The sequence below is a fragment of the Panicum virgatum genome, chromosome 5K, assembly GCF_016808335.1.
Source record: "Panicum virgatum strain AP13 chromosome 5K, P.virgatum_v5, whole genome shotgun sequence".
NCBI lineage: Eukaryota > Viridiplantae > Streptophyta > Magnoliopsida > Poales > Poaceae > Panicum > Panicum virgatum.
This window is the reverse complement of record NC_053140.1, coordinates 23,057,038-23,128,584: the sequence shown is the minus strand read 5'-3', so window position 1 is coordinate 23,128,584 and position 71,547 is coordinate 23,057,038. Positions and strand designations below refer to the sequence as shown.

Here is a 71,547-nt window from a genome sequence, read left to right as displayed (position 1 = left end):
GGCGACGTGTACCACGGGCAGCAAATTCCGCCTAGATACACAAGAGTTGGCGTGGAGCAGGTGTGCCAGGGTTGGGAGACGCTCGAGCTTGATATTCCTGGAGGCGATGGGGAGAGGACACTAGCAGAAGCCATTCATGGCTACATCCTATGGGATAAGCGCTACATTGTCCTAAAGTCGGATGATCAAACACCAAGACCGGCATCTCAGCATGCCTCTCCAAGACCGGCATCTCCGCAAAACTCCCCAAGGGCAGCACTGTCTCGGCAAGGTTCACCGGCACATTCTCCATCACCATCATCTCATGCGCCGATGAACACTCAAGCGTCACCGTCGCCTCCATGGTCACCCCCTCCGCCGCCGGCAAAGAAGCAGAAACGGCCGCCGGCAAAGAAGGTAGCTGCACCGGCTAGGGAGCCTCCAAAGAAGAAGGAAAAGAAGAAGAAAACCAAGGAGGCTCCTATTAAACCCTGGGACATGAGCCTTGAAGAATGCGATCGGATAACTCAAGAAAGAGTTAAAGAGCACTTCAAGCCGAAGCCGAAGCCGGAGCCCGAGAAAGTCATAAATCCGATAGATTTGAAATTTTTTAAGGGAATGTGCGAAGCAAATAAGAGAAAATTCATTCCGAGAGACCCCCCTTCAGACTACGAACGCACAATTATCAAAACTACTGAGAAAAAGAAGAGACAATCAAAGTCATCGTCGTCCGACGTTCCACAGCTCGGAGCCCAAAAGAAACAATCAATAGAGCCTCTCGTAGTGGGACAGACGACGCAAGAACAAGACTTTGTTACATTTCTGAAAGAATCAAACCTGACGGCCGCTCAGATTGCAGGGGGAGAAGATATTCCAAAGGCCGATGTGGTCGTCAAATGGACGTTTGAGATCGGCAAAACTCTTGTACCCCCCGAAGTAGTGTCTGTGCTTCCAACGCAAATGTATAAGCTGCACCAGCACTACATGCGTGCGATGGCCGATCGCATCTTCATGCAGGGCGCAAAGATTAAAGATGACGATTTCTTACGGGGGGAGGCCATTATATGGATAAACTGGGAAGAAATTTACCAACTATTCCATCAGGAGGCCCTCGACATCTCTATGGTCGGCTTGTGGGTTCTGTAAGTATTTTACTCTCCTTACGTATTGTTTTGCATGATCTCAACATACTGATCTCTTGATTTATTCGGTATCATGTAGAATGGAGATACATACTTGCAGAAGAAAGGGATACTCTCACCTCGGCTTCATCGACCCAATTACTTGTAATTGGAGGCTTCTACGGGACAATCCCGATGACATATTCCAGAACTTGTTCAAGTACATAAGCGTTCATCACAACAAGCAAATGATATTGTTTCCTTACAACTTTGCGTGAGTGATTCCTTCCGTCTAACTCTTTCTATTCTATAATCGAATTGTTTAAACCTTAACTACCAAGAACTGCCTCCGTATAATCTTGCAGTGAACACTTTGTCCTAATTGTCATAATTCCCGAGAAGAGCCTACTCGTGGTTATGGACTCATTGAGGAGACCTCCAGAACAATACGAAAATCTTCTTAACATGATGAAAAAGTAATTCTACCACTACTCCGTCCATGACCGATAATTTGAATCACTTTGTTACTTGACTATAATTGTTCTAATCATGCACAGGGTTTGGAAAGAATTCGCTAAAAATCATCCAGGCAAATTTGACAAGGAATTGAAGATCAAGACAGATTTTCCGGTACGCGCTTGGATGATTCGTTGCACGATTCATTAGTTTTATTATATATTCATGTAAATACCTGATAATTTCTTCTCTCTTAAAGTGTATGAGGCAGAAACCAGGCACTGTATTGTGCGCATACTATGTATGCGAGAACATCTATGGTCTGGTAGGTCCTCCAAAGGGCTGGACAGATTGGGAGGAGGAAGTAAGTAAAAAAACTTGTTAATATTTGAACTCGTATTTTAATTAGTCGAAATTAATTATCCCCTTTTTCCATAGGTCGGGGAGATGCGCGATAAACTCATACCGGAGGAAAAGATTATGGCGATTCAAGAACAATTCTCCGGATTTATTGTTGAGCAAGTCCTCGATCCAAAAGGCGAATTCTACTATGATGGAATATCTAATATTGACAATCACAGTAAATATGACAATATACGCGTATATATGTAATTAAGAATGAATATAACTATGTAAATATATATGTGTGTCTATGTATTAAATTTCTATTTATGAGTATGTATGTATTAAATTTCCAAAAGGCGAATTCTACTATGTAATTAAGAACGAATATACCTATGCAAATATGATGGAGTATGTATGTATTATATATATAAGCACTCCAATAATATATATGTGTATATATATATTTATATAATATTGGTCCTAGACATTTTCATATGTAAAGGAATTCACATGTATAGATATGTGTATACATATATATATATATAAGTGAATTAATTTATATATGAAAACTATCTAGGACAAATATTATATAAGTAACTATATATATATGTATATATTAGTGGAGATCATACACACTGAATTCCAATACATAAGTTTAATTGAAATGCAAAAGTATAATTGAAATAGAAAAAGAATTGAGAAAAGAAAAACATGAAAAAAAAAGAGACCTTTTGTCCCGGTTGGTAACACCAACCGGGACAAAAGGGTGCGCCAGCCACGTGGGCGCTGGCTGCACCTTTTGTCCCGGTTGCCACACCCGGGACAAAAGGGCACCCCCCTTTGTCCCGGACAGGCGTTCCCGGTTGGGAAACCGGGACAACAGCGGTTTCCCAACCGGGACAAATCAACGTTTTTGTAGTAGTGTGCGCGATTAACTTATCTCATGCACTGTTTTCCAGTACTTCTCGTCATATATGCATATTAGTTGTCAAATATTTACCCGCTGAAACTGTGCACAAATGCAGATTGACGAGCTATGGAGGGGCCTCTTGTATAAGCTTCTCACCATGGGCAGCAACACCGGCCGCCTTCCGCCAACCTTACCTATACAAGATCGACCCAACCGCCTTGAGTAGAGAACTAGAGATCCTTAGGCCTTGGGGCCAGTACTGATGAACGTACGAAATAGCAGGTACCTAGGAAAAAATGAAGATGGTGAATGTACATCGAGTTGATGACTTGATGTTGGATCTGTATGATGTGCAGTATCTATATTTTGTGGTGACCGGACTTGGAATAATCAAAAACGAATTCCCGGAGGTCTGTTATGATAACTGCTGTGGCAATCGTACAACAATGAAATGTCAATCCCAAATTTAGATGTCCATGCTGCTACACCAATTAACAAATGTGCACCTAGGCCGTCTCCAACTCCGTTTGTCCCAACTATAAAAAGATGAACAACACTTACACGAGGATTTCAATTTATTGAAATACAAACGAACAATGTTCGTCTTGTTACCTTAAAAGCTTCGGTATTGGGGCTAGACTTATTGAGTTCCAATCTTGGCTAATGCGACTGAATAAAATTATTGCAGTTGAACGTGTAAGGCTTGAGGGAGCCTTAACATGATAGGTGAGTATATAAGTGAGTTTATGCTTTTGGCTTAATCTAGTTGGTGTGTACAATCGAATATATTATTAGAACTATAGGTTTTGACTTGAAATCCTAGATATATGTGTTTTGCGGAGTTTCCCACCTCCCATATTATTTTGGGTTTTTGGGTTGAATTGTTTTCTGCGTGCAACCCAATGATATCTATTGTTGAAAGAGGCATGCATAAAAAAATTAGCAAAATGAAAATAAGAGATGTCCTGTATGGTTTCAATGCCTTTTGAGAAGCATCATTTCTTTACAAATTCTAGTTTCATCTAGTTAATTTGTCTTTAGTTAGGATTACATAACTCAGTGTTCATATTTGTAAGAATCTTGATATTTATGAAATTTCAATTCCATAACTCAGTATTCATATTCGTTATTGTATTGCCGAGGAGTTCTTTATTTATGGATTGTACCAAAAGTGTTCCACTCCCATGTAAGCACCATAAGACTAGACACATCCTCATTGCTGTTTGATTGTTTAGAAACACGCTTTAACCAACAATTAGTCTACTAATGTGAGGATTATGTGTGGCGAATTTCATACAGTTTGGTTTCTAGCCAAACTTCTCCGATTATTATAAATTTGCAACTCTTAATTAAATAACTACAGAAAGAAGTTACCCTCAAAGATTGATTTTGAACATTCAAAATACACACACTAAAACAACCGAGTGACCCTAATCCTACTCTTCAGGTGCCTGAAATCTTTGGATGATATCAGCCTTTCAGACAATGTTCGAAGAAAGATGGCAATGGCGAGTGAATGGTGCCCGCATAAATTAGGAGTTTTCTTTTTTCGAAAGGGATAAAGTAAGAGTTGGAAGAACAGTGCTCGACTGGTAGAATGAATAGTATTTTGTGAGAAGAAATAAGCTGTAATATGCCAGCCTTGCACTGTTCATCTGCCAGCTGAACAGGCTCACAATTGGCTTGGTGGGAGGAGGAATTGCATTCTACTCTCCTCCCTGCAGGGTTTTAGGGTTGCCGGAGTGGTGGTCGAGGCGGCATGGCCGACGGCTCTACAGGGATGGTCCGCGGGGGGGGGGGGGGGGGGGGGGGGGGTGTTCGGCCGGTGGCGGAGGTGAGACGGTGCGAGAGTGCCATCAGCTATCAGGGGTTGGGCTGGTGGCAGGGGCAAAGAGTAGAGTCGCAGGAGAGAAGAACGAGGGGTGGACGGTGGGCCGGCGGCGTGCTGATAGCCGCCGGCCGAGGCGGAGGTCGAGGGCAGGGTGCTGCTCAGGGTCACCCCTCGACATATAGTAGCAGCCCACCCCTCCAGATTTGTATCTAAAATCGACCCAACAAATCGGCCTACTCGTGTTTTGCTGCTGGAACAATTTTTTTTATTGCTGAAATATTATTTTATTGTAGAACAATTATTTAATTGTTCTCTCAACTATTGCTAAAATATTTTTTTATTGCGAAACAAATTTTCAATTGTTCTTGAAACAAAAATTGTTGCGCAACAAAAAAAATTGCTGCGCAACAAAAATATTTTTTTTGCTTTATCAAATCGTGTAACTCCTAAGGAGCGGGTTAACGCGCGACCTATCGCGCGATAGCTCAGCGCGCGACACCCCCCTTTCCACCAACGCGTGAAAAGGATATTTCCTTTTTCTGGTTCACCATCCTGACGTACCCTCCCCCGCCACCGCAACCCTTGGCCTGCGTGCTGGAGGAGGGAGGCGCGCGCCAGGCCCGCCGCATCGGCACTTGGTCCCGCCGACGCGCACGAGAGGGCGGAGCCCCGATCGACGCATCCAACCAGGAACCGCCGACGCGCGCGGGAGGGCGGGTGCGCGCGTAGCAGCTGCGATCACCGTAGGACTCTCGCGATCTGCATCCTTCTCCTTCCCCCGATCTGCATCTCCTTCCTTGCCGGTTTGCAACTCCTTTTCGTTCTATTTCCTTCCCATCCGCTCGATCTAATCCCTCCAAATCTGCGCAAATCTTCCCTATGCTATTCGAATTGGATGTAATTTATCTTCTTCATCCCAAAAAAATTGCTAGCAAAGTTTTGTGGATTCCAAAGAAATTTTGTGTTCTTGTTGTTGCATGGCACTATTGCATTAAAAAAACTGCTACAAACTTTGTATGAAGTGCTACGAAAAATTTGCATCTGTGTATAGACTGTTGTTTTGAGGTGGCAACTTGTGTTCATTATTGTGGCACCTTGTGTTTATTATTGTGACAACTTATATACGTTATGAGTTTCCTCATACTACAACTTATCTACATTTTAAGTTTTTTTGGGTGACAACTTGTATTGTGCTATTTAGTTGTGTTCATTATTGAAGCAAAAATTGTGTAGCCCCCCTGAATCTTTATATTTTAATTTTATTAGAACCTATATACATTATGAGTTTTCTTGCATGACAACTTATACTTAATTTTTGTGTTTTGTAGGTTCAATATGTCTTCTAGTGGGCTTTTTTATCTGAATTCTGCACCACTGCAAGAGCATGATTTCTTTACAGCCTCTTCGGATCTTGAGGTGCAGCAGGTTACTGATGCAGCTTTGCCACCGATGCGTGCTGCTGGTGGTGGTGCACTTGTGCCTAGCAGCAGCTTGACTCACCCTGTAATACCCAATGATGCTCTGCATCTGGGCCAGCAACTCAGCTCCTCCTGATTTGGCAACTCAGCAAGTCAGCAACAATGGCGGTCCCGGCTGAATCTAGTGGTGTGACAGTTCCCACGGCTGAGACAGCCGCAGATGGAGTTGATGTTGAGGATGGTGTTGAGATTTTGTCCACTCCGTAGGAGCCTTTTGTAGGCATGTCTTTCGATACTTCTGATGCTGCCAAAGACTACTACAATTTCTATATCCATCATACAGGTTTCTCTATAAGGATCGACACATCCCATGAGTCGAAGAAGGCTGTTAGGGATCGCCCCCTCGCGAAGGTGGCGAGATCCGAAGGTAATCCGAAAGGTGAGCAATACCTACTAAAAAGACCAGCCTTCCTTCTCTGTCTCTTGTTAAAAACACAGGAAACTTCGCGGGCTGGAGACACCGAAGGTCCAGATGGCCGTTTGAGGTCGCGCTCTCGAAGGTGAAGATGCGAACCTTCGGATACGGCATAAGGTCTAGAAGCGAAAAGCAGTAAGGCAAAGCTCTACATGGCACACTGAAGGTTCCTGCCGAAGGTTACTAGGCATCATGTAACATGTGATCCGAGTAGGAGTGTACAAATCAAACTGTCCTACCTAAGGAAATTACCTAATGCCCCTATTGTAATCTCTAAACCTCCGGGAAAACCGGAGGGGCATTCTTGGAATGATGTAATAAGGTTGGGAGTATAAATAGCCCCCTACCTGAACATTGTACGGGGTGGAGCATTTTGAGAATTACAGTGCAATTGCGATTCTGCTGATTGTACCCCAGTGTTCTCCGTTACTTTTAACCTTCATTTCTATTTCTCTGTTTGGAGATCAAGCCTAAGATTCCACTAGACGCGCCCACCCGTGTTCTTAGCTCGAAAACCACCCTACGATGGCCCCACCAAAGAGGAAGACCACAAACCCGGGCACTTCAGACCCCGAAGGTCTCAACCTCCATGATGTCCCGATCGGACAATCCCCAACCACCAAACCAACCCTCGCTCAACTGGCTAAGCAGGAGAAGCACGCCCAAGCACAATGCGCTCTCCAAACAAAGAAAGCCGCAACAGCGGGCAAAAAGATAGCAGCCGCATCAGCAGCAAAAAAGGAGGCAGCAGTAGCAGTTGAAGCTGGAGCGCAGAACAATCTCTCTCAGCACAAAGATGATCAACCTGAGCAAACCTTGCACGATGAGCTCAATCTTGAGCTTCGGGCACTAGAAATGAAGAAAGCCCACCTGGCTGCCCAACTTGCAACAAAAAAAGAGAGCAGCTGACCAAGCTCAGAAACTGGCAGATGCCAAACGCAGAGTTGCAGAAATGCGGGTAGAAATCCAGAAATTACAGGCAGAAGTTGGAGAAGTGTAAGAGTCACAGAACCTCCACATAGCAGCAGGAACATCACGACACCCCGAAGGTCAGGACCTTCGACAGACAAACCATACTCGTCAAGACTCCCACTTCCAACCAAACCCTCCATTTGACCCAACGTCCCCGCTGTCAATCTCTTTCCAGCGCACCCCCTGGCCATATGGCTACAAGGCAATTCAGCTACCAAAATATGATGGGTCAGTGGATCCCGCACAATTCATAATGAACTACGAAGCTACAATTGCCTTAGCCGGCGGAGGGCGGAGATGACCCCATCATGGCAAAATCTTTCGTCATGGCATCCGAAGGCCCAGTCGCAAGTTGGTACTCATATATCCAGCTACTTTCAATTCAAAGTTGGGCACAACTCAAAGAAAGACTCAAACAAGACTTTCAAGTTTTCAAGAAGATAGCCATTACCTCTCTGCAGCAATTCAGGTGCATACAGATGCACAGAGAACCATTGCCTGAATACCTTTGGAGGTTCGTGCAGAAAAAAGCACAAACCCCGAACTTCTCTGAAAAAGACGCAATAGAAAAATTCATTGAGGTGCTCCTCCCAAGCCAGTTGGCATCCCACCTCGGCAGGGAACCACCAAGAAGCCTGTCAGAGCTATATGCGGAGGAAGAAAAATATGCAAAGTCCGATGCGGACCATAAGAGGCGAGTGGAGCAAAGAAAGCTGATGAGGCAACATCAGAATTGGCAGCAGAACAACCAAGTCAACACAAATCAACAATACCAGTACATATTTCCTGTGGAACCTTCACAAGATCCGGACCAGCAAGAAGAACTTAACCCCTACATAATCCCACCATCTACGCAAACTTCGATTGAGCAAGCCAGCAACAGCTCCAAAGAACCCAACCAAAGAAGCAGGTCTAATAGAGGCCGCGGAAAAGGAAGAGGCCGAGGTCGTGACCTCCGGAAGGCCCGCAAAAACTATTCTGCCACTTCCCTGAATCAGTGTCCCGAAAAGAAGAAAACGCTTGAGAGAATGGAGGCTGAAAAGAAAGCCAAACTCGTGGGACACACCAGCTGGCCAACACAATAAACACAGCAATTTCAAGCGCCACAGCTAACATATAATCCTCCTTTTCAACCCTTTACCAACCTTCGGCTACAACCCTTACCCAATCAATTGGCAACCTCCGCAACCAAACCACCCAAGGCTGCCACCCCAGGCCACAACCCAAACAATCCAAGAAGATCTACCACCACCTCCGCCAGGCCCCCCACTCAAGCAAGAAACCCAAACTACCCAAAACACCGAACCTGCAGCACTCCCAACCTTCAGAATGATCATGCCAATCTCTTGGGGATCATCTCTGGAATTCAAAAACAAAAGGAAAAGAAGATATATCTCCAGACAGGTCCACTCCATTTTAGTAGACGGGCCCGTCAAGAAAACGCAATGGTCGCACATGAAAATAGTGTACTCCGAAGAAGATGTTGACCTGCTTAGCTTTCCTCACACAGATGCATTGGTCATCGACGCCAACATACAGGGCTGGACCATCGGAAAAATTCTGGTTGATACTGGAAGTTCCACAGATATCATCTTCTCAAGAACCTTCGATCCCATGAACATAGACCGCAACCTCCTGCAGCCAGTAGATATCCCACTCATCAGCTTCAGAGGCAAGCGGGTTAATGCCCTAGGAAAGATAACTCTCCCAGTATCCTTCGGGGATCTCTCAAACCCAAGGACGGAACACGTCACCTTTGACGTTGTTGAAATGATCTATCCTTATAATGCAATATTCGGTCGAGGCCTCATAAACAAATTCGAGGCAATCATCCATCAACTCTATTTGTGCATGAAGATGCCCGCTAACAAAGGAGTAATCACTATTCGAGGAAACCAACAGTTAGCCAGAGACATCGAGCGGAGTGTCACTCCCGGACAAAGAAATGTCCATTTGGTCAAAGCTGACAAAAAACCCCCACCAATCAAAGAGCCAAAGACAGATAAAGAAGAAACATTCCAACAAGAGTGTCAGGTGAAAAAAAGTACCACTTGACAAACACCTGCTAGACAGGCAAGTGACTATCAATGCAGCACTTGAACCAGAAGAAGAACATGAGCTCTTGGAATTCCTAAACAAAAACAAAAATGTCTTCGCCTGGTCAGACAGAGATCTTCGCGGTGTCAGCCGGGGCATTATAGAGCACAGACTGGACATTTATCCGAAGATAAAGCCCAAAAAGCAAAAGCTTTAAAAGATGTCTGATGACAAAGTTGCAGCAGTAAAAGCGGAAGTCTAAAGGCTTCTCGACGCGAAGGTCATAAGAGAAGTGAAGTACCCCACCTGGCTGGCTAACACCATTCCAGTAAAGAAGAAAAATGGGAAATGAAGAACGTGCATAGATTTCACTGATCTAAACAAAGCCTGTCCAAAGGACGACTTCCCTTTGCCAAGAATCGACAAAGTTGTTGACGATGCTGCTAACAGTCAACTAATGTCACTCCTAGACTGCTTCTCTGGATACCATCAAATCTGGATGAAGTGGGAGGACGAAGAAAAAACAAGCTTCACCACTCCATTTGGAACTTACTGTTTTGTAAGAATGCCCGAAGGTCTGAAAAATACCGGACAGTTATTTTCAAGAATGTCTTCAACAGTCCTGGGCCCCCAGCTCAGAAGGAATGTGTTTGCTTATGTCGATGATATAGTAGTAACATGCACAGAAATAATGAACCATGTGGCAGACTTAGCCTTAACTTTCGCCAACCTTCGGCAGGCTAATCTTAGTCTGAACCTAGAAAAATGTGTCTTCGGAGTAGACAAGGGCAAAGTCCTCGGATGCTTAGTACCAACAAAAGGCATAGAGACAAACCCTGACAAAGTTAAAGCACTCCGAAATATGGAAGAGCCACAGTCTATGAGGGATGTGCAAAAGTTGACCGACAGAATAGCAGCCTAGAACAGGTTCATCCCTCGTTCAGCAGACTGAAGCTTGCCGTTCTTCAAAACTCTCCGAAGCTCTAGCAAGTTTGAGTGGGGCGAAGAACAGAAGAAGGCATTCAAAGAACTAAAAAATTACCTGGAAAACTTGACCAAGATGATCTCTCCCAACCCCGAAGAAACCCTCTTACTATACACACCTGCCACAAATATTTGTCAGTGCAGCCCTGGTGGTAGAAAGAACAGTCGAAGGTCGACAGAAACAACTGCTTGTTTACTTCGCATCAGAGGCATTATCTAGGTCCAAATTGTTCTATTCTGAACTAGAGAAAATTGCATACGCCGTTGTCATGGCATCAAGAAAACTAAGGCATTACTTCGAAGGTTATAAACCACTGCATGATCTTTTCCATAACAGAGAAGCATCTGCAAGAATCAGCAAATGGGCTTTAGAACTTTCGGAACACTATATTGACTTTGAAAAAAGAACAACAATCAAATCCCAAGTCTTGGCGGACTTCGTCGTGGATCGGACCTTACCAGCCTTCGAGGCAGAAGCCCCAATAGAACCCTGGACCATACACTGCAAGGGCACCTAGTGCAATGAAGGAGTTGGCATTGCAGCAATCATTCAGTCACCTTCGGGTGCGAAGCTAAGATACGCTGCACGCCTGGAATTCAATGATCCAGATCCTTGCACAAACAATACCACAGAGTACGAGGCATTCTTGCTGGGCCTCAGAAAAATGAAAGCGTTGGGTCATCCAAACTTTGTAATCAAGTCAGACTCAAAGGTCATCACTGACCACGTAGAAAAAGAATCTGAAGCAAAGAAGCCAGAAATGAAAATGTATTTAGATGCAGTAAGGACAATGGAAAAATATTTCAAAGGCTTCATAGCCATTCATATTCCAAGGAGTCAAAATGATGAAGCAGACAAGCTGGCCAAAGCAGCCGCACGCAAAGAGCCATTACCTCCGGATGTATTCTATGAAAAAAAAATCATGAAACCATCCACAAAGCCAGAAAAAACAAAATAGATCAATGCCATAGTAAGCGAAGATTGGAGATCTCCAATCATGGCATATCTTCGAGGACACTTTGAACCTGCAAATGAAAAAGATGAAAAAAGAATGTTTCAGAGAGCGAGAAGTTACACACTGTCAGAAGGCGAGCTCTACAAATCAGGAGTAGTAGCCCCCTGGCTCAAGTGCATAACAACGACTGAAGGCCAAGAGCTCCTGCAGGAGATACATTCTGGACTCTACGGATCCCATATTGGCAGAATACCACTAGTCGCAAAAGCTTTCAGACAAGGTTTTTTCTAGCCATCCGCATTAAAAGACGTAGAAAAAATAGTCAGAACCTGCGAAGGATGTCAAATGATGGCACCCAAATCCAACAGACTTCGGGCCCAATTCAACTCATACCTCCGGCATGGCCACTCCAAAGATGGGGCATGGACCTAGACGGCCCACTGCCAACAGCCCAAGGCAATTACAAGTACGCTGCCGTTGCTGTGGAATACTTCACTAAATGGATCGAGGCAAAACCATTAGTGAATATCACTTCCGAAGCTGTCAGAAAATTCTTCTGGCAAAACAAAATCTGCAGGTTTGGGGTGCAAAAAGAGCTAACTGTTGACAATGGAAAGCAATTTGACTCTCAACTCTTTAGGGAGTTCTGTCATTTTGTGGGAATGAAGGTCATGTTCGCATCAGTTTATCACCCTCAGTCCAATGATGCTGTAGAAAAAGCCAATGGCTTAATCTTCACCGCTATCAAAAAATGTCTATTTGGATTGAGAAAGAGTAAGTGGGCGGATGAACTACCGAAGGTTATTTGGTCTTTCAACATAACTGAATGCAGAGGAACAAGATTTACTCTATTCAGGCTACTATATGGAGCTGAAGCCATGAGCCCAGAAGAACCCAAACACAAAAGCATTAGAGTACTAAACAATATCGAACCTTCGATTGAAGCAGATCTCACAGAACTCGACATACTATAAGCTTCGGAAAACTTAGAATCTTATCAAGAAGAAACAAGAAAATAGAGAAACAAAAAGATCGTCAGCAAGGACATCATTGTAGGAGATTGGGTCCTCAAAAGAAAGCCAAACACCGAAACCACCGGCAAACTCCAATCTAAGTGGGATGGTCCCTACGTAGTGCTATACTCCAACAGGTCAGGATCCTACCACTTAGCAGACCTAGAAGGAAACGAACTGCAACATTCATGGAATGCTGACAGTCTCAAAAAGTATTATCTCTAGAACAAAATTGGCTGAGTTGCGGAACTATAAGCATACTCAGACCTTCGAAGCCTTTTTCTTTCCTTTGAGTCAAGGACCGTACTCTTTTCCTCACAGGAGGGAACTCCAATTTGGAGGTGAGGTTTTTAACGAGGCGGCTCCTAATGTAAAATACCTAAGGCTATAAACATTTCCCTTCAGACGAATGTCTCGTACCGAAGCGACCACAGGGCCGCGAACTTCGACCTTCGCATTTACGCCAAGGCTAAAAAAACTAAGTTAGCACAGCTCGCAACCGTAACAAGCTGTTCATACTTATCTCTAAAGTGTATATCATACACTAAAAAGCGCCAAGGGGCTGCCGACTCAAAGAATGAGTCGAAGCCAAAGAACCTTCGGCTAAAAAACAAAAGTGTATATCATACACTAAAAAGCGCCAAGGGGCTGCCGACTCAAAGAATGAGTCGAAGCCAAAGAACCTTCTGCTAAAAAACAAAAGTGTATATTATACACTAAAAAGCGCCAAGGGGCTACCGACTCAAAGAACGAGTCAAAGTCAAAGAACCTTCAGCTAAAAAAACAAAAGTGTATATCTTACACTATAAAAAACGCCAAGGGGCTAACGACTCAAGGAACGAGTCGAAGCCAAAGAACCTTCGGCTAAAAACAAAAGTGTACAACATGCACTAAAAAGCGCCAAGGGGCTGCCGACTCAAAAAGGAAGTCAAACTCAAAGAACCTTCGGCTACAAAATGAAAAGTATATATCTTACACTAAAAACGCCAAAAGGCTACAAACTCAAAGAACGAGTCAAAGCCAAACCCTCTACAGCTTAAAAATCAAGTGTACAAACCTGCACTCTGGAAAGCCAAAAAACCAAGTCTTCGGGAGCAAAACTGCAAGGGAGGGGGGAGACGCTTTCTCAAACCCTACAATTTCCCTTTGAAGACCAAACTTTCTCCTTTTAGACCTAACAAAATCACAACAAACAAAGGCAATCACCAAGGCCTTCCCCCACGGACTCACACCTTCGGAGAATATCCGCAAGGGAGGGGGAGATGCTCTAAAAGAAGCTTGCAAATTTACTCCGAAGCAACAAGATTTCGGCAAACAAGAGCTTGGGAGGGGGGGAGACGCTTTCACAGATAAAACTCTCGTTCCTCGAAAAAAGAAGTCAATCAGAAGCCAAACAAGGCCATCTCGAAGTATGGGTCAGAGGCTGAATTTTCCATCTCGAAGGATGGATCAAAGCATAATTAAGCCATCACGAAGGATGGGACAGGCCGCATCAAATCACCACCAAAGAGCAAACAACTCTCTGCACGAACATAAGGAGTTACAACCTTTCTGCCAGTGTGAATCAATCACTTAAGGAGATGAAAACTCAGGTTTTCACAGGCACACAACCAGTTAATTACAAGTCTTGGACAGACCATCGCAAAAACTCCGCGATACTGGCATCCGGGTTAGCGAAGCTGTACTGTTCCCAATCCACTCCACTCACAACAACACCCCACCATGAATCCGCAACGGACAAATGTTCAAGGCTGGCTCAACAGGCACGATTGCCTAAATAAAAACAGCATCAGGGTGTTACAACGAAATCTCCAAAAGATCATAAACCACCTTCTCCAAAGCCAAGTCTACACTGTTGGGGATCGCCCCCCTCGCGAAGGTGGGATCACCCGAAGGTGTGCCGAAGGTCCACCAAACTGACGAAGCATCGGAGAGCTCGCCTAGACCCGGCGCCGAAGATGATGCCTTGACCTTCGGGTTGCCTCGGGCACCGCGAAGGTCCACCGAAGATTAACGAAAATGACGAAGGTCGCCACTGAAGGACGCCCCGCACTACGGAGTCCGAAGGTTCCGGCGATCGCTCGGAGTCATGCGCAAAGATCATGACGGGAACCTTCGGGCATGGACTACAACTCAAGAGTGGCAAATCATGAAGGCAACTCCATACGAAGCCTGTCCAAGGCTGCCACCGAAGGTACTCGAAGGGCAAGAAACACGTGATCCGAGTAGGAGTATTCAAGTCGGACTGTCCAACCTAGGGAAATTACCAAATACCCCTATTGTAATCTCTAAACCTTCGTGGGGACTAGAGGGGCATTTCTGGAATGATGTAATAAGGTTGGGGGTATAAATACCCCCCCTACCCAACGTTGTACAGATTGGAGGATATATTGCATGACCATTAATGCAATGACTATTGCGTTATATCCCTTCGCCTATTCTTACCTTCGCCTGTAATTTGTTTCCTTTGTTTGGGGATCGAACCTAAGACCCCAACAGAGGCGCCCACCGTGTTCTTAGCTCGAAAATCACCTTACGATGGCTCCACAAAGAAAGAAAAACCACCAACCTAGGCGCTCATGACGCCGAAGGTTCAAACCTTCACGAGGTCTCCGTAGGACAATCTCCTCCAATCGAACCAACTCCAGCACAACTGGCTGAGAAAGAAAAGCGCACTCAAGCCGAACGTGCTATCCAGGCCAAAAAGGCTACAGTAGCAGGCAAAAAAGCAGCAGCAGCAGCAACAACTACAACCGAAGATGAAACATTAAACAACTTCACCCAACCTGAAGATGACCAGCTCGAGCAAAACATGCACAACGAGCTCAACCTTCAGCTTCGCGCCCTAGAAATGAAAAAAGCTCACCTGGCCAACCAACTAGAGTCCAGAAAGAGGGCAGCCGAGCAAGCTCAGAGGCTGGCCGAAGCAAAACGCAAAGTTGCATAAATGCAAGCAGAAATCCAGAAAATACAGGAAGAAGTTGGACAACCACAAGAGCCCTCGAACACCCACACAGTTGCTGGACATTCCAGACAACACGAAGGTCAAGACCTTCGCCAGACAACCCACATATATCAAGATCAACACTTCCAACCAAGCCCTCCATTCGACTCAACATCACCGCTGTCAATCGCCTTGCAGCGAACATCCTGGCCATATGGCTATAAGCCAGTCCAACTTCCAAAATACGACGGGTTAGTTGACCCTGCTCAATTCATAATGACTTATGAAGCTACAATCGCTTCAGCTGGCGGAGATGATCCAATCATGGCAAAGTCCTTCGTCATGGCATGCGAAGGTCCAGTTGCAAATTGGTATTCTTACATTCAGCCTCTCTCGATACAAAGTTGGGTACAACTCAAGGAAAAACTCAAGCAAGACTTCCAAGTATTCAAAAGATTGTCCATCAACACCTTGCAACAATTCAGCTGCATACAGATGGACAAAGAGCCATTGCCCGAGTACCTTCGGAGATTTGTGCAGAAAAAAGCACAAACTCCAAACTTCTCTGAGAAAGATGCAATAGCCAAATTCATCGAAGGTCTCCTCCCAAGCCAGCTGGCATCACACCTTGACAGAGAGCCACCAAGAAGTCTATCAGAGTTGTATGCGGAGGTGGAAAAATACGCCAAGTCCGAAGCAGACCACAAGCGAAGGGTCGAGCAAAGAAAGTTAATGAGGCAACAGCTGAGCTGGCAGCAAAACAACCAAACAAACACCAGTCAACAAAACCAGTACATACTCCCTGTTGATTCTTCGCAAAATACGGATCAAACAGAAGAATTTGATCCCTACATAGTCCCACCACCCACACAAACTCCGAAGGAGCAAAACAACAACAACCCAAAAGAACATCATCAAAGAGGCAGGTCCAACAGGGGCCGAGGAAGAGGAAGAGGCCGAGGCCGCGGACCTTCGCAGGGCCCGCAGAAATTATTCTGTCACTTTCATGGGGAAGATGCTGGTCACAGAACAAATCAGTGTCCCGAAAAGAAAAGGACACTTGAAAGAATGGAAGCTGAAAAAATGCCAAACTCGTGGCACACACCAGCTGGCCTGCCCAGCAAACTCTACAATTCCAACCTCCGCAATCAACTTTTAACCCTCCCTTCCAAACTGTGCCAACCTTCGGCTATAATCCATATCCCATAAACTGGCAACCCCCGCAGCAAAACCAACAAAGGCTGCCCCCCCCCCCCCCCCGCCCACAGCTCAAGCAACTCAAGAAGAGCTGCCCCCACCTCCGCCAGGCCCTCCACTCAAGCAAGAAAATCAAGCAAACCAAAATGCCCAGCCTACAGCACTACCAACCTTCGGAAGGATAATGCCGATTTCCAGAGGATCTTCATTGGAATTCGAAAACAAAAAGCAAAGAAGAAACTACTTCCGACAAGTTCATTCCATCATGGTGGATGGACCCATCCAGAAAACGCAATGGTCTCACATGCCCATAGTGTTTTCCGAAGAAGATGTAAACCTGCTCAGCTTTCCCCACACTGATGCATTAGTCATCGAAGCCAATATACAAGGCTGGACCATCGGAAAAATTCTGGTTGACACCGGAAGCTCCGCGGATATCATTTTCTCAAGCACCTTCGACCGAATGAACATTGATCATAACCTTCTGCAACCAGCGGATATTCCACTCATTGGTTTCGGGGGCAAACGTGTGAATGCACTCGGAAAGATAACCCTCCTGGTATCCTTCGGGGATCTATCAAACCCAAGGACCGAGTCCATTACCTTCGATGTCGTCGAAATGAACTACCCATACAACGCAATCTTCGGCCGTGGCATCATCAACAAATTTGAGGCAATCGTCCATCAGCTTTATCTGTGTATGAAAATGCCTGCAATCAAAGGGGTAATCACAGTCCGAGGCAACCAACAACTGGCCAGAGACATTGAGCGGGGTGTCGCTCCCGGACAAAGAAACGTCCACTTGGTTGAAGCTGACAAAAAACCCCCGACGTTCAAAGAGCCAAAAAGGGACAAAGAAGAAACATTCCAACAAGAATGCATAGTAAAAAAAGTACCACTTGACAAGCTTGTGCCAGATCGGCAAGTAACAATCAGCGCGGCCCTTGAGCCAGAAGAAGAATGCGAACTCCTGGAGTTCCTAAACAAAAACAAAGATGTCTTTGCATGGTCAGCAAACGACCTTCGCGGCGTCAGTCGAGACATCATAGAACACAAACTAGACATCGATCCGAAGATAAAGCCCAAAAAGCAAAAGCTATGCAAGATGTCTGACGACAAAGTCGCAGCAGTGAAGGCAGAAGTCCAAAGGCTTCTTGATGCGAAGGTTATAAGAGAAGTAAAATATCCCACCTGGCTGGCAAACACTGTGCCAGTAAAGAAGAAAAACGGCAAATGGAGAATGTGTATAGACTTCACTGATTTAAACAAAGCTTGTCCAAAAGACGATTTCCCCTTACCAAGGATAGACAAAGTTGTTGACGATGCATCAAACAGCCAGCTAATGTCACTCTTAGATTCTTTCTCCGGGTATCATCAAATATGGATGAACAGAGAAGATGAAGAAAAAACTAGTTTCACAACCCCCTTCGGAACTTATTGTTTCGTCAGAATGCCCGAAGGTTTAAAAAATGCTGGATAATCATTCTCACGAATGTCCTCTAAAGTTCTGGGCCATCAACTTAGAAAAAATTTTCTGACCTATGTCGACGACATAGTGGTCACAAGTACAGAAAGGAAAAAACACGTGGTAGAAACCTTCGCAAGCCTTCGGAGGGCAAACTTAAGTTTGAATCCTGAAAAATGCGTCTTTGGAATAGACAAAGGCAAAGTCCTTGGGTGCCTTGTTTCAACAAAAGGCATAGAGGCAAATCCTGACAAAGTCAAAGCACTCCAGAGCATGGAAGAACCACAATCAGTGAGAGACGTGCAGAAGCTGACTGGCAGAATCGCAGCATTAAACAGATTTATCCCTCGATCAGCAGACCGAAGCTCTCCATTCTTCAAAACTCTCCGAAGCTCCAACAAGTTTGAGTGGGGGGAAGAACAGAAGAAAGCATTTAGAGAATTAAAAAATTACTTAGAAAATTTGACCAAGATGACCTCACCCAATCCAGAAGAAACTCTTCTGCTATACACATCTGCTTCACAAACAGCAGTCAGCGCAGCCCTTGTGGTGGAAAGAACAGTCGAAGGTCGACAAAAACAGTTACCCGTATACTTCGCCTCAGAGGCACTCTCAGGGTCAAAACTATTCTATTCTGAGCTGGAGAAAATAGCCTATGCTGTTGTCATGGCATCAAGAAAATTGAGACATTACTTCGAAGGTCATAAAATAGTAGCAATTACTGACCAACCGCTACATGACCTCTTCAACAACAGGGAAGCTTCGGCAAGAATAAGCAAGTGGGCTTCAGAACTTTCGGAGCTCTACATCGACTTCGAGAAAAGAACAGCCATTAAATCTCAGGTCTTGGTAGATTTCGTGGTGGACTGGACCTCGCCAACCTTCAAGAAAGAGGCCCCAATCGAGCCATGGACAGTACATTGTGATGGTGCATGGTGCAACGATGTAACACCCGGTTTATAAAAGAGCATAAACCGAGCAATCATATACGTGCCAGGATCAAGTCACACGTATATACAACAGAATGAACAGTATATCATAGCACATATCACGTAAAAAGACATAAATAAGCGAATACGAATGTTATTTATTACAATAATGACAAAAATGTCTGATACAGCGGAAGCGAAGTACAAAATACGATAAAAGCTCTCCGAAGCTGAAGCAGGGCGCCACAGGGACGTCGACTGGGAGACGAAGCACCTAGAAGTCCTCGTAGTCCTGGTAGCGCTAGACGAACCCCCTCGAGTCGGCAGGAACTGAGCAGCAGTAGCGTAGCCAAGAGGAAAAAGTAGAGAAGGGGCAAGTGTGAGTACACAACTTGTACTCAACAAGTATAACACAAACTATGAGGCTCTAGGCTGGCTGACTCAACTGCATTAGCTTTTAAGTGTTGGCAAAATTTTATTAAAGCTATTTACTACGAGTTGATGAATTACCATTAACCCCGTTACATAGTAATTAATCAGATTTAATCATACTACTACTGAGATCCAAACCAAAACCAAGCCACCAAGGTAACCTCGAGAAGCACCTCCCTCGTCGGAAGGAGATAACTTCACTAATCAAAAGGAGGATCTGGGCCGCTCATAACCGTGAGCACGGCTAGTATACCAGTTTTACACTCTGCAGAGGTTGCACATCTTTACCCACAAGTCGTGAGCTACGCCAGTTGTTCATCACACTTCCTTAGGTGAGATGGCCAGCGACTCACTACGAGGCCTTTAAAAAGAATCTCGTTGGTAAGGCGTAACCGCGAGAGTTAGGTCGGCGACGATGGGGCCCACCTCCAGGGGTACAAGCACGTAGCACAGACCAAGCCGGAGGAGCAGGGACCATTGAAGCTTACTACTCTTGCCCCGCAGGTAAGTTACTCCAAACCAAAAAGATCTAATTATTACGCCAAGTCTATCCCATTCTAGCCTTGTGGTAGCGCTGTTGTCCCAGGTTGTCGCTCTATGAACCGGTCCTTATGGAGAGTGGCCAACCAGGCAGTAAGCACCGTGCTGGCCCCCTAAACCATGTTTCTAAAAAAAAAACATCTTTTAACGAGAGGTGAGCCACCCAAGCCACACAGAGTGCCCCTCTCAGAATTAAGTTCAAGTAAAACATTAAACAAATTAATTAAAAGGACCAAAGTGTGTTATAGCGCAGCAACCTAGCACAACTAACCAAAATGCAACCCAAAGGTATATATAAAGGATATAAACTGGCTAGGAAATCCTTAAAGGCATACAGTATTAAAATGCAGTATGAAATTGTAATTAAAAGTGATAGGTTGTTCATGTTATACTTGCCTTCCTCGTACTGCTCCTGCTGCTGCTCAAACTGATCTGAAGACGGATGCTACTCCGGGTACTGATACTGGGGCTCCTCAGATGGATCAACGTCTACTCACGATCACATGGCCAAAAACAGTACACAACATAAACATACAAGCAAACAAAGGCTAACACTAATAAACAGTACAACAATATGTAAGAACAGCACACTAAACTAGTCTAAAACTATTCTACGCGTTACAACGATCGCGTGGACATAAAGAACGCTAAAAACGGAGCTAAAACGCATTTTCTAGGCTAAAAACAAGGTTCAGGGACTAAACTACAAGAAATCTAAGGTTCCAGGGGGTTTTCTGCAAAAACCGAGGGCCTAAACGTAATTAAACATTAGATCTAAGGGCTAACGTGCAAAAACACAAGGCCTGGACTGCGGGTGCTAATTTGGGAAAGCTCAGGGGCTTAAGTGAATAAAACAGGACTTGGTTTGAAATATCTTTACACGGGCGGGGACGGCGGGTTGATACTCGTAGAACGCAGGGGCTTTTATGCAAAAGACCATGCGCTGACCGTTTTCTGCTCTTGTTGACCTCAGGCCGATCAGATCGCAGCCGTTGGATGCCGATCCGGTGGTTCAGGACGCGAGGCGAGATTCCGGCCCACGCCGGCCCACGCAAGCGTGCGGGCACGCGGCCCGGGTGACAGCGCGGAACGGCGTCAGGGTGGGGTCCGTGTGGCAGAGGCATGTGGGGGTGACGGCATCGGTTGGGTGACGGAAGGGGGAGGCCGTTTGTGCCGGTCTGCTCCGGTCGGACCGTCAGCGGCGGGCGGCGGCGGTTCTCCGCCGTCCGGCCAGTTCCGGTGACGGGGTGGGTTCTGTGACATCGAACTCGACACGGCGATCCCGGTGGTGGGGTCAGGGCGCAGTGGGGGTGACCGGAAGGGAGGCCTCCATGGCGGCGCCGCGGGTAAGCAATTGCGGTGGCCTAGGGTGCACGGGTGGCGACGCTAGTGGGGAAGGAGGAGTGGCGGCGGGGTGCCGGGCTGCTTGGGTAGAGCAAGGCGGAGCTTGTGCCCCTGGGAATTGGACGGGGAGGGGGTGAGCTTGGCGAATTTGGGCGACGGCCATGGCGGGCAGGGGAAGGTGTCGCGGATGCGCACAGGCCGGGGTGCTGCGAGATGCCGCGGAACGGAGCGGGCTGGCGGGCCAGGGCGTGCTGATGCCGTGGGGTCGAGCGCGGCGTCGCTGTCGGGACGGCAAGTGGAGCCGGCCATGGTGTCGGCGTGGGGCCAGTGCACGGCGTCGCGGCGTGTGTGCAGTGTTTGGAAGAAGAAGACAGGGGAGGGGAGAGTAGGACGGGGTGGTGCTCACCGAGGTCTGGCCCGGGTCGGAGATGCAGCGCTGGGGTGTTGGCGAAGCAGCGTGGCCACGGCGGCGCCACACACGGTGCGCGGCGGAGCGGAACTGGGCAGCAGCGCTGTGGTTCTGGGCGGCGGCCGTGGTGGTGTGGTGCGCACAGGAGGGTCACGGGGAGGTGATTAAAAGGAAGAGGCCAGGGATCACGGGCGGGCGTGCCCAGTGCTGAGAATACGGCCATGATCACGGCGTGCGGAGGAAGCAGATCGCGCTCTTCGGCCGTTGCGCGATCCCGGGCGTTGGGGAAGGAAGCTTCTGGAAGGAGCGTGCGGGAGGCTAACCGGTGGACCTGCGGGATCGGGGTGGTCCACGGGCAGCGGGGGAGCGCGGCGAGAGCGGAGCAGAGGGAGTCCGGCGAGGATAGCGGGCGGAGGAAGGGGAAAGTTCTGCCGTGTGGGGCCAAGGCGTCAGCGAGCGGGCCGTGTGGGGCGTGAGGTGTGGGCCGAAGCGGGAGGAGGGGTGAGCTGGGCCTAGCGGTGGGCCGCGCGGGTGGATCGGGCCCGAGAGAGAGAGAGGAGTGAGCTGGGCCGCTGGCGTGGGGGAAGGGCGCTGACGGGCGGGGTCGACTCGTCAGGGCGGTGCGGGGATCGTCCTGCTGGGCCGGGTGAGCGGGCCGCGAGTAGAGGGGAAAAAGGAGTGGGCTGCCGGGGTTTGCTGGGCCCGAGTGCGAGGAAAGCCATGGGCCGGGTTGGGCTGTGCGCTGGGTTGGGTTGGGTTTGGATATGAGTTTCCTATTCTTCTTCTCCTCTTCTATTTCTATTTCTAACTCAATTCAAGCCAAAAGAATTCAAATAAATTTGAATTCACTCTAGCACTCAAACAATTAAAACAATGCTCCAGCATGATGCACAAACATGTTGACCCTAAAATAATTTTTAATTACTTATGCAACAAAATTAGATTAAATGCAAACTAAGCCAATTAAATCCTAGAAAATTAAATAAAACCAATTAATTTTATTATTAACTAGGAAAATTAAGTTAGGGTGTTACAAACGATGGAGTCGGCGTCGCAGCAATCATTCAGTCACCTTCGGGTGCGAAGCAAAGATATGCCGCGCAACTCGAATTTAGCGATCCAGACCCCAGCACAAACAACACCACAGAGTACGAAGCATTGCTGCTAGGCCTCAGGAAAATGAAGGCCTTGGGTCATCCAAACTTCGTCATCAAATCTGACTCAAAGGTCATCACCGACCACGTGGAGAAAGAGTCAGAAGCAAAGAAGCCAGAAATGAAAATGTACCTAGATACAGTAAGAGCAATGGAAAAATATTTCAAAGGATTCACTGCAATCCACATTCCAAGAAGCCAGAACGACGAAGCTGACAAACTAGCAAAGGCCGCCGCTCGCAACGAACCACTACCTCCGGATGTTTTCTACGAGAAAATCACTAAACCCTCCACAAAACAGGAAAAAGCAAAACAAGTCGACGTCATATCAAGCGAAGATTGGCGATCACCAATCATGGCATACCTCAGGGGACACTTCGAGCCTGTGGATGAAAAGGATGGAAAAAGAATGTTTCAAAGGGCAAGAAGCTACACCTTGTCCGAAGGTGAACTCTACCAGTTTGGAGTGGTTACCCCCTGGCTCAAGTGCATAACAACAGCCGAAGGTCAGGAACTACTGAAGGAAATACAAGCTGGACTTTGTGGATCACACATTGGCATAAGACCTCTGGTTGCCAAAGCCTTCAGGCAAGGTTTCTTTTGGCCATCAGCATTGAAAGATGCTGAGCAGATAGTTAAAACCTGCGAGGGATGCCAAATGATGGCACCTAAATCAAACAGACCTTCGCAGCCAATACAACTCATACCTCCGGCGTGGCCACTACAAAGATGGGGCATGGACTTGGTCGGCCCCCTACCAACAGCTCAAGGCAACTACAAATATGCTGTAGTAGCAGTAGAATACTTCACAAAATGGATAGAAGCAAAACCTTTAGTAAACATCACTTCAAAAGCAGTCAGAAAATTCTTCTGGCAAAGCATAATCTGCAGGTTCGGAGTGCCAAAAGAGCTAACCGTTGACAACGGAAAGCAATTCGATTCTCAACTGTTCCGAGAATTCTGCCACTCAGTAGGAACGAAGGTCATGTTCGCATCAGTTTATCACCCTCAGTCCAATGGTGCTGTGGAAAGAGCCAACGGCTTAATCTTCGGCGCAATCAAAAAATGCCTATTCGGACTAAAAAAGGGAAAATGGGTAGATGAACTACCGAAGGTCGTCTGGTCCCACAACACAACTGAATGCAGATCAACAAAGTTTACACCATTCAGACTGCTGTACGGAGCCGAGGCCATGAACCCAGAGGAGCTCAAACACAAAAGTGCCAGAGTACTAAACAATATCGAGCCTTCGATAGAAGAAGACCTCACAAAACTCGATATCTTACAAGCTTCGGAAAATTTAGAAGCATACCAAGAAGAAACAAGAAAATGGCGAAACAAAAAAGTAGCAAACAGTGAAATCGCCGAAGGAGATTGGGTTTTGAGAAGGAAGCCAAACGCCGAAACCATCGGCAAACTTCAATCCAAGTGGGACGGACCTTACATTGTATTATACTCAAACAGGCCAGGATCTTACCACTTGGCGGACATCGAAGGAAACGAACTACAGCATTCCTGGAATGCAGACAGTCTCAAAAAGTATCATGTCTAGAGTAAAAATTGTAAAAGGATGAGCGACAAATAAGTACGCTCATACCTTCGTGTCATTCTTTATCCTCTTTTGAGTCTAGGACCGTACTCTTTTCCTCACAGAAGGGAACTCCAATTTGGAGGTGAGGTTTTTAACGAGGCGGTTCCTATGTAAATTCCCCAAAATATATGAATATTTCCCTTCAAGAAAATGTCTCATGTCGAAGCAACCACAGGGTCGCAAATATCGACCTTCGCATTTGCCTCAAGGCTAAAAATTAAGTCAGTACAGCTCGTAACCGTAACAAGCTGTACATACTTATCTAAAAGCGTATACTATACGCAGCAAAAGCCAAGGGGCTTCCGACTCCAAACACGAGTCGAAGTCAAGAAACCTTCGGCCAAAAAAAAAAGTGTATACTATACGCAGCAAAAGCCAAGGGGCTTCCGACTCCAAACACGAGTCGAAGCCAAGAAACCTTCGGCCAAAAAAAAAGTGTATACTATACGCAGCAAAAGCCAAGGGGCTTCCGACTCCAAACACGAGTCGAAGCCAAGAAACCTTCGGCCAAAAAATAAAGTGTATACTATACACTCAAAAGCCAAGGGGCTTCCGACTCCAAACACGAGTCGAAGCCAAGAAGCCTTCGGCCAAAAAAAAAGTATATACTATACACTCAAAAGCCAAGGGGCTTCCGACTCCAAACACGAGTCGAAGCCAAGAAACCTTCGGCCAAAAAAAAGTGTATACTATACACTCAAAAGCCAAGGGGCTTCCGACTCCAAACACGAGTCGAAGCCAAGAAACCTTCGGCCAAAAAAAAAGTGTATACTATACACTCAAAAGCCAAGGGGCTTCCGACTCCAAACACGAGTCGAAACCAAGAAACCTTCGGCCAAAAAAAAGTATATACTATACACTCAAAAGCCAAGGGGCTTCCGACTCCAAACATGAGTCGAAGCCAAGAAACCTTCGGCCAAAAAAAGTGTATACTATACACTCAAAAGCCAAGGGGCTTCCGACTCCAAACACGAGTCGAAGCCAAGAAACCTTCGGCCAAAAAAAAAGTGTATACTATACACTCAAAAGCCAAGGGGCTTCCGACTCCAAACACGAGTCGAAACCAAGAAACCTTCGGCCCAAAAAAAATGCATACTATACACTCAAAAAGTCAACGGGCTTCTGACTCCAAACACGAATCGAAGCCAAGAAACCTTCGGTTAAAAATCAAGGAGATGACGAGTAAAACAAAATACATATTACCCAAGTCTTGTGAGCAAGACTGCAAGGGAGGGGGGAGACGCTTTCGCACAATATTGCAGTCTTCCTCCCACAAGACTTGTCTGGGAGGGGGAGACGCAATCCAAAAAAAAAAACCCCCGAAGATCAAACAAGCCATCACGAAGGATGGAACACATTCGAAGTCAAACCATCACGAAGGATGGAACACATTCGAAATCAAGCCATCGCGAAGATGAGATAAATATGCTGTATCGAAGAACAAATCCCATCACCTGCTGAGTCATCACAAAGGATGAGGCAAGCAGAAATAAGTCCTTACAAGAACCAGCTGACAATCGCTTAATTACAAACTTCGGCCATGCGATTGCAAAAACTCTACAACACTGGCACCAGGGTTAGCAAAACTAAACTGCTCCCAGTCCCAACCACTCGCAACAATATCACCATCATGAATTCGCAGAGGACAGACAACCAAGGCAGGTCCGACAAAAACGATAGCCTAAACAAAGTAGCAGCAGCTTGTCACTTCCAAAAGTTTTTAGAAACATACTCTCTACCCCTTGGGACCCAATCTACACCTGAGTTTCTCCGTCGACGGAGTCCTTCGGTGGACTAGCTCCAGAACATCCGCCGACATCCTCTGGATGCAACCCCTCCTCCACGATGTCCTTAGCCGCTTCCTGAGCCCGCTTCGCCTACAAAAATCGCAAAAACAATCATTAACATATCCCTCTACAAGGAGTCTATACTGCAAAAAAAAACTGACAGCTTCTAGCCTCTGCTGAGCGGCTTCACGAACAATCTCCCGACCAGAAACCTTCCAAAATTTGCGAAGGAAAGACTTCTTTACAGCCTGGATCTTCGCGATGTCTTCGACAAGATCCGAAGGTTCCGGGAAGACATAGTCCTGACCACCAATCCTCTCAAGCTCCGCGCAACCTTCGTGGGCAAGAATGGCCAAAACACTCTCGCAGGCAACGACTGCGGTGTTGTTCGACACACTCGTCAAAATTTGGCCAAGATCTTCAAATTCACTCTGCAGCCAGTCAAGAAGCCCTGACGCGCCACCTTCGGAGTCTTCCGGGAAAGGCGAGGCCTCAGCACCAAAAGATGCCAAAGCCCTGCGGTATTCTTCGCGGATGGCCGTGCTCTTGCTCAAGATGTCTTGCGAAGCCGACTCCCACAGCGCGCGGTCCTCCTCAACCTCTTTCTCAAGATCAGAAATCTTGTCATTCTTCTTCTCGACATCGGCCTTGAGCTGGCGAACCTCTGTTTGAAGGTGAGAAACCTTCGCAGCATCCCTTTCTACCACACCTCGAAGGTTCTCAAGAACACCTTCGTCAAGGCTTATCCTCTCTTGCATCTTCGAAATGATATCTTCCTTTTCTAGTACCTTTCCATTCAGAAGCTCATTCTCAGACTTCAAAGTAAACTGAAGGTTTTCCGAAGTTTCTCTTTCAGACTTCAGAATGCGAATCTCTTCCATCAACCGAGCCCTCTCAGTAGAATGGGACAGGAAATCGTGCTCGTCATTCCTTGCGCTGCCAGCAACGGCGCGGCTAGCAAGCAGAGCCTGAAACAAAAACCAGCCTCAAAACCAAGTTCACAAAATCAAAAACAACTCAATGTCAAACAGCACAAACCTTCGCGCACAACGATGCCGTGATACGACAAAGGCTGCTGGTCCCATAAACTCCCAAACTCTTCATAAATCCTGCACTCACCAAAGCACATGAAAAACCACACAACACGCAGGAGCAAAAAGGAAACAAGGCTAGAGTGACGTACCCCCAGCATCAAAATTCTCGACGTCCTCGGGAAGAGCGGGCTGGCTCACAGACGCGACACCAGCAGTCTCAGCCTCCGAAGGTCCTAGCCCCAGCAAATCCCCGAGCTCCTTCATCACGCTCGCAACATCTACTTCAAGTGGATACCGAAGATAAGGGTCAGAATCAGGCCTTTGGAAAGCAAGGCGTTTAGAGATCAAGAAGGTACCTAGATCAGAAAAACGATCTCTCACTTCAACCACATGGTCGTCACCCCCCGTTGTCCTTTGAACCTCACCAACTTTGCCGGTCCGCAAACCAACCGGATCGCTAGGGGCTACCACGAAATCATTCCTCCCATCAGCACCATCGGCTACTCCAGTAGGAACCTCTTCCCCTCCCTCCCCTTCACCACCCTTCTCCAGGGATGAAGCCTTTTCAAGCAAACGCTGAGAGGGGTGCTCCACTCTTCTATGGGGCGGAACATCCACCAGAACCGAAGGTGCGTCATCATCGCTATCCTCGTCCAGAAGGTTCACAACCCGAAGAGAAGGTTTGACCACCTTCTGCACCGCCGTCAAAACAGCACCTACAGTATCTGGCTCTGCACGGAACGAACCAAATTGATCAAGATAAAGGTGAACCCTCTCACCAGTGCGCAAGCGCCAGGGAACGTTACTCTCTGTAGCGCGAAGCTCCCGCAAAAAAGCTTCGCTACCCAAATTCTCTTTATTAATATGAAAAGAGTAACCGCAAGGAAAGATATCTTTCCCTCTAGACTCTCTCGCCGTGCCCGCCGCAGGCCTGTTTGTGGAGACACGCGAAGGTCTCTCAGAAGCAACCTTTGGTGCCTTCGAAGACTGAGCAGCAACGGGCTCGCCCTTCTTGGCCTTCTTGGCGATTGGACCTTCGGACGGCCTGGTAGAGGGAGAAGAGGTGCCGGCCCCTCTCTTCCTCTCACGAGGAGCTTCGCAGGGACCATACACAACACCCATCTTCAGAAAACTTCGGTTCACCCTAATCCTCTCGGAGCAAACAACTTCAAACGAATCACGCTCCTTCGCCAAATAAGGTCCGGCAATAACAACTGCCTCTAGCTCGGCCTCCTCGACGATCATATCGTCAGAAACACCTTCGGGCTTCCGCAAGGGAAAATCTGGGAAAGAAAGTTGGTCACTAAGACCAGCAACCCGAATCTTCAAAAAAGTCCCTGGTAACCAATCCCTTGTCAACGGCCAAACCTTCGCAGCAAGATATTCTTCAATTAGGTCGCGACCGCTCACGACGCGTGCTGCAGAAGTAAATGCAGAGCAACACTCCTTATAGCCAGCAGCCGTCCTACGGAAGTCTACCTTCGTAATGTGTCTGAACTCAGCAACCTTCACGGCAAGGGGATAGGATACCCTCTCTGAAGGATCGGCACCAGGAAAACCAATCTTGGCATAAAACCAGTATTGCTCCCAATCATCTTCCCATTTGTTTTTCTGGCAAAAAGACAGCTCTACCCTTTCAATCCCTTGGGTCCTGTTAGTTCTTCGTGGATGGAACGAACAACACCCACTCTGAGTAGAAAACACCTGCGGATCCTCTTCAAAAGAAACCTTCCGCGTCTGAGGGTGCATCTCGTAGAGCCTACAAAAAGCATCCACGCTAACTGGCCCCTCGAAGGTTTTAACAGCCCAGAAAAACTTCGATAACTGCACGATAGCGTTGGGGGTAAGGTGGTGCATCCGAAGGCCAAACCGGGCCAAGATCTTTGGAAAAATGGGGTCCAGCGGAAAACGAAGACCAGCAGCAAAGAAATCCCTAAACACCACGCACTCTCCTTCGCGAGGGTCCGGTGTAACCTCTTCTCCAGGAGCACGACAAACTCCGGGACCAAAATAACCCTTCTGCTCATAACTCTCGACCAACTCCTGGGTCGCCCAAGACTGACCAAAAATAAGAGTAGGAGGGGGCTTCTCCCGTGATCCCATCAAATCCGAAGGATCAGCCTCTACGTTGGCCAAATCCTCCTCCCCCTCCGACAGCTGCCTTCTCTCTTCCTCCGAAGGTTCTATATCCTCGGATCCAATGGGCCTGGTAGTAAGCTTCAACCGAGCCATTCCTAAACAAACTAAATACTCAGTATTGCAACAAACAGAATCTCGAAGGTCCTAGCAAAAGGCGGAAACGACAACTTACAAAGGCTTAGCAGCAAACTCCTTCTCTTTCCACAAACGCTGCGAAGAATGGGTCGCAATGGGTCGCTTTCACGGCCCGAAGGATGGGGGTCAATCAAAAAGCGCCGCGTGTCAAAGTCGATAGGCGAGCGAAAGTTTGTAAAAAACTAAAGCGTGAAAGCGACACCTTCCCCCCCGGCCCCTTTTATAGGGGGTAACTTCGCACTGTTCATTCAGCGGTAAAATCGAGAAGAAGTCAGAATGACCACAAATCATAACGCGACACGTGTAACATAACACCTTCGGGTATCGCCCACCTCCGGCCTTCGGGGGAGACGCTTTCGTATTGATGTCTTAACCGATCTTTGTCTTTTTCGAGGGTTCGGCCGGCCGGAGTCGGACCTCGCCCGCGAGGGGCTACTGTTGGGGATCGCCCCCCTCGCGAAGGTGGGATCACCCGAAGGTGTGCCGAAGGTCCACCAAACTGACGAAGCATCGGAGAGCTCGCCTAGACCCGGCGCCGAAGATGATGCCTTGACCTTCGGGTTGCCTCGGGCACCGCGAAGGTCCACCGAAGATTAACGAAAATGACAAAGGTCGCCACTGAAGGACGCCCCACACTACGGAGTCCGAAGGTTCCGGCGATCGCTCAGAGTCATGCGCAAAGATCATGACGGGAACCTTCGGGCATGGACTAAAACTCAAGAGTGGCAAATCATGAAGGCAACTCCATACGAAGCCTGTCCAAGGCTGCCACCGAAGGTACTCGAAGGGCAAGAAACACGTGATCCGAGTAGGAGTATTCAAGTCGGACTGTCCAACCTAGGGAAATTACCAAATACCCCTATTGTAATCTCTAAACCTTCGTGGGGACTAGAGGGGCATTTCTGGAATGATGTAATAAGGTTTGGGGTATAAATACCCCCCCTACCCAATGTTGTACGGATCGGAGGATATATTGCATGACCGTTAATGCAATGACTATTGCGTTATATCCCTCCGCCTGTTCTTACCTTCGCCTGTAATTTGTTTCCTTTGTTTGGGGATCGAACCTAAGACCCCAACATACACCTTGGATGCTTCGGAAGAATCTTCGTGCTGACCTACACTGGAACCTCCTGGGATGTCCTCTGGACGAGCTCCTTCCTCCACTATACCCTTTGCGGCCTCACGAGCTCGTTTTGCCTGCAACATAAATAAACCAAAAGTCAACAAACCCGTCACAACCTTAGAAGGCCACAGGACAAAGAGAAACTAACCTCCTCTAACCTTCTCCTTGCAGTCTCTCGAACAACTTCCCAACCAGAAATCTTCCAGAACTTGCGAAGAAAAGACCGCTTCACGGCCTGATGCTTCGCAATGTCCCCTTCTAGTTCAGAATACTCCGAAAAAAACATAGTCCCGAGAAGCGATCTTCTCCAGCTCCGGACGACCTTCGCGTGCAAGAATGGCCAGAACACTCTCACAAGCCATGACTGCGGTATTATCCGAAACACTTGATAGAATGCTCCCGAGCTTCTCAAACTCGGCAAGCAGCCAGTCCAACAACCCTGCCGCTCCCTCCTCAGCATCCGAAGGAAAAGGTGAAGGTACAGCCCCAAATGAAGCAAGCGCCTCACTGTACTCCGCGCGGATGGCTGCGCTCTTGTCCAGGATTTCCTGGGTAGCCAACTCCCACATGGCACGGTTTTCTTCAGCATCTCTCTCCAGCTTCGAGATCAGGTCATTTTTCTTCTCGACATCGACCTCTGTTTGGAGGCCGGTCGTCTTGACGTTGTCCCGATCAATGGTGTCCCCGAGATTCTCGATGACACCTTCGTCCAGATCAATCTTCTCCTGCATCTTCTTAATGACTTCTTCAAGTTCGCCAACCTTCATCTTCAGAAGACTATTTTCAGCTTTCAAAGAACCTCAAAGGTTGTCGATTCTCGTTCTCCTTCTTCAACGTGTTGTTCTCTTCCAACAACCGAAGGATATCCGTCGAGCGAGCCAGGCGTACATGCTCATCCCTCCTCGCGCCGCTAACAGTCGCATGGCTTGCCAGTAAAGCCTGACACATACTTCAAAAATGTCAGAGCTCCCCCCGAAAAATACCTCAACGAAGCCAAACTTATGACCCACATACCTTCATGCAAAGCGATGTTGTAATCCAACCAAGATATTTCATCCCATACACCCCCAAGCTTTTTGCAAAACATGAAACAAACCCGAAGCTTTATTAGAAAAATGTGCAATGACCCAAAATGCACTGGAAAACTTGGCACCAAAAACTCACCCTCGGCATCAAAGTTCTCAACATATTCGGGAAGAGCAGGCTGAGCCCCCGCCGCAGCCTGGGACGAAGTCCCAGCTCCCGAAGAATCCAAATCAAGCAGCTTCTCCAGCCCTTGAACCATGTTCGCGACATCTACTTCAATAGCGTACCGGAGGTAAGGATCAATATCAGGCCCCTGAAAAGCGAGACATCTTGAGATCAAAGGAGTACCTAGCTCAGAAAATCTATCTCTAACTTCGATCGTGGGGTCAACAAAACCTTTGGACACCCTTTGATAATTCACATCATCCTCGCCAGTGGTAGGACCCACCGGATCCTCCGAAGCATTGTCAAACCCAGTACATTGAAAACTGACCAGAGCGGTCTCCTCCTCTTGATGAAAGCCAACATCCTCCTCGCGATCGCAGGTTTCCTTCTCTTTTTTTTTTTTGAGAACCGCAGGTTTCCTTCTCTAGCTCCTCCTCCCTTGCAGCTCGCTTAGGGGAAAGATCCCCCCTTCCCATGGGGAAAATCTTCGGGGGAGCTTCTGGCACTTCATCATCATCCTCTTCATCCAACAGATTGACCGTTCGAAGAGGAGCCCTTGCTCTTGACTGAACCTTCATCAAAACGGAGCCAACGCTATCCGGCTCTCCATAAAAGGAACCAAATTGGTCAAGATAAAGATGAATTCTTTCCCCGCGACGCGAATGCAACGGAACATTACTTTCCGTTGCACAAAGCTCACTCATGAAAGCTTCACTACCCATGTCCTTAGCTATTCGTAAGGAGTGACCACTTGACCAAATACCTTTGTTCTTCCGCTAAGCAGACTTGGAGCCGGGCACCCGCGGAGGTTTATCACCAATTTCCTTCGCGGCCCCCGAATGACGAGAAGCCTTAGACAAAACCGCCTTCACTGCACGGGAGTCACTTGACCCAGTCTCAGACTTCTTGGTCCTCTTGGCGGCCGACTCCTCAACAGCCTTTGCAGAAGACACTGAAGCACCCGCACCTCTCTTCTTCTCTCGAGGAGCTTCGCAGGGGTCGTACACAACTTTCATCTCTATGAAGCTGCGGTTCACCCTAACTTGCTCTGAACAAACATCTATAAAGGAATCACGCTTATGTGAGCCTTGCAACCACCTCCCTCTTCAGTAATCTATGGATCTAGAATATGCCACAAATAATTATTTCTCACCAGTGATACGAACAGTGAAGCTAAGCTTGTAACTTTGGGTGATAAGCGGTGTAAGCTTCATCAGAAGTTCGATGACACCAAAACTGTAAACTATTGTAGACGTATTCAAGATCAAGGTAGCCATGAGTTTCCTTGGACGATTGTAAGTATCTGTGTCATCTATTGAAGTTGACCTTGAAGCTCCAAAATCGGATACTTTTGCTGTTAAAGCATCAGTTAGTGGTATGTTTGCGGATTTGATATCTCTATGGAATACTAACATCGAAGGTGCATTGTGTAGATATGCAATGGCCCATTCAGTTTCCAGTGCAATCCTTAACCTTTTCTTTCCATGACAAAGGATTATCGCTTTGCCCATGAAAATGATATGCCAGAGTTCCATGTGATATAAATTCATAAACATCTGGAGCCAGGTCCTCTCATGGGAGAACTACACTTTGCCTCAGCAGGCCAACTCTTCTAGCAGCGAAAGCTTAAGCGAGTGGTGGAACTAGGCGATCACACATATCCCAAAACACCGAAGAAGGGACTTCAACGGGGTAGCGAGCTACACTATGTGGAACATCTGGAAAGAGTGTAACCGTAGAATTTTTTAGCATAGCTCGCTTTCAGCGCAGCAGGTGGCGGGGAGAATCAAAGATAATTTGTTTCGCTTTAGGCGTGCTTTCAACCTAGGGCTTAAGCTGTTCCTTTTCTCTCTGTTGTGTGCCCCCAGGGCGATGTGCACAGACTTTTGTTTCACTCTCTTTCCCCTTAATTGAAAGGTAGAGCTCCTGCCATTTGCATTCAAAAAAAAATAAACCAGTAAAGGAACTCCTGTCTCAAGACAACAACTGAAAAACTTCACCACATTTCTGTGGTTAGTTTGTGAAAGTATAATGACTTCATTCATGAATTCATCAATTTCTTTTTGAACCACAATTTTGGACTTCTTGATTGCCACGACACATTGATCAGATAAGATACATTTGTATACAGTACCATGGCCTCCACCACCAATAAGGACACGATTTTGGTCAATTTGTTGGTTGCTTGTTCTAGTTCTTCTAAGCTAAAAATCTTCAGCCTCTCTGGTCTCTGCTCTATCTTTGTTTGATGAGATTAACTGTTGGAGAAGCAATCCGTGGTTCCTCTTGAAAATCTTCCGTCTCACCGAGCTTTGGAAACATCACAATCTGTGCATCTTTGAGGCTGAAATCTTTGGTTATAAGGAAACTACATATACCATTTTTGTTTATGAAGCTGCAACTGGGGCACAGGGTGAGATCTTTGGATCTATGCTCCGAGTCCCAGTTGGGCAGGAACGACTGTAACTCCCATTTGTGCTACTTCAAATTCCAAGGCACGGGTACTAGTGCAGATCTTGGCATTTGTCGATTTCTGCAAATGTGAAAGAAGAGTGCACAATAACTGAAGATCAGTGAACACGTCAGCTAACTTGAAGTGTAAAGAAGAAAGTGAATTAAACAGAGCTGCTGACCTTGGTACCCATCTTCCAGGTAGAGGTTCCCATGGAAGCCATCGGATCAACTACAGAGCTACCCTGTAGCGTTTGGTGAGTCGATACACTGACTGTTCTCGCTTATGCAGGCATATTCTGAACTTCTATAGAGACGTGATATTTAATTGCAAACTATAAAATTAACTGGAAATTTACGAATCAAAGGTGAATGTTGAGAACATTTGACTTGTTTTCAGGATTTTTCAAAATTTATTTGTTCTTATTTGTTATAGTCTTCTATATCATTGAGACTCGAAATTAACTTTCATTCTATATTAACCAGTTTTTATTTTTAAAACAAAACAAATGTAACCGAAGCAAATTTTAAACGAGCAAGCTTAACAAGTTCATTTTTTTCTAACAATACTGAGATTTACACGAGGTTCCCTCGGTTGATTTAGTATCATGATGAAATATCGTTATGAGTTGTCGTAAATAACTGTATCGTAAAAAAAGATTGGTACAATAGTTATACCAAATTGAGGTTGTTGTAAAATAAATTATTCTGAGGCAGTCCAAAGTACACATATGGTTTTACAAAGATCTCATAAGCACACAGCAATGCATTTAGCGTACGCGATGATGAATTTCCGGGTGACCGCACCCACCCAAACTCACGGTCGACGACCGACCCACGTGATGGACCCCACTCGCTCTCTCTCCGCTGAGCTCTCTCTCCTCCCCTGGCTCTCTTCTCTCTCTCTCTTCCTTTTTCTCCTGGATCTCAGCTCCGGCCGTGGGAGCTCCGCTCCCCATGGCGACCGCGCCTCTCCCATCCCCTTCCCCTCCCCCCGCCCCCTTCCCTTCCCCTTCCTTCCCCTAGATCCATGGCGGCAGTGGGGAGGCGCGGCGGCGGGCCCGCCTCGGGGTGGAGCAGCACCGGGGCGGCAGCGGGCCGGCGACGAGCCCCTCCCTCTTCCCTTCCCCCTTCCTCCCCCCAGGCCAGATCCATGGTGGCGGCAGGGAGGCGCGGCGGCGGGCCCGCTTCGGGGTGGAGTAGCGACGGGCCGGCAGCGAGCCCCCTTCCCCTTCCCCTTCCCCTTCCCTTTCCCCTTCCTTCCCCAGGCTAGATCCATGGTGGCGGCGGGGAGGCGCGGCGGCGGGCCTGCGTTGGGGCGGAGCAGCGACGGGGAGGCAGCGGCGAGGCGCGGCGAGGCGACGCGGCGGATGGGGCGCGGCGTCGGGGAACGGAGGGGCCGGTATTTTTTTTCTCTTTTTTTTTATTTGTTTGATACAAAAAATTTAACAAAAATTTTTACATCCGAGTTTTTTTATTTTTGGATGTAAAAGTATTCCTCTTCAAAAAATTTCAATTGATTTTGTAAATCTTTCTTTTTCAATTTTTTTCTAACTCCAAAATTTTTCTGCCACCCTCCAAAAAAATTTTCTTTGATTTTTTTTCTGACTTTTCGCCCTTCAAATTTTTTCTGTGATTTTTTTTTCTGATTTTTTTATCAAAAAACGACAAAAATTTACCCAAAACGGAAAAAAACATAACGGTCGTGAGATCGCCTATCCCTACGGTTGACCATAAACTAGCGGTGCCCTTTAGCGTAGCATCTTCAGATTTAAGCAGGCTTGAGGTTCACATGCTATCAGTTCGGCGACTCATTCCCCAAGAGCAAAAGCAGCGGCGTCGAAGGTGTCGGAGAGGCCGGTGCCAGTCTTGAAGGTGACTTTCTCCAGCGACGCCTCTGGGACATAGACCTCGACGACGGTAAGCCACAGCATCAGCTCCTTGGTCTTGACGCCGGTGATCTTGCTCAGCTTGCCCTTCTCGGCGAACACTGTCACCTCGGCGGCGTACGATACGGTCTGCTTGATCTTCTTGAAGGTGTGCTCCACCTTCTTCTTCCCCTGGAGCAGCCACATGAAGCCCGTGGCACGGTTGTACCCGAACTCCTTGATGTCCTCCATGGGCAGGAGGCCCTTGGGAAGGCCGAGCTCCTCCAACAGTTCCACAGACTTCTTCCGGCAGATGGCGTCTCCTCCGGTGACGACCTCAGCACCAGCGCGGTTGCTCTCGATGGCCTGGGACGCCATGTATGGCTCACTGTCTGTGTTTACAAATGGCGGAGCTGTGAACACAGAACAGTGGTGCGTGTAAGCTCTACTTGGATGAAGTGTTTGTGTGATGGCCTGATGGGAGCTGGAGCTGCAACACGTATACATATATAGGCAGCTGAGGTGATGCAGCTGGGAAGCTGTGCAAAGACGACGGACAATCTTGCTTGACTTTGTAGGCAAAGGGTGTTGAATTTGACAAGGACCATCCTGGCGTGCTTCTGACTTTCCGAGTTGGGCGTGCTGCCTGCAAAATTGACCATTTCTTCTTCTCTTCATATCATATCAGCTGCGATGTGATGCTTGCAGTACATGTTATTATTTTAGCCGCTTTTTTTTTGCGAGCGCAGAAGCACATTTCATTAAGAGGAAATCAGAGTTACAATGTTAGCCAAAGCTAACAACAAAGGAAACACAGAGAGAAGACCTAAACCAAACTTCCGCGAGCCAACGACGCGCGCGTCCACTAAGACCGCACACAAACCAAACAAACAGACTTCGGCAATCCATAGTACTGATATTATGCGACTAGGCCACACTCCTCCAGGGGCCACTAGACTACGACATCCGTAGTCTCCGGGATAGGAGCGTTATCCCATACGGTTTGGGGAAGAGCTGCTGCAACGCTTCAACCTTTGATGCAGCGGACGACGCCCGAAAGCCTTCGCAATAAATGGCTACGGCATCCTCGTTCACCGGTGCACGATCATTGACGATACCCAGCTTCTTGATGAGGACGTTTTGGGCTTGGGTTTCTGCACGAGCAGCCCTAAACTTCCGCTTTGCCGCCGAGCGCGAGCTCCTGCGAACCGAAGCAGGAGGGGTCAAGATGGGAATGGGCCGACCCGGCCCTGGCCTTGGACCCGGCCCCATGGCCTCGAGGCCAATTCGAGGAGTCATGGGTCGACCTATTTCTCCTAGATGTTATGGCATTGATGGCCCATTGGGTATTATGGGCCGATCCAAATATTTTTCTATAATCCTAAACCATGAATACTATGAACACTTTTAGAAAAGATAAAATTCAAGATTAACATATATCATAATAATATGTTAAAATTGTTAGCAATGCATCAAATTAAACATATTTACTAGCGGTCCATGATTTTAATTTATTCATTTTCACTTCCAACATATGATATTCTTCAATATATTTTAAAGTATATAGAATCTAACAACTTATGACCAATTGTATTTATTCAAAAGAATGAAGAAAACCAATAAATTAAATAAAAAATTATTAATATGATAAGTGGGTCAATCCATAATACACATCGGGTCAATAGGTACCGGCCCTATTGACCCATTTTGGAATTTAGAGTCGGCCCCTATAACCCTGGAATTTAGAGTCGGCCCCTATAACCCTCGCGACGAAGCAGGGGCGGAGGACGGCCGCAGGCCGGAACAGGGGAGGGGGCGGGTATGAGAGAGAGAGGAGGCTGGGAGTGAAGAGAACCGACGTGGCAGGCCACGTAGGCGGTCAGACCCGGTCAAAGGGGTTTTGTACCTCCAGTGACACACTTAAATAGATTAAGGGGCCGAATCTGCATTTTCGGAGTTCGTGGACCTACTTGACACACCCTCACTAGTTTAAGGACCCCCAGTACATTTTACTCATTCGTTATTGCCGAATTAAACTAATGGGAGGCGTTTTGGCCAGGCCCAAAATTCATGCTGGCAGCCGCCACCAATACCTGTTGTCGGCCCAGCTAGTCTCTCAACTGCCGGCCCAGATAGTTGTTGCTAGGAAAAACTCCTCCTGACCCCTTCAACTATTGCCGGTTTTTGCATAACCCCCTTGGACATAAATACCGGGCACCGGGACCCCTAAACTTTTGAAACCGTGCACTGGACCCCCTTGACCCATTCTAGAGTGGTTTTCGAGTGATGTGGCGCTGATGTGGCAGCAGTTTTGCCACGTGGCATGCTGATGTGGAAATAAACTCATAAAATAAAAAAGGAAAAAGATGAGACCCACATGTCATCCTCTAATCCACTCCTCTCTCTACTCCTTTTCCTTTCTCTCTGCTTCTCTTGCCGCCGCCATTTTCTTTCTTCTGCTGGCCGCCGCAGCGCTTCTCCTCCCTCTCCTTCCGTCGGCCACCTCCTCCACTGCCGACGGCCGCCCCCTCCGCACCTACCCCCTCCGACGACCGGCCTCCTCTAACTCTCCCCGTCGTTGCTCACTGTGCTGGCCGCCCCGGCGGCACCCGCTCCGCCCCTCTCCGCGCCTCCCCGTTGCCATACCCTTCGCCTCCGTGAAGGAACCGCCGTACCCTCATCCTCCATGCTCGGTCGGCCCCATCGTGTGGGCTGCGACGGTGGCGGGTTGAAGAGCACCGCCCCGATTTGGTCGACCTGACGCCGCTCGAGGCCACTACTCGTGCTATCGCCCATGCTATCGCGCCCGGCGGTGAGGCCGGCCGCTAGCGTCTGCCACCAGCATGGCCTCCGTCGCACCGACCTCCCCACGCTGCCCTGGCCCCGCCCGCCTCCTTGTGCCGGCTTGGTCCCGCCGCGGGCCTACGCCCTCGCCCAGTCGTGCCGCCCACCTCCGCACGCCGGCCTTCGCCGCACCGCTGGCCTGGCCCTGCCGCACCTCCACCTACACCTACAGCTTTCGATTGGGGACGATTGGGGCTTGAATCGGGGCTCGAGGCGACTGCGGACGATGGGGTGGACCGGAGGCGGGCCTTCGAGCAGCTGCGCCTACGGAGTTGTAGGAGCGGGCGACGGCGGAGTGGCAGGGCGTGCGTTCGGGGGAATGCCAGGGGTGGGGGCGGGGCAGAGTGGCAGGGGCGGCGCTCGGCGGCAGCGTCCCCGGCACCGGAATTGCAGGGGCGGCGCTCGGAGGCGGCGTCCCCGGCGCCGGAGTAGCAGGGGCGGGGGCGAGCGGCGATGGAGTGGTTGGGGGCAGGCGGTGGCAGATGAAGCAGAGGAGGGGGAAGAAGAAGGGAATAGTCGATGTGTGGGTGACATGTGGAGCCCACCATTTTGTTTTCTTTTTTCTGTGTTACTTGCCACGTCAGCATGCCACGTGGCAAAGACCACCACCATATCAGCGCCACATCACTCGAAAACCACCCTAGAATGGGTCAAGGGGGTCCAGTGCACGGTTTCAAAAGTTTAGGGGTCCCGGTGCCCGGTATTCATGTCCAAGGGAGTTATGCAAAAACCGGCAATAGTTGAAGGGGGTCAGAAGGCATTTTCCCTTGTTGCTATCATCGCGTGCTGTTGCTGGCCCACGTAACACGCATACGACTGCTTGTTGGGCCGCACTGGCTTGATACTGCTGGCCTATTTGGCTCGGACAACAAGCACACGCTCTGCTCTCATAGACGCATTTGCTTTGGTGATTTGAATCGGCCGGTTCCATAACCAGCACGGTTCACAGGTTCACATAAAAAAACAGTTGGTTCGCCCGGTTCATACCAATTCAATACCAACATTGTTTTGATCCCCAAGGTGAAAAGGCCAGAAAGAGTGCAAGATCTGCGCCCTATTAGTCTGTGCAATGTTGTGTACAAGCTTGTGTCTAAGGTCCTAGCAAACAGAATGAAAAGAATCTTACCAGAAGTGATATCACCCTTTCAGAGTGCGTTTGTGCCTGGCCGGCTCATATCAGACAACATCCTGGTGGCCTATGAATTAACGCACTATATGAGAAACAAGCGGAAGGGGAAGATGGGATGTGCAGCAATAAAATTGGACATGAGCAAGGCTTATGACCGGGTCGAATGGGGATTTTTAAAAGGCATGATGCGGAGATTGGGTTTCTGTGAGCAGTGGATAAATCTGATTATGGAGTGTGTGACTACGGTGACATACCGAGTTAAGGTGTACGGGGAACTGTCAGAGGCCTTTGCACCTGAGCGAGGTTTGAGACAAGGTGATCCGCTATCACCGTACCTTTTCCTGCTATGTGCCGAGGGCTTGTCTGAGTTACTGCGAAATGCGGAAGAAAGTGGGATGGTCAAAGGATTAAAAATCTGTCATGGAGCGCCGAGTGTTTCTCACTTGCTGTTTGTTGACGACTCACTGATTTTATGTCGAGCGGACAGAGGCGAAGCACAGCACCTTCAAAGTTTATTGCAAGTATATGAGGCATGCTCAGGACAGATGATAAATAAAGAAAAATCAGCTATTATGTTCAGCCCAAATACCCCAAGCGACATTAGAGCTGAAATGATGCAAGCGCTACAAGTGCAGAGAGATACAATGAATGAAAGATATTTGGGGCTGCCAGTGTTTGTGGGTAGGAAGAAATCGAAAGCTTCATGTATCTAAAAGATAGGATTTGGCAGCGGATCCAGGGGTGGAAGGAAAAATTACTTTCACGAGCAGGTAAAGAAATACTGATAAAAGCTGTGGCCCAAGCAATCCCCACCTTCGCAATGGGTTGCTTTGATATTACGAAAGGTGTTTGTGAGCAGATTAGTGCCATGATATGTAAATTCTGGTGGAGCAACCAAGACAAGAGAAGAAAATGCACTGGCTGAGCTGGGAAAAGCTGTGCAGATCAAAAGGTGAAGGAGGTCTGGGCTTCAGGGATATACATGTGTTCAATCTTGCAATGCTAGCAAAGCAGGGATGGAGACTGGTACAGAATCCAAATTCTCTCTGTGCTCGGGTATTAGGGGCGAAGTATTACCCGGGAAAATCTCCTCTCCATGCCGTCCCTAGAAACGGAATGTCATACACATGGCGTAGTATTATGAATGGTCTAGAGATTCTAAAAAATGGGTTGATATGGAGGGTAGGCAATGGGGAAAGTATCAGAATTTGGGAGGATCCTTGGATCCCAAATCGTCTGACAAGAAGACCAATTTCAGCAAGGGGGAGTAACCTGCTGTCACACGTCGACGAGCTCATTGATCCCTATACGAGTACATGGGCTCTTGAGGCAGACTCTCAGGGAAGAAGATGTAAGTGCAATCCTAGCCATACCGGTTCATGTGGGGATGGATGATGTACCTGCTTGGCACAATGACAATAGAGGCATTTTTTCTGTTAAATCGGCCTATAAGGTGCAGATGGAAATTCAGAGAAGGAGGAGCAGCCGAGGTATCCCGTCCAGTTCGAGTGGTGCTATAATTGAACAGGAGGGCTGGAAGAACCGGTGGATAATGAATTGTCCGGGTAAAGTGAAACACTTGTGCTGGAGACTGGCGCATGATAGCCTTGCCCTGCGTGTGAACCTGAGAAGAAGAGGTATAGACCTGGACACAAGATGTGTGGTCTGTAACCGTCAAGCAGAAGAGGGTGGCCATCTTTTCTTGAAATGCAAGATAGTCAGAGAGGTTTGGTTGCAATTGCAAACCGGACTGGAAAAGGAGAGGGATATTTTGACTCAAACACAAAGTGCTGCTGAAATGGTAGGAGTGATGTTAAAATTCGAAGAAAGCAAGAAACTGCTTGCAGTAAATTTGCTGTGGCATTGGTGGAATGAAAGAAACAAAATAAGGGAAGGAGAGAGAGGTCGTTCAGCGGCTGAACTCACTTATATTATTATAAACCTAGTGCACCAGTTCATTGAAGCAAACGCCCAGGAGAGGAGGGAGCAAATTCAGAATGTGGTGGGGAGGAGAGCTTGGTCTTTGCCGGAGGAAAATTATGTGAAAATAAATACAGATGGTGCCTTCTCTCCACTAAACAAATCTGGAAGTTGGGGTTTTGTCTCGAGAGGTTCGGAAGGAGCAGTGCTATTCGCTGGAGCCGGCAAAATAAAGCAAGCTCTTGATCCTTTCCACACTGAGGTAATGGCATGCTTAGCGGGTGTTTTGGCGGCGGCAGAAAAGGGTGTCACCAAGGTGATGATGGAGACAGACTCGCTGATGTTAGTGCAAGCGATCAATAGAGACGATTTCCGGCTCGCAGCTGCTGGTGGTCTTATCCATGAGATTAAATGTGTTGCGTCTACTTCGTTCGTCTCCTTTACTATTAATTACTGTCCTCGTCATTGTAATAAGGTAGCTCATGCAATTGCGGAGTTGGGTTGTAAGTATCCTCTAGAGACCGGCCACTCTTGGGACAGTACTCCTCCGGGAGTTGAGGATCTTGTTGCAAGCGATTTAGCCGCAGCTTTGGTTTAATGGAATTCGATTCCTCGCAAAAAAAAAAAATGTTTAGCCGATCTTTTGGTTGAACCGAAACACCAAAGCCACCGGTTCAAGTTTTTTTCGGTCCAACCGGTGATTTGTTCGTTTTTTACTAGGACCCATGCCCTTGCCAGACGGGTTATTTTGCTCTCTCATCTTCGATCCTGACTAGCAAAGGACACACTAACAAGCGAATTATAATAGTATTGCATAAAATAAAGCATTCATACATGAAGCACGACATACAGATTATGCCCATCCTGGAGGAAAGGCCTAAATGGAGACAAACAAACAAATGGCCTAGATGAAAGGTAGAAGTCCATTCTACGTCCATCAACTACCATCGGAGTTTGACTTCTCCCTTAAACTCGAAAACCAGCCATATTGACTCCCTGAACTTGCAGTTTTGGCTAAAGTGGACCCAAAAGGAAATGCCATGTGGCTAGGACCACCTATCATGCATTGACATGCCCATGGCGTGTTGGCGCTCTTCATCCCTTCCTCTCTAGTGCCATAAGATCTCCTTCTCCATTAGCGTCACCTGCCTACTCTTAAGTTCTAGCCCTCTCCCTCGATGCTACCTACTTTCTGTTTGGCACCTCCTTCTCCATCGAATCTCATGGGCCCAAAAACTCTGCCCTATCCATCACACTCATTGGAGGTCACCGCCTTGCCCTCCATGCCATTTCTCCATCGGGTGACAATGGCCCCCTCTTATACTCTAGCATGCCAGCTGTTATCGTCTCCATAGTGTGCCACCAGACCCCTCCTCACTAGCAGCCATTAGCTTCAATTCCTCCCTCATCTATGCACTTCAACCTCCGATGAGGCATGCCCATGGTCCACACCATCCCCTACCTATCCCATGGAAGATGATAGATGTGTGCGAGAAGGAGAAGAGACCCATTAGAAGGATGAGGATAAGGGGAGGGAGATGGTAGGGAGGGGTGTGGGTGTAGGCGGCAGGGAGGTGTTAGCCATGGGAATGGAAGGGCTCAACTAAAGAGAGGATAAGGGATAATATGAGGTTCAGCAACGTCAACAGCTGATGGGTGGGCCTAGCTACATCAGATAGCTAACTTGGGGTCCACGTTGGATAAGACTAGCTTTGGAATCGAACCAAGAGGGTCTTGCATCCGTTGTGGCAGGTTTTCAAGTGTAGGGGAAACCCAAACTTGGGTCATAGTTGAGGGCGTCGAATGGAGTTCTTCCTAGATGAAATCAGTGTATAAAGCTTGATGACAAATGACTAAAATAGTAACTAGGCTGGTCGTTGTATAGCATTCCAAAAATGGACCTAGGCTTAGTCTGCGACACAAACAAAAGACACAACAACAAGTGAGGAGGATGGAAAAAAAATGAATCACTCATGGAGTTTTCTCAATAAAAAATATCAGGAACAAGAAACAAGGAAAACCAGGTAGAATCCTCTAGCGACGAGGGAAGTGACGATTAACATTGAGGGACCGAAATTGGCGACCAGAGGGGGGTGAATGGGAGCCGATCAAAATTTCTCTCGAAATCGATCCGTCGGCCTATATCCCGAAAATCACCACAAACCCTCGAACCTAGGATGAGAGAGTAGATATGGGCTAGCTATCTCTAAGCAAAAAACCCTAGGAAGAGAAACGGAAGCAATAACACGAAAACTCCCCAAACAGCAACTCTGCTGGATCAGACCGGTCTGACCGCTTGCTCAGACCGGTCAGACCGGTCGGGCTGGAATTCGAAATCACAGACCGGTCAGACCGGTTACTCAGACCGGTCAGACCGGTCGCTCCCAGACAGCCCGCAAACAAAGCTCCAAATGGTAAATCTTGAGCAAATGAAGTCCAAATCCAACGAAACTTGGGGGATAGCTTTGCATCTACCCTGTGAATATATCCCCAAAAGATCTTTCCCAAAAGATTAACAGATCGTGAGAATTCAAGGGAAGATCAAAGAGGATTGGGGTTTTCTCAAGAACCCCAAAACTTCAATTCGTGAGAACTCTTGATTCCAGTAGATTTAGCACTTGGCTAGGAGGATTAGAATCATCACAAAGAGTCCATCAAACCACGAATCCATGGGGCTTTCTCCTCCAAACTCAAAACACACCAAAAGAGGAGAATTCAAACCCAAAACGCAAGAGAGAAAAGGGAGGACGAAAACTCAGCACACAAGGGTGAATCTCAAGCCAATTCATTCATAAATCTCAGAGGAATTCACCTATACAAGGCTAGAGCCATCCGCCCATCATCCACCCTCTAGATTTGAGAGATTAGCTATAACCTAACCCTCTTTTGTGTTGGAGACCTTGGCCCTGACCTGGAGCAAGAGGAAGGGGAAGGAAAAACCGAAAAGGACTCAAAAGACTCAACCAGCCACTGGCTGGTGGGGGTATATATACCCGCCGAGACTGGTCAGACCGGTTGGTGAGACCGGTCAGACCGGAAGTCTTCTCCGTGATGCCGCCATCTTCATGATGATCTAGTCCACGGTTTTCGAGGGTCCGCGAAACCCGGGTAGGTGGCCGGTTTTGAGAAAACCGCCGAAACCTAACGCGCGGGAAGATTCCCGCCTCCACGCCGTGGCCCTAGACGCCGTTCCCGCCTCGGCCTTTTGACGGCCCTAGACGCCGCCCGATGCCTGTCACCTCCTCACCCGCAGCGAGGCCCTAGATGTCGTCGACGCCCATCGCCTCCGTCAGTCCCGAGACCGACGCCCGTGCCTCCACGACTTGGCATCTTCGACCGCTGTCCGCCTCCTTGGTTTTCTGGCGCAAACCAAGCAACCCGCCTTCCGTCGTCGCTTGCGCCCTCGATCCAGGAGTGGACGCCACATCTGCCGCACGGCCTGAGCTCCGGTCCCGGCTGCCCTTCACCGCCGTCCACCGCACGGTCGATCGGCCACAGCACCTCCACGGCAGCTCTCCGTAGACACTCGACGCCCGTGTACCTGCAATCCAAAAATCAAGCGCACGATCACACCGCACGGTTGACAATTCACTCATCACAAGCAGGATAGAGTACTCAACATTCCTCAATCTCCCCCTTGATGAGTGCATTGTCAACACACCACAAACGAACCGAGAGAAGTGATAAAAAGAAGCAAGAAAGTGAAGAACTCAAGCAAGTGACAAAAAACTCAGAAAGTCAAGAACAGTCACTTACTCAAGCGAAGATCGATTCCCTAAGACAAGGGCAACGGCTCGACGCAATCGATCAAAAGCCAAAACATGACTCCTCAAAGATAGAGGTAACGCTCGACGTAGTCATGCTTGAAGCGGAGAGAAAACCAGGAGCCAAACAAAGCAGAAACTCCCAAACCAAAGTTTTTCCCTCTCACAGATGCAACTCTCCCAAAATGATGCACTCTCAAGCCCTGTGCACAACAAGTTTTTCAAAAATCAAACAGGTCTCCCCCTTGTTCGATCACTTCTCCCAAAATTCTCTCCCTTGTTTGCACATGCACACATTAAGTCTAAAAAGACCTAAAGCTCCCCCTGAAGCTGAAACTCCCCCTGAACAGATGCTATGCAATGAATGCAATGCAGGAGGTGTAAGTGAAAGCATTCAGGGATACAAAGATATGAGCAAAATCTAGTCTAAAGCACGTGTGCATCCATAAACAAGACCTGCATCTAACTCAACAGGGTATATCAAATCAGTCTAGAGTTAGGCAAGTTCAGTTTAGGAGAAATAAAAGCATCACCCATGATCTAGCACTAACAAGTATGGAATGGAAAGCAGTGCTAATCATACTCATACAGGTGATCCAAACTTAGTCAAAACATGTTGCAAACATTCATTTTTCAATCAAATTTCTATCAAGCAATTCTTAATGCCTGGGGTTGAAAGGTTGTCATGCTTCACTTAGCAACGAGGCCAAGCCTGTGCCAAAAGACAATCAGAAGCTTAAAGCACTCGTTTCAGTCATGCACAGCCTTGCCCGGGTTCTCACAAGTGCAAAGTGAGCCGTCCCGAAAGCTCGATCAGTGCGACAAGCAATCCCACCTGGATCTTTTCAATCCATTTCAAGAGCAGTTCAAGCAATTTTATCAGATTTAGATCATTTCAAGTATAAATTGCTGAACGAAAGGCTACACTAGTATGAATAAGATAGCAAAGCACATCAACACACCCTAACATGCTAGTAGCCAAAACAGGGTGATCATGTTTTCAGATTTTTAAATCAAAATAGCTTAACTCAGATGATGTCATATACACAGTGGAGCAAGCTATACATGATCAAATTTATCAACTCACATTAGCAGGCACTAGAAGATCATAGCAATGTATACAAGAATGCTAGTGCAAGTGAGACAATGCAAAATGCAAACATGTATAATGCATATGCACAATGCAACTACCAAACCTAGAAAACCAAGAGAAGCAAAAACAAGGACCTACAAAGCTAACCAAATAAAAGTCAGCAATCAAAAGGGGTAACAAACCCCAAGCTCCCCTCGCAAGCGTGCAAAGGTGTCCTGCTCTAGCGGTTTGGTGAGGATATCTGCGGTTTGCTTCTCAGAAGGGACATGGATCAGGTCTATGTGTCCTCTCTCATGGTTGTCTCGCAGGAAATGGAATCGGATATCTATGTGCTTGGTTCTGGAGTGTAGGACATGGTTCTTTGCAATGCTAATGGCTGACATGTTGTCTACAAAAATGGGAACCCTACCGAAACTCAAGCCATAATCATGCAAGGTTTGTTTCATCCAAAGTATCTGGGAGCAGCAGCTAGCAGCGGCAACATACTCAGCTTCTGTAGAAGAAAGCGCTACACTAGCTTGCTTGCGAGAGGACCAAGACACCAAAGATGTACGGAGAAATTGACAAGTGCCGGATGTCGACTTGCGATCCAACTGACACCCACCGAAATCGGCATCAGAAAAGCCCACCAAAACCAGAGAAGAATCCGCAGAATACCAAAAACCAAATTCACGGGTGAATTTCAGATACCTGAAGATGCGTTTCACCACCTGCCTGTGTGAGGTGCGCGGCGAAGCCTGATACCGCGCACAGAGGCCGACGCTGAACTGGATGTCCGGTCGCGTCGCCGTCAGGTACAGGAGGGAGCCAATCATGCTCCTGTACTCCTTCTGGTCCACCGCCTCGCCGTCCAAGTCCTCATCAAGCGCCGTCGATGTGCTGATCGGAGTCGGCTGAGGATACAGGTCGCTCATGTCGAACTTCCGCAGCAAGTCTCTAGTGTACTTGGCTTGATGGACAAAAGTGCCTTGAGGAGTTTGCTTGATCTGCAGCCCGAGGAAGAACTGCAGCTCACCCATCATGCTCATCTTGAACTCCCTGAACATCTGCTCAGAAAACTTGGAGACAAGAGCGTGAGAAGAGCCACCAAAGATAATATCATCCACGTATATCTGAACTAAAAGAAAATCAGTGCCAGATCGCATGAGGAATAAAGTTTTATCCACACATCCCATTTTGAAACCCTGAGCCAACAAAAATGTTTTCAATCTATCATACCAAGCTCTAGGTGCCTGTTTCAAACCGTAAAGAGTTTTCTGAAGTTTATAAACACGGTTTGGAAACTTGGGATTTTCGAAACCAGGCGGTTGCTTCACATAAATCTCCTCTTCAATAAAACCATTCAAGAAGGTAGATTTCACATCCATTTGGAAAACTTTAAAACCCTTGGAAGCAGCAAATGCAAGAAAGATTCGAATAGCTTCCAACTGAGCAACAGGGGCAAAAGTCTCCTCAAAATCAATACCCTCTTTTTGGCAAAACCCCTGGGCAACAAGACGAGCCTTGTTCCGAACAACCAACCCATCCTCACCCTGCTTGTTTTTGAAAACCCACTTCGTTCTGATGGGATTACAATCAGGTAGAGGCTCGACTAAAACCCAAACTTGGTTTCTTTCAAAATTTTCAAGTTCCCCATGCATGGCATTGACCCAATTAGAATCAGAAAGAGCGTGTCCAATATCTTTGGGCTCAAAAGATGCAACAAACGCTGAATGAGCAAAGCCAGGGATACTTGTTACCTTGGACCTGATGACTCGCTCGTTGAGATCACCTAGCATTTGTTGAGGTGGATGGCGGCGCTGAATGTGTCGCGGTGCTTCCATTGTCAAAGTCGCCTCCTCCTCAACCAAAGTTGGTATCTCCTCAGGTGCATCTGGTGAAGCCTGAGTCACCTGCTCGACCGGCCCCCGGGAAGTAGACGTAGTCGGGTCGGGGCCGTCGTCATCGTCTGAGCTCGTGGCGGAATCAACTAGGTCCACAACACGCGTGGTAGCCTCAGGGTCGCCCTCCGCAGCTTCTTCCTCCTCATCTTCAAAGATGGAGGTGCCGAGCTCATCATCTCCTGCAACTTCAAGACAGAAGAATTGCACGGTGCAGTCTCGTCGAAAGTGACTTCACAAGTCTCTCTGACGATGTTAGTATCAATAATCAGCACACGGTATGCTCTAGAGTGAGAAGCATAACCGAGAAAAATGCCGTCAGACGAGCGTGACTCAAACTTATCAAATTTCCATCTTTCAGCACAAAGCACCGGCAACCGAAAACCCTGAGATGGTCAACACGGGGCTGGCGTCCAAACCGCAACTCGTAAGAAGTACTGTGCATGAAAGCACGCAAGAAAATGCTGTTGGACACATAACAAGCGGTGTTAACTGCCTCAGCCCAGTATTTGCGAGGAGTCCTATGCTCATAGAGCATCATCCTCGCCATCTCAACCAGCGTCCGATTCTTCCGCTCTACCACTCCATTCTGCTGTGGAGTGTAGGGAGAAGAATACTGGTGTTCAAGCCCTTGATCACTGCAAAAGGCGTCAAAACGAGCGTTTTTTAATTCTGTGCCATTATCACTACGAATCACTCGCATGGCCTGGGGTAGCTTATTTTTCAACCTCAAGATCAAGTCTCGAACAAATTCGAAAGCCTCATCCTTGGTTCTCATGAAAAAAACCCAAGAATAGCGAGAAAAGTCATCCACGATCACAAGAACGTACCACTTCCCACCAACAGACATCACCCTAGAAGGACCAACTGTGTCCATGTGTAGCAACTCTCCAGAGTGAGAGGTCATCACCTGATTAACAGGCGGATGTGAGGTGGCAATCATCTTCCCGTGGCGACACGGATGGCAAACAAGGTCCTTTTCAAACTTCAATTTGGGCAATCCTCGGATTAGGCCAAGTGAGCTCAGTCTCGACAACAAGTCAAAGATCAAATGTCCAAGTCTCCTATGCCACTTCCACAGATCAGAAGAAGGACCAGCCAACAAGCAACGAGAAGGGCCAAGAGGAGTTCCAAAGAAGTCAACCAAGAAAATCCGATCGCGAGGAGTGATCCGGCAAACCAAATCTCCCCTGGAATCAAGAACACGCGAACAGCCCTCCTTGAAGCGAATCTCATACCCCTCATCAGGAAGTTGCGAAACAGAAAGCAGATTGAACCCAAGGTTCGAAACCAAAGCAACCTCTCTCAGGGTAAAGCGATCAGAAACTCGAACAGCGCCAAGTCCACGTATCTTTCCTCTTCCATTGTCCCCGAACACAATGTACTCCTTTGAGCGCATCGGGGTGAGGCTGGAGAACCATTTGTCATTTCCGGTCATGTGGCGCGAACAACCGGAGTCCATGATCCACTTGATCTCCAAGCCTCCAACCTGCACATCAGTAGTGACACAAAGGGTGAGCAAATGTCTCAACACTGGGGTTAGCAAAGTGAGAAGCAAACCAGTGTCGAGCCATTTGCTCTACAGAAGGGTTAGCAAAACCAGGTAAAGCGTATCCCATGTCCCGTCTACCGCGAGGCTAACGACCACCACCGCGAGGAAAGCGTGGAGCCTCAAAACCTCCTCCAAATCCTCGGTCCTGTGGTCCATAGCCGTAATGAAAATGACTAGGAGCACGGTCGGCAAAGCGACCACCCGCAGGAGCACGGTAACCACCACCGTCTCCATGACCTCCACCTACACGGCGTGCCCTAGCATCTTGTCTACCACCACGCCGAGGAGGACCATGCACCCGAGCAGAGTACATGTCCGCATTCCGTCTCTCCTGCTCTCGTCTCACAGCCTGCTTCCTCCTGAAAAAAAACTCCTCCAGGTGACCCTCGCTGTCACAGAACTCACAGTGGTACCTCACCTCTCTCTTGGGAGGTGGAGGACTAGCCTGCGGACGGGGAGGAGCAGCCCCCTTCTTCTGGGCAACCTGGGCTGCGGCAGCAGGGCTACGACCTTAATCTTCCCAAAAGACTTGATCAAAGCGTTCTTCTCATCTAGCTCCGACCTAAGCGTGGGACAAAGCTTACAAGCACCAAGCAAAACTTGCCTAGACTCCATCTCCTCTAGCTCGCACACAACAGTAGCAAACTTGGACTGCAACGAAGCTAGATCGGACTTAAAGATAGGACACTCATCGCATTCAAGCACATCGCTAACAATTGGAGCATCCTTAACCAGTTCTAGTTCATGCTTGGCCTTAGCGAGCTCATGAGACACGTCAGAAAGCGAAGTCTTAGCAACATCTAAGTTTGCGACGTTCTCATCATGCTTGGCACGGAGAGCAACAAGATCGTTCATTTGAGATATGCAGCCAGCGCACTCATCCTCACTAGATTTCTCCCAAGCACAAGCCAGCTCAGCCCTTAGCTTTCTACGCTCTCTAGCTGCTTCCTTAAGCAGCCTCTTCTGGTTGTCGAGAGCGGCATACAACTCCCTAACTTCAGCATCTAGCATGTCGATCGTGGAGTTTACCTCTGAATCACTCTCGGATCCAGGAGAAGAGTCGGCGTGCGTCGGTGTAGCATGTCCACCCGAAGACGCACGAGCACCGTCGGCCTCACCCGCCATGGTGCAGAAGCTCTTGCGCCGACCGGCCGCCAAGCAAAGGCTGATGAAGCCGGTGGCTTCCTTGTCCTGCTTCTTCTTCGTCTTGTCGTCGTCGTCGGAGGTCAGTGAAAAAGAGCGGTCGGTGTCGGAGCTCTTGTCGAGGTCGCTGAGCTGCGCCAGGAATGCCTTCTCCCGCTTCTTGGCCTTGTACTGGAAGCACTTCTTGAGTGACTCCTTGTCGAAGCGTCCTCCCCGATCACGGCTGCGTTGCTTGTGGCGCCGACGCTCCTTGTTGGAGCCTCCCTCGTTGCGGTCATGGTGGCGGTAGTAGTCGAAGTGGTTGTTCTGGCCACCGCCGGACTTCTTGGGGCAATCGGCGATGAAGTGGTTCAGGTCGCCGCAGTTGTAGCACCCGGGGTTCTTCTTCCTCTGCCTGTTGTGGTAGACGCGCTGGAACTTGCTGATGAGGAGGCACAAGTCGTCGTCGCCCAGCGTCTCCAGCTGCTCATCTGAAATAGAAGCCAAAGAGGAAAGAGAAAAGCCAAGAGCAGAGTTAGCGTTAGAGCTCGTTTCACCTGGGCCAGTCACAAGAGCGATGCTCTTGGAAGGAGGGGCACCATTGAGCTTGGCTCGTGTCTGGTTATCCACCTCCGTGGCCTTGAGCTTGCTGAAAAGCTCGTTCACGGTCAGAGTCTCATAGCCAGCAGACTCAATGATTGTGTTCACCTTGAGATCCCACACAGAGTGATCAAGTGCGTAAAGCAGCTTGAGGTCTTTCTCATGCTCTGTGTACTCAAGGGCATCTGCAGATCTGTTCGCATTGACCTTGTTCACAATCGATTGAAATCGACTGAACATGTCGCCAATGCTCTCACCCGACTCCTGTGTGAAGTTCTCGTATTCACGCCGGTGAGTCTCGAACAGTCTGGCCTTCACCTGAGGTGTGCCCTCGTGGTAGTTCTCAAGGCACGTCCAAACTCTGTGGGCTTCCTGGAAACCCTGAACGCGTGAGAACTCCGCACGAAAAATGCCAGCGAATAAGGCATTGATGGCCTTGGCGTTAGCCTCGTGCTCGGACACCTAAAGAGGTGAGGTCCGAACGGCAAGCACCTGGTAAGCCTGGTTCTTGGTGATATCCCAGACATCGGCTCCCATGCTCTGCAGGAAGGCTCTCATGCGAACCTTCCAGTAGGCATAGGCGTCGCTGGAAAACACCGGGATCTTCCCAAGACTCGCCATGGTCGCCAAGTGGTTTTCGAACCGGTTAAGGTACTGAAAACCTCAACCGAGCTCTGATACCAATTGAGGAACCGAAACTGGCGACCAGAGGGAGGTGAATGGGAGCCGATCAAAATTTCTCTCGAAATCGATCTGTCGGCCTATATCCCGAAAATCACCCCAAACCCTCGAACGTCGGATGAGAGAGTAGCTATGGACTAGCTATCTCTAAGCAAAAAACCCTAGGAAGAGAAACAGAAGCAATAGCATGAAAACTCCCCAAATAGTAGCTCTGCTGGATCAGACCGGTCTGACCGCTTGCTCAGACCGGTCAGACCGGTTACTCAGACTGGTCAGACCGGTTGCTCCCAGACAGCCCGCAAACAAAAGCTCCAAATGGTGAATCTTGAGTAAACGAAGTCCAAATCCAACGAAACTTGGGGGATAGCTTCGCATCTACCCCGTGAACATATCCCCAAAAGGTCTTTCCCAAAAGATTAACAGATCGTGAGAATTCAAGGGGAGATCAAAGAGGATTGGGGTTTTCTCAAGAACCCAAAAACTTCAATTCGTGAGAACTCTTGATTCCAGTAGATTTAGCACTTGGCTGGGAGGATTAGAATCGTCACAAAGAGTCCATCAAACCACGAATCCATGGGGCTTTCTCCTCCAAACTCAAAACACACCAAAAGAGGAGAATTCAAACCCAAAACGCAAGAGAGAAAAGGGAGGACGAAAACTCAGCACACAAGGGTGAATCTCAAGCCAATTTCATTCATAAATCTCAGAGATTAGCTATAACCTAACCCTCTTTTGCGTTGGAGACCTTGGCCCTGACCTGGAGCAGGAGGAAGGGGAAGAAAAAACCGAAAAGGACTCAAGAGACTCAACCAGCCACGGGCTGGTGGGGGTATATATACCCGCCGAGACCGGTCAGACCGGTTCCATGGACCGGTCAGACAGTTTGGTGAGACCGGTCAGACTGGTTCCAGGGACCGGTCAGACCGGTTGGTCTGCAGCTTCCCCCTGTACACGATCTCATCTGACGGCTGAGGTTCTTTCTTCGAAACGAAGTCTTCTCCGCGATGCCGCCATCTTGATGAAGATCTGGTCCGCGGTTTTCGAGGGTCCGCGAAACCCGGGTAGGTGGCCGGTTTTGAGAAAACCGCCAAAACCTCACGCGCGGAGAGATTCCCGCCTCCACGCCGTGGCCCTAGACGCCGTTCCCGCCTCGGCCTTCTGAAGGCCCTAGACGCCGCCCGACGCCCGTCACCTCCTCGCCCGCAGCGAGGCCCTAGACGACATCGACGCCCATCGCCTCCGTCAGTCCCGAGACCGACGCCCGTGCCTCCACGACTTGGTGTCTTCGACCGCCGTCCGCCTCCTTGGTTTTGTGGCGCAAACCAAGAAACCCGCCTTCTGTCGCCGCTTGTGCCCTCGATCCAGGAGTGGACGCCACAGCTGCCGCACAGCCTGAGCTCCAGTCCCGGCTCCCCTTCACCGCCGTCCACCACACGGTCCATCGGCCACAGCACCTCCACGGCAGCTCTCCGTCGACACTCGACGCTCGTGTACCTGCAATCCAAAGACCAAGCGCACGATCATACCGCACGGTTGACAATTCACTCATCACAAGCAGGATAGAGTACTCAACATTCCTCAAACATGTTGGGTAATTTCATACTATTGGATCAAGATCCAACCACCACAAAGAGGCGACTCGTGAAAACAAAACGGAGGCAGCTTGATGGAGACCCTTCCCCTATTATCTCTATATAAAGACCCACTCCACCGTCTTCGTCACAACCCGTCTCATTCCGATGTCTTCTTCCTTGCAACTCCGCCTCGGGATGCTCACACATCCCATGATCCTCCGCCTCCTATGCCATCCCACCTGATCCAGTGACACCACCACCGCAAGATCCGCCGCATAGGTGACAACGGCGGCCAAATCCGCCGCCTATGTGACCGAAGCGGCCAGATCTGCCGCCTACGCGACGTAGCATCCAGATCCACTGCCTACGTGACCGTAGCAGACAGATCCGCCACCGTCATCGCTAAACACTACTAGCTTGACAACCCCAGCACCGACCTCGTCAACCACCGACCATCATTGATCCGCACAGCGGTGCCGACGTCGCCTACCGTCCCGCCTACACCAGACCATCGCCACCAGTCTGGTAGCCATAGATCTCCCCCCAAAACCTGGAAACCCTAACCACAAACTCATTCCCTAACCTGAATCAAAGCTCGTCAGAGTTGCAAGAAGTGAAGAAGGTCGTAGGCGAAAGCTGCGCTTGCCCAAGGTGATGTGCTCAGATCTGGATCTCGATTCACTTTTTTCTGTTTTTCATTTTTTTTGTTTTTGATATTTCTTCTTCCTCCTGAATAGTGCAGCATTCGTTTTTTTGGATTCCGTCTCTCGAGGAAGGAGACTGTTTTACTTACCGTTAGTTATTTTTTACACAGGATTGAAAAATTGAATTTCAAGTCTCATTCCCATTCCCACCTCGCAGGCAGAAACCGCTTCCTCCCTCCTCGATCGGAATGGAGGAACTGCCCCCTGGCTTCCTCTCCCTCGGCCTCGGCCCCCGCCGGCACGCCGCCGACTTGGCTTTCCCTTTCCCCTCGATGAGGCCGCCCCCCGCGCTACCCGACGTGCTCGTCGAGGACATCCTGGTCCGCATCCCGCCCCAAGACTCCGAGTGCCTCCTCCGCGCCGCCCTAGTCTGCAAGCGCTGGGCCCGCCTCCTCACCGACGAGGCCTTCCACCTCCGGTACGTGACGCGCCACGGCGGGACGACGACCACCATGCTGGGCTTCTTCGGCAACCTCGTGGACACCTGCGGGTCCGACCGTTGCAACAGCTACCGCGTGCACGACGCCCGCGACGGCCGCGTCCTCCTCAACCGGATCGCCGGCACCATCGCCCGGGAGAACGAGCACCAGACCGCAGCCGCCCTCGCCGTCTGGGACCCATCACCGACCACCACCAGCCGTTGCCGCTCCTGCCTCGCCCGCAGCAGGTGCGCAGCTGGAACGCCGCCGTGCTCGCCTGCTGCCGCCGCGGCCCCTTCCGCGTCGCCTTCGCCGGCATCGACGCCAACGGGCTGTTCGCCCACGTCTACTCGTCCGAGTCCGACGCTTGGGGCGAGGCGGCCTCCGCTCCGCTCCCCGTCCCCGGCCCCGGCGACGCCGAGCGTCTCGATGAGTTCCTGCTGCCCGTGCCCGGCGCTCAAGTCGGGTACGGATTATACTTCGTGCTGGGGAAGAAGGGCAGCGCGGTGCTGGAATACGATCCGGCCGCGCGAGCACTGGCCGTGATTCCCCTGCCGGAGCTGCCCTACCGAGCCCTCATTGCGCTGATGGCCCTGGAGGGCGGCGGCGTGCTGGGGTTTGCGGAGGTGGACCTGCAGTCGACGCTCAGGCTCTGGGCAGCGGAGACTGATCCTCCTGCTGCTGCTGCTCCTCCTGGGCAGCTGTGGGTGGTACGCAGGGCCATCCATCTCGCCACGCAGCTCCCTGCTCATGTCTCCTCTGTCTACTATGTGGTTGCCTCTGCCGATGGCGCGGGCGTCGTCTTCCTGTGCACTACTGATGGGCTCTACACTTTTGATCTCAACTCTGGGCAGAGCACGAGGGTCATGAGCAACCGCTTCTACGACATTATTCCCTACGTGACCTTCTACACTCCAGGTACCGTACGTCCGTACCAACCACATGATGAGTTGATTCCCTGCTTATTGTTACTGTATGTACAGCATTATTTCTTGCCTGTGGTTTCTCTGCAGTCGCACCAATGTTCAGTGCGGGGAATATTTTGTATTAATTCTCCCAATGGTCATAGAAAACTAGGATACACCTACAGTCATGTTTTTATTTTATGGCTACTGTTGGAGTTTGACTAGATATGCACTAGGAATATCTAGCTTCATCTGTTATGCGCATATGATGGCAGGGCAAGGAAGCTGACAAGAACTTTCTACACTTTTATCTATGACATGCCACATTATCACTTCAAAACATAGAAGTATGTATGAATGATTATTTATTACCCCGAAAGATGATATACCATATACGTTCTTCGCTAACGCATTTCGAGTCGTAAATTCGTGGAGCTGCCAATAGTAAGCTGTTCTTATTTGCCTGTCCTGTTAGCCATTAGCACTTCAGCAGCAACTTGCTGGTTCTTTCTGCTTGGTTAGAAACCATCTCAATGTTTAATGAGGTGAGATTGATCCATCAGACTGCTGATGTTTATTTTGAAACCTGTGCATTATTATTTCTGTTCTGCAGCACTGCGAGAGGACTTGATAGACGAGGGACCAAGCGCCGGTGCTTGAATTGTTCGACAGACTTCAGCTGCTTACAAGAAGGGCTGCTTGGCAATGGGGATTTTTGTGGCAGTAGCTTCAATAGCGGCACAGGTCTTCAGCATTAGCGAGGTTGGTGCCAATCTCAGTGTGCTGCTGTTCTTGAGGGATCCTGTTTATGTATGCCTGAAAATCCAACATCAGGCACCATATATATATACATGGACCTTGAAAGCGCGCAGGGCACACTGAGATGTAGGAGACAAGATCATTGAACAACATTACAGATAGTAGTAGAATCAGGGAAAAAACAGAACTATCGTCTTGGTTTCATTCAGCTCCGATCTTGAGAGAGACACTTCATATCGAACCGTGTTGTGATTTAATGCATTCGGAACAGTCAAGTGCTCTGTCACTATACCTACCGTGATCTCTTTCCGGTGCTTCAGAATTCACATGTGTTCGGCTAAATGCTTCATGCTTCTACTCATTTCGTTGTGTTTTATTTGGGCCGTGTTTAGTTCATTTTGCAAAAAAAATTTGCAAAGGAATTTAGATAATTTGAAGTACTAAATGAAGTCTATTTGCAAAACTTTTTGCACAGATGAGTTGTAAATCGCGAGACGAATCTAATGATGCTAATTAATTCATGATTAATCAATAATTAGCGGAGAGGTACTGTAGCATCACTGTTGCAAATCATGGATTAAGTGGGCTCATTGGAATCGTCTCGCGATTTACAGCCCATCCATGCAAAAAGTTTTGTAAATAGACTTCATTTAGTACTTCAAATTAGCAAAATTCCTTCGCAAAATTTGGCGTTTACGGTTTTTTTTGTGTTTACGGGGTGGGACTAAACAGGTGTCACAGCCCAAAGAAAAAAAAGGGAAAAGAAAAAAATCACTCCCGGGCTCACCTGTCAGCCCCTTCCCTCTCTCTCCTCTCTATTTTCCGCTCGGCGCGCCACGGCACGCGTCGCCGCCGCCGGCAAACGTCGTGCCACGTGCCGGCGATCCTCATTCCGCGTGTCCCTATCCGCGGCCTTGCCCTCGGCCTCATCCCCTCCGCCAGTTCCCGTGCCCGACCGGCCTTCTTCCGCTCCAAACCCTAGCCCCGAATCCCCACCGCCACCGCCGCCCCCAAGCCGTGCCGCCGCCGCGATTCACCCGCTCCAGTGAGCGCCGCCGCGATTCCTCGCTTGGAGAGCTCCCTTGTGTCGTCATCCTTCGATTTTGCCCCTCAGCCAGCCCTTTCCCCTTCCCTGCAGGGCCGCCGGCGAGCGCCTTCGCCGCCGCCGCCTCTGCTTGCCGCGCCGCCGCCTCGCCGTCGTTCCCCACCGTCCAAGCCCCCGGTGAGACTCGCCGCCACCTCCTTTCCCCCGTGCGCGTGCCCTTTTGCCCCGCTCCGGCCCCGCCTCTCCGCACCGCATCACGCCGCCGTCCGCCGGCGCCGCCGCGCACGCGGTGTCCGCGCGCACCGCGCGACGCGCGCGCGCCGTGGCCGCGCCCCGCCGCGGGTCAAGGCCCCTGGTTGGCCTTGACTCGGGCCGGTGGGCCGCTGGCTAGCGGGTCCCACCCGTCAGCGCCTGCGGGTGTGGGAATCCGGGTGCACCTAGCGTTTTCGGTTAGGGTTTCTTTAGGTTTATTTGAGCAGCAATCTTACAAAATCCCTAGATATTCGTATATAGCTCCAAAAATTATGAAACTTGTTTTGTTAGTTTGCTAAAGCTGAGATCTACTTAGGAAAAATATTGTTTTGCATGTTACTTTGTTGTAGATTTATCTATAGATTTATCTTGCAAAAGTGAGTTTATTGCTTAGTTATTTGTATACTGCTCTAAAAATATCAAACCAAATTTTGTTAGACTCCTTGTGAGGTGTAGTTTCTAGTAGTGCAACTTGTTCACATGATTCTTTGCTGTTCGTTAGGGTTTTATTTCGATTTCGTGCTTGCTGTCCAAAAGGTGGTTTAGTATAGAACTTTTTGCAGGAAAGTGATAAAATGGCAAAACCAGTTTTGTTAGCTTTGTTTTCATGCCTAGTTTCTAAGATAATTTTCTTGGATTTGTTTAGTTGAGTTTGAATTCCTTTTATGATTTACTTTTTTTAGAGTGGCTGAGAGCTGTTTTATTTATGGTTATTTATAGGAAAAAGCTTTTGCTGCAAAACCATTTTTCTTGAGTTCTTTGCATTGTTCTCTGCATGCTCATTTTTGTTCATGATTTATTCTTGTTGTTTAGTTCATTTCTTAATTCGTGCATCGCATTCATGCATTTTTGTGACCGAGCCGTCGGAGAACGAACCCGTGGAGGCCGCCGAGTCTGTTGAGCCCGAGCCTGGAGTTCCGTTCGTGGTCGAATCTGAAGTTAACCCAGGCAAGCAGCTAAGCATTTTCCTTACACCTATTTAATCTGATTTAGTTAGCTATCTCACCGGGTACTGTTGGGTTATATATTATGTATGTATTGCATGCTTGTACCTACTTTGATGCATTCTCCTTCCTTGATTCATTTATTCATATCCTTGGCACTAGTTAGACAGTTAATAACTTAATCTGACTAGATGCTTAGCCCTGCTTAGAATACTCATTTTGCTTGCTAGAAAGGATTGGTTTGGAGTATCACACTTACCCGTTTATCCTTGATCGCACTTGAGCATCTGGGGCAAGTGGAGTGCAGTATCGAGATTCAAGCGGAATGTTAGGGCCTAGAGAATGAAGTCACATGGGCATAGTCTGCTGGGATCGATTAAGGACCGAGTGGACGACGTCGGTTTTGAGCACCTTTCCGTGCTACCACATATCCAATATAATGGAACGGATAAGCCAATTACCTTCCTTGACTTGATCATTGATGTGCAGTCCTAGATACGTGGCTACGGGCTATGCAGAGAGGCTTAGTGTGTCCCCAGGTGGACCTATGAGTCGGAAAGTTTAGAGATGTCCCTGGTGGAACTAAGTCTCTACTCGTATTCTAGGTGTGAGGTTCAATGATTGAGCCATGTTGGGAACGGTTGACGTGAGTATCCCCTTATCCAACTCTGGCCGGTTGGGTGAGTCGCATGGTCCTTGCGTCGTGTGGGTAAAGTAGTACACCCTTGCAAGGTTATAACCAATTCGAATTGCCGCGCTCTCGGTTATGAGCACGCTCTTTAACCCATGAACTCCTCATAGATTATCGTTTATGATGAGAATGGTTCATGTTACAGCTGTGATCAGTTAAAGATTATATTACTCTCTTAATCAACTAAAAGTGTTTGGGTTGGGCAAGATTAATGAATTTTGATAGGTGATAGTGTAGAGAGCTAGTGCTTATGCAATAATTACTTAACCTTAAAGCTTTTACTTGAGCCATTGCATGATCCTTGTATATGTAATCGCGTAAGTCTTGCGAGTACCTTTTGTACTCAGGTTGCTTTCTAAACCTAGTTGCAGGTGAGCCTGAAGTGGTGTTCGGCCACTTCTACCCCACTGATCCAAATATGGAGGAGGAGTAGGTCGTGGTGGCTGTAGTGATGTCCTTGAGCAAGGCATCATTACTTTAGTAAGTGCTTATCGTATCTGAGCTTCGTGAGAGTATGTAAATGCAATAAACTTTACATTTTTGTTTAATATGGCTTTCGTGAGCCCAAGGCTTGTAAGTGAAGTTTGAAACCCACCTATGTTGAACTTGTAATATTAAGCTGTGAACTCTGATTGTATAAAACTGCTCTTTGTGGATTTTTGGCGATGTATTCGATTGTAAACGGTATGTGCATATGCTGATTCTGGGCGTATGTTGAAGCACATACCAGGACTACCGGATTTGATATTATTTTGGATGAATGACGTGTCGGTTATTCGTGTCTCTAGATGTGGGATAACACGTGTCACGCTCTCCGGCAAGCATGCGTTAACTCTCATCTAGATGATAATGACCGGTGGTTCGTTTAAAATAGTATCAAATTGGGCGGTTCTCACAACGGGTATCAGAGCTAAGGTTTCATGAAGTGAATCTAAAATTGGCTTAGTGGGTTGAGAGTCAAATAAAATTTGATTACTTGCACTAAGATTTACTTTTGTTAAAAATTTGAACTTAAGGTGGAATGCTACCTTTCTTCCTTGGTCTTAGAACTAATTCCTTCTTATTGCTTCACTTGTCTAATTAAGAAGTGCTTAACCTCTCTTGTCTGCATGAGTAGCGAGAGCGTAGGAAAGCCCTTTCATCCTCTGGAAACCTTTTAAGCCTTTTACCGGAGTTGAGAAGGTGGGAATCACCCATTGTCCTAAGTGCTAGTAGAAGGGTTGTAGCACTGCTGGACAATGCGGTTGTTTTGGGTCGTAAGTGAGTGCTAGAACGTTAAGGCGTGCTCACGATGTGTGGAGACGTCATGTTGCATTCATACCTTGCATGCATGCATACTTTCTTTTGGTTTTCAAACCTGCATATAACTAATCTAGTGTGTCGTGGTCTAGTTTTCGCTGATCTCGTTCTTGCTAATCTTAGTGGACCAAATCTGCTCTATCTCTTAGAGTTGCTACTCCGGTGTTGATCATGTGTTAGATTTCTATCTACACATTGTCTTTCCACCCTTCCTTTGTGCATCCTCTATCTTTCATTCCTGACCGCTAACCGTTTTGTTTGTTAACAGGATGGTGTTGCGTTCGGGAACTGAAAGGGATGGTGCCAATGGTTCGGGTAGCAACAACAATCGCCACAACGAGGATCCCCTTCCTAATCCTCCAGTTCACCCAAACCTCACGGACGTCCTGGCCCGACAAACTGAACTCATGGCGCACTTAGTCAATCAGTTGGGCAATGCCGGCAATAATGGTCCAAGAGCTGAGCCTCAAGTGAACAGGTTCGGGGATTTCTTCCGCACCAACCCGCCCATCTTTCGTGGTTCCAAGGATCCTCTAGATGCGGATTTCTGGCTCAATGTCATTGAAGAGAAGCTTGGTCTTATTGAATGTGAGCCACATGAGAAGGTACTCTTTGCTGCTCATCAGCTGCATGATGCCCCTGGGGCTTGGTGGCGGAATTTCAAGGCATCTCACCCTGCCAACTACCGCTTCACATGGGAGGAGTTCCGCACAGCTTTTCGCTTCTTCCATATTCCCTAGGGTATCATGGACATCAAGAAGAAGGAGTTTCTAAATCTCACTCAAGGAGGTCGTGATGTGATGGCCTATGTCAATGCTTTCAACACCCTCTCCCAATATGCACCTGAAGAAGTGGCCACCAATGCCAAGAAGCAAGAACGCCTGTACGATGGGCTCTCCGCAGAGTTGCAAGACAAGCTCTCCACTACCAAGTTTGAAGATTTCAATGACTTGGTGAATATCTCTATCAGAGCTGAGCACAAGATGAAGAATCTTGAGGCAAAGAACAAGCGTCCTGCTCCTACCTCTGCGGGCGGTAGCTCCTCACGTCCACGTCTGGGGCCTTCTCCTTTTCCACCTCGGGCGTCGGGTACGCAACCTCCCCGTCCTATGTGGATTGTGCGTCACCCTCAACCTCCTCAAGGACAAGCTCCTAGGCCGGTCAATGCCTATTGGAGCAATCCAAATGTTACCGCAAAGGGTTCGTGCTTCAATTGTGGTGGCCTAGGCCACATCTCCAGGGACTGCCCCTCTCCGAGGCATGGCGGTGCCTTCAATGCACCTAGGCCCAATACTCCTCTGCCTCAAGCACAACATCAAGAAGTTAAGCCACAACAAGCTCCTAAACGTGGCCATCTCAACTACACCACCGCTGAAGAAATTCCGGAGAATGCTGAAGTACTCATGGGTACGCTCCTAATCAACTCTCACCCTGCTATGGTTCTTTTTGATTCTGGAGCAACTTTTTCTTTCATCAGCAAGAAATTTATGCTGCATAGTAACCTTGAAATGCAAAACCTACCAGTACCATACCATATAGAATCACCGGGTGGGGAAATCATTGCCAGACACTTTGCTAGTGAGGTTCCAATTCTCATTGGGGGAGTTACTTTTCGAGCCAATTTTCTCATTCTAGACAAGCTGGAGTTAGATGTGATTCTTGGGATGAATTGGTTGAGTAAGCATGACGGAGTTATCAAATGTGGGCCCCGTACCATTGATCTTTTACACCCTTCCGGGAGTAGAGTTTTACTGTCTCTTGCCAAGGTGGAATCTTGTTTATATGCCTTGGTGAGTACCAAAACCATGGCGTTGGAAGATATTCCCGTGGTTTGTGAGTATCCGGATGTCTTTCCAGAAGAATTACCGGGTATGCCTCCTGATTGTGAGGTTGAATTTGTCATAGAGCTCAAGCCCGGAACAACTCACATCTCTAGACAGCCTTACCGAATGCCTCCCAATGAGTTGAAAGAATTGAAGAAACAACTCAAGACTTTATTGGACAAGGGTTTTATTCGCCCGAGCTCCTCTCCATGGGGATGCCCGGCTCTCTTTGTGAAAAAGAAAGATGATAGTTTACGGATGTGTGTTGATTATCGTCCGTTGAATGAAGTCACTATCAAGAACAAATATCCTCTTCCACGGATTGATATCTTGTTTGATCAACTCTTCGGAGCTCGTTATTTCTCTAAGATTGATTTAAGGTTGGGTTATCATCAAATGAAGATTCGAATTGAAGATATTCCAAAAACAGCCTTCTCTACTAGATATGGTCTTTATGAATTCACTATCATGTCCTTCGGCCTCACCAATGCACCGGCTTATTTCATGTATCTGATGAATAGCATCTTCATGGAGGAACTTGATGTCTTTGTGATCATCTTTATCGATGATATTCTTATTTATTCCAAGACCAAAGAAGATCATGCTCGTCATATTCATATTGTCCTCCAAAAACTTAGGGAGCATCGTCTTTATGCCAAGTTCAGCAAATGTGAGTTTTGGCTTGAAGAAGTATCTTTTCTTGGTCATGTCCTCTCCAAGGATGGTATTGCTATAGATCCTATTAAGGTGCGAGATGTTCTGGATTGGAAGCAACCACAGAATGTACATGAGATCCGGAGTTTTCTTGGACTTGCGGGATACTACCGCCGGTTCATAGAGAACTTCTCTAAAATCGCGAAGCCTATGACCGAGTTACTGAAGAATGGGGTCAAGTTTGAGTAGTCCCCAGCTTGTGAAGAACCCTTTCAAACCCTTAAGGATCGTCTCACTACTGCTCCAGTTCTTGCTCAGCCAGATATTTCCAAGAGTTTTGATGTTTATTGCGATGCTTCTCGCATCGGTCTTGGCTGTGTTCTTATGCAAGAAGGCCGAGTGGTGGCCTATGCTTCTCATCAACTCAAGCGACATGAAGAAAATTATCCTACCCATGATTTAGAGCTTGCGGCTGTTGTTCATGCTCTAAAAATATGGCGTCATTATCTGCTTGGTAATCACTGCAACATCTATACTGATCACAAAAGTCTCAAGCACATTTTCACTCAATCTGATCTCAATATGAGGCAACATCGATGGCTTGAGTTAATCAAGGATTATGACATTGAAGTGCACTATCACCCCGGTAAGGCGAATGTCGTCGCCGATGCACTAAGCCGAAAGGCTCAATGCAACTGCTTGACCATAACTCCTCCTGCGCATACTCTCTGTGATGATCTTCGGAAACTCGGAATTTCTATGGTCAAAGAAGGTTATCTTGCTACTCTTACAGTCAGATCTGATCTTTATGATGAAATTAAGGAAGTCCAAAAGAAGAATAAGGGTATGGCTCGAATTCGGGAGTTAATGAATGAGGGCAAAGCTCGCTGTTTCTCTACGGATGATCAAGGGGTTCTATTCTTTGGGAAGCGAATTGTGGTGCCAAAGGATCATAACCTCAGGCGAATTATTCTTGATGAAGCCCATAGTTCTCAATTCTCCATTCATCCGGGCAGTACCAAAATGTATCAAGATCTCAAGCAAAGATTTTGGTGGACTCGCATGAAGCGAGAAATTGCTCGGTACGTCTCTGAGTGCGATGTTTGCCAAAGGGTTAAAGCCGAGCATCTTAAACCAGCTGGTACTCTTCAGCCCTTGCCTATCCCATCATGGAAGTGGGAAGAAATTGGAATGGATTTTATCACCGGGTTACCCAGGTCTTCTCAAGGGTATGATTCTATCTGGGTAATTGTGGATCGATTGACGAAGTCGGCTCATTTTCTTCCGGTAAAGACTACTTATCTCGTCAAGCAATATGCGGAGTTGTACCTTACTCGCATCGTTTGTCTTCATGGTGTTCCCAAGAAAATTGTCTCTGATCGTGGTCCTCAGTTTGTTGCTCACTTTTGGAGAAGTCTTCACGAAGCCATGGGAACTGACCTCACCTACAGTACTAATTATCATCCTCAAACCGATGGTCAAGCCGAGAGAGTCAATCAAGTCTTAGAAGACATGCTGCGAGCCTGTGCTCTAATCTATGAGAAGAAATGAGTTACTTGCTTGCCATTCGCAGAATTCTCCTACAACAATAGTTATCAAGCAAGTATCAAGATGTCTCCTTTTGAAGCCCTTTATGGAAGACGGTGCAGAACTCCGATCAACTGGTCCGAATCGGGAGAAAGGCCTTTCTTTGGTCCAGATTTGGTGAAAGATGCCAAGGAGCAAGTCAGGATTATTCGTGAGAATCTTCGCATTGCTCAATCTCGTCAAAAAACTTATGCTGATCGTCGTCGCCGAGAACTCCATCTCAAAATTGGTGATTATGTTTATCTCAAGGTTTCTCCATTTAAGGGCACTCGCCGTTTTCAAGTCAGAGGAAAGTTAGCGCCACGCTATGTCGGACCTTTTCGGATCATCAAGAAAGTTGGAGCAGTGGCTTATCAATTGGAACTTCCTCAATCACTCTCTGCAGTGCACAATGTCTTTCATATCTCTCAATTGAAGCAGTGCCATCGTGTTCCAGCTGACGCCGTCGACCTTGGGCCACTTGATCTTCAACCGGGCCTTACCTACGAAGAACACCCAGTAGCCATTCGTGATCGAGATGAAAGAAAGGTGAAGCGTAACATGGTGAAATTTGTGAAGGTTCAATGGAGCAATCATACCGAAGATGAAGCCACTTGGGAGCGTGAGGATCGGTTACGTCAAGAATACCCTGATTTCTTTTCCGATGAGTAAGTTTTCTCTCTATCACCCCACCTTCTTGATGAAGTTCATCGGTCTGTATACTATTATATGTGTACACAGTCACCATCAAGAAAACCCTAGGAATGTCTCACACCACATCATCCCTGCCGTTATGCACCATCTCTTAGATATTTATCCTGTCTAGGTGAATATGGCCTTAGTCGACCTGGAGTTTTGTCCCTTCCATCCTATCTATCTAAATCTCGGGACGAGATTTTCTTAAGGGGTGAGAGTTGTCACAGCCCAAAGAAAAAAAAAGGGAAAAGAAAAAAAAATCGCGCTCGGGCCCACCTATCAGCCCCTTCCCTCTCTCCTCTCTGTTTTCCGCTCGGCGCGCCCCGGCACGCGTCGCCGCCGCCTGCAAACCTCGTGCCACGTGCGGGCGATCCTCGTTCCGCGTGTCCCTATCCACGGCCTCTCCCTCGGCCTCATCCCCTCCGCCAGTTCCCGTGCCCGACCGGCCTTCTTCCGCTCCAAACCCTAGCCCCGAATCCCCACCGCCACCGCCGCCCCCAAGCCGTGCCGCCGCCGCGATTCACCCGCTCCGGTGAGCGCCGCCGCGATTCCTCGCTTGGGGAGCTCCCTTGTGTCGTCATCCTTCAATTTTGCCCCTCACCCAGCCCTTTCCCCTTCCCTGCAGGGCCGCGGCGAGCGCCTTCGCCGCCGCCGCCTCTGCTTGCCGCGCCGCCGCCTCGCCGTCGTTCCCCGCCGTCCAAGCCCCTGGTGAGACTCGCCGCCACCTCCTTTCCCCCGTGCGCGCGTCCTTTTGCCCCGCTCCGGCCCCGCCTCTCCGCGCCGCATCACGCCGCCGTCCGCCGGCGCCGCCGCGCACGCGGTGTCCGCGCGCACCGCGCGACGCGCGCGCGCCGTGGCCGCGCCCCACCGCGGGTCAAGGCCCCTGGTTGGCCTTGACTCGGGCCGGTGGGCCGCTGGCTAGCGGGCCCCACCCGTCAGCGCCTGCGGGTGTGGGAATCCGGGTGCACCTAGCGTTTTCGGTTAGGGTTTCTTTAGGTTTATTTGAGCAGCAATCTTACAAAATCCCTAGATATTCGTATATAGCTCCAAAAATTATGAAACTTGTTTTGTTAGTTTCCTCTAGCTGAGATCTACTTAGGAAAAATATTGTTTTGCATGTTACTTTGTTGTAGGTTTATCTATAGATTTATCTTGCAAAAGTGAGTTTATTGCTTAGTTATTTGTATACTGCTCTAAAAATATCAAACCAAATTTTGTTAGACTCCTTGTGAGGTGTAGTTTCCAGTAGTGCAACTTGTTCACATGATTCTTTGCTGTTGGTTTGGGTTTTATTTCGATTTGGTGCTTGCTGTCCAAAAGGTGGTTTAGTATAGAACTTTTTGCAGGAAAGTGATAAAATGGCAAAACTAGTTTGTTAGCTTTGTTTTCATGCCTAGTTTCTAAGATAATTTTCTTGGATTTGTTTAGTTGAGTTTGGATTCCTTTTCTGATTTACTTTGTTTAGTGGCTGAGAGCTGTTTTATTTATGGTTATTTATAGGAAAAAACTTTTGCTGCAAAACCAGTTTTCTTGAGTTCTTTGCATTGTTCTCTACATGCTCATTTTTTTCATGATTTATTCTTGTTATTTAGTTCATTTCTTAATTCGTGCATCGCATTCATGCATTTTAGTGACCGAGTTGTCGGAGATCGAACCCGTGGAGGCCGCCGAGTCTGTTGAGCCCGAGCCTGGAGTCCCGTTCGTGGTCGAATCTGAAGTAAACCCAGGCAAGAAGTTAAGCATTTTCCTTGCACCTATTTAATCTGATTTAGTTAGCTATCTCACCGGGTACTGTTGGGTTATATATTATGTATGTATTGCATGCTTGTACCTACTTTGATGCATTCTCCTTCCTTGATTCATTTATTCATATTCTTGGCACTAGTTAGACAGTTAATAACTTAATCTGACTAGATGCTTAGCCCTGCTTAGAATACTCATTTTGCTTGCTAGTGAGTCGCATGGTCCTTGCGTCGTGTGGGTAAAGTAGTACACCCTTGCAAGGTTATAACCAATTCGAATTGCCACGCTCTCGGTTATGAGCACGCTCTTTAACCCATGAACTCCTCATAGATTATCGTTTATGATGAGAATGGTTCATGTTACAGCTGTGATCAGTTAAAAATTATATTACTCTCTTAATCAACTAAAAGTGTTTGTGTTGGGCAAGATTAATGAATTTTGATAGGTGATAGTGTAGAGAGCTAGTGCTTATGCAATAATTACTTAACCTTAAAGCTTTTACTTGAGCCATTGCATGATCCTTGTATATGTAATCGCGTAAGTCTTGCGAGTACCTTTTGTACTCAGGTTGCTTTCTAAACCTAGTTGCAGGTGAGCCTGAAGTGGTGTTCGGCCACTTCTACCCCGCTGATCCAAATGCGGAGGAGGAGTAGGTCGTGGTGGCTGTAGTGATGTCCTTGAGCAAGGCATCATTACTTTAGTAAGTGCTTATCGTATCTGAGCTTCGTGAGAGTATGTAAATGCAATAAATTTTACATTTCTGTTTAATATGGCTTTCGTGAGCCCAAGGCTTGTAAGTGAAGTTTGAAACCCACCTATGTTGAACTTGTAATATTAAGCTGTGAACTCTGATTGTATAAAACTGCTCTTTGTGGATTTTTGGCGATGTATTCGATTGTAAATGGTATGTGCATATGCTGATTTTGGGCGTATGTTGGAGCACATACCGGGACTACCGGATTTGATATTATTTTGGCTGAATGACATGTCGGTTATTCGTGTCTCTAGATGTGGGATAACACGTGTCACGCTCTCCGGCAAGCACGTGTTAACTCTCATCTGAATGATAATGACCGACAGTTCGTTTAAAATAGTATTAAATTGGGCGGTTCTCACAACAGAGCCTTGATTTTATTTACTTCGTTATTGCGAAGGATAGGGATGCTCGGCTGCTGACAGTAGAATATTGTAGCAGATGTATCTGTCACTCGCAGCACCATTTCATATTCTCATTTGTTTTATCACTATCTGTTTTTGGTTGTCCACTTCCGTGAGTGATGCATATATCTATAGCGCGGGCCGCGGGGTCAACGCGACGAGGTAGCGCGATTCGGATCGTACTACCCCTTCTTCCCCGTCACCGGCCGGCTCTCCTCGCCCCCGCCCCCTCTTCCTCCTGGACTCCGGCAGCTACGGCCGTCTTTGCTGCCGCCTCCGCCCGCCGCGAACAGAGCTCCCGTTGTCATCGCTGCCTCCTTCTCCCCGGGCTCCGACGGCTCCCGCCGCCGCCGCCGCCGTGTACAGGCCTGCCCGTCGCCCCCGCCTTCACTGCCGCCCGACTCCCCCCCTCCGCTCTGCCGCCCACCTCCACCGTCGGCTGCGCGGCCTCTCCCAACCCCCCCTCTAAGCCCGCTGCACATTGGGAGCCCGACAACCCCCGACCTCAAACCCGCCTACGGCGGTAGCACGCGGCGGCTGGAGGACAGCGGAGGAGGCGGTCGTGCGACCGTCGCGCCTTAAAGTCTCCGGTAATCAGGAAAAGGTGGACCAATAATCGCCACATGACATTCTTACCTCTCTTTTGATTTCGGTATAACAAGTGTATATATATTCTATAATCACCTATGCCAAATGCGTATATTGGTTGGTAGAAATGAATTACGCAGTCTAGTAGATTATTTTCTTCGAAAGCAATCTGGATCGTTGGATCCATTTGCACGGCCAGGATCACCCACCTTGGCAGCTCTATCTGCTCTGCCCCTGCCATGGCCAATATTACCAGCAGTAGGGATCGAATCGACCCGACCAACCACCATGGCGGCAGCAGATCCGCCGCCGCCGGCGGCGAGCGCGCTAATAGAGGAGCTCGTCGAGGAGATCCTCCTGCGCATTCCTCCCGCCGACCCGGCGAGCCTCGTCCGCGCGGGGCTAGTCTGCAAGCTCTGGCACCGCATCGTCCGGGGCTCCGGTTTCCGCCGCCGCTTCCGCGAGCGCCACCGCTCGCCCCCCATGCTCGGCTTCCTCTGCAACTCCGAGCCGGGCACCCGCTTCGTGCCCACCTCCACCTTCCGCCCGCCCGGGCTCGGCGGCGACGGGGGCCTCCTCCGCGACTGGCGCGCCGTCGACGCCCGCCACGCCGTGGTCTGCGCTTTCGCGGCCTCGGCAGCGCCCGGCGCCTGCGACCACCTCAACTGCAGCCGCGGCGGCCACTACCTCGTCGTCGTCGGTGGGCGCCAACCATGTGAACATGTTCGTCTACGTCTACTCGTCGGAGGCTACCGCGTGGGGCGCGGCGGCGGTGGCGCCGCATGTTCCCGATCCCTATGACACCATCTATTTCGCGCACACTGCTCTTGTGGGGAATGCGCTCTACTTCGCCTTCTCCAGGGGCACGGCATTCTTGGAGTACAATTTGGGCACCCGGGAGATGGCAGTGGTTCGCCAGCCGCCAGAGTACTGGGGTCGGCAGCGAATTGTGCTTGCTTCCAGCGATACTGATGGCCTGGGATACGCCACGGCCGACAGGTTCGGGATCTACCTGTGCTCGAGGAAGGAGCCTCCTGTTGGAGATCCGTATTGGACACGGACCAGAGTCATTGAGCTCGATGAGCTGCACCCTGCTGGTGCAATCTCAGCCTTTCCTGTTGTCGTTAGCTTTGCGGATGCCATTGGTGTCATTTTTCTGAGGACCGGTGATGGGCCGACGGAGTTCCCGTGCAGGCAGTGACTGCACGTGCAGTGACTGCCGCTGACACGTGGGGCCACACGTCAGCGGCAGTCACTGCACGTGATCTTATAAGTCCAGCCAGGTCACAAAGGATGAAAAAGTATAGATAACCCCCTGAACTATATGGGGTCGGATACTTCACCCCCTCAACAGAAAAAAGGTATAGAACACACCCTAAACTACCAGAAACTGGATAAAACACCCCTTGAGGCGGTTTTGAACCCGGTTTTGCTGACGTGGACTCTTGTTTTCTCTAGGGGCGGTCCACGTGGGTGTACGTGTCCAGCTTGGCGTGGGTCTGCTGCCCTCCTCACGCACCGGCCGACGCACACGGCACACCAATACCACGGCGGGCACAACCATGGCCTTAGCGGCAGGAATGGCGTCGAGCCACCGCGGGGAAGCATTGGTGGCGTGCCCCCGCCCCTCTTTCCTCCTCCGCCTTCGACTCTGCGGCCGCGCTTCCCTTGGCCCCTCCTCCCCCCTCTCTCTGTTGACCCGCGTCGCCCTCCGGCACCGGGATCAGCTTCTTCGGCATGCTCAGCTTCCGACGCAAGGCCAGCGCGAGCGGCCGGCGCGGCATCTCGACGAGAGCGGCCGGTGCAGGCAGCAGCACGCCCGGCGGCGCGGCAGATCTGCATCCTCCCGCCCCTCCCGCGCGGCTGCTGGTCGCAGACGCCGCCACCTTCCTCGCCCTCCATGTGGACG

The 71,547-nt window shown here is 48.5% G+C and overlaps 3 protein-coding genes and 2 pseudogenes across 3 annotated transcripts in view; 3 read left to right on the top strand and 2 right to left on the bottom strand.

Moving 5' to 3' along the window:
* LOC120709467 overlaps positions 1 to 3,212 on the top strand; it is a 13,703-nt gene extending 10,491 nt beyond the window's left edge. Inside the window, exon 5 of the mRNA XM_039995109.1 lies at positions 2,927 to 3,212. Coding sequence (XP_039851043.1) covers positions 2,927 to 3,037 — 111 coding nt within the window. The 3' untranslated portion in view covers positions 3,038 to 3,212. The remainder of the gene's footprint in view (positions 1 to 2,926) is intronic.
* A 29,816-nt stretch (positions 3,213 to 33,028) lies between these two features.
* LOC120709800 lies at positions 33,029 to 34,589 on the bottom strand (annotated as a pseudogene).
* Positions 34,590 to 36,015: 1,426 nt separating this feature from the next.
* LOC120709466 lies at positions 36,016 to 36,692 on the bottom strand. The gene has a single exon (XM_039995108.1). It carries the CDS (start codon positions 36,609 to 36,611, stop codon positions 36,177 to 36,179), a length of 435 nt encoding a protein of 144 aa, XP_039851042.1. The 5' UTR covers positions 36,612 to 36,692; the 3' UTR covers positions 36,016 to 36,176.
* Positions 36,693 to 55,284: 18,592 nt separating this feature from the next.
* Positions 55,285 to 61,702, top strand: LOC120709799. Its single transcript, XM_039995446.1, has 3 exons — positions 55,285 to 55,704; positions 55,764 to 56,438; positions 61,679 to 61,702. The coding sequence occupies exons 1-3, from the start codon at positions 55,285 to 55,287 to the stop codon at positions 61,700 to 61,702; spliced, it is 1,119 nt and encodes a 372-aa protein (XP_039851380.1).
* Positions 61,703 to 69,132: 7,430 nt separating this feature from the next.
* On the top strand, positions 69,133 to 70,839 carry LOC120709798 (annotated as a pseudogene).
* Positions 70,840 to 71,547: the final 708 nt, after the last annotated feature.

Coding starts and splice junctions, on each gene's coding strand:
- LOC120709466 (XM_039995108.1), bottom strand. CDS start 36,611: ATGGCGTCCCAGGCCATCGAGAGCAACCGCGCTGGTGCTGAGGTCGTC.
- LOC120709799 (XM_039995446.1), top strand. CDS start 55,285: ATGGAGGAACTGCCCCCTGGCTTCCTCTCCCTCGGCCTCGGCCCCCGC. Junction 55,705..55,763: donor AGACCGCAGCCGCCCTCGCC/GTCTGGGACCCA, acceptor CGCCCGCAGCAG/GTGCGCAGCTGGAACGCCGC. Junction 56,439..61,678: donor CCTTCTACACTCCAGGTACC/GTACGTCCGTAC, acceptor GTTTGTTAACAG/GATGGTGTTGCGTTCGGGAA.